The 72,089-nt window shown below is 37.8% G+C and overlaps 1 long non-coding RNA gene across 2 annotated transcripts; it reads left to right on the top strand.

Annotated features, from left to right (window-relative positions):
- The first annotated feature begins 56,697 nt into the window (after positions 1-56,697).
- On the top strand, positions 56,698-65,537 carry LOC116713978 (uncharacterized). 2 transcript variants are annotated; one of them, XR_004337965.1, is made up of 4 exons: positions 56,698-57,285; positions 57,392-57,412; positions 58,734-59,874; positions 60,948-65,537. It is a non-coding gene; the product is annotated as an uncharacterized LOC116713978 (long non-coding RNA). The 2 variants fall into 2 exon arrangements; XR_004337966.1 differs by having other exon boundaries at positions 56,714-57,285; positions 58,734-58,832.
- Positions 65,538-72,089: the final 6,552 nt, after the last annotated feature.

Here is a 72,089-nt window from a genome sequence, read left to right as displayed (position 1 = left end):
AAACGCAGAGGACAGCTGGCTGCTAGTCTGACACATTGGTGTCCCTCTTCACAAGCCCTGTTGGCAACAACATCTTTAGAACAACAAGGAATTACCTGGAGAGGGTCTAAGATTTTGTAAATGTGACATTTGACTCCCTCATGAATTTATGATGCAAAAAATCTTCTGATTCTTATGTTAAGTGTTTAACCAACATCAGACTCTAAATCAAACAACAATACTTACCCGGAATGGTATCATCTTAAAGTCACAGCTCTACGATTCGTAAATGTAGATTTGCTAATAAGACATGGAAGTTCTCAAATGTGAAAATTATGAATTTTGCCCTTAACATGTAGTTTCAAACTCACCTTATGAAACATGTGATGAAAACAGGTGACTTTTTATTGTAATTACAAAAGACTTTACTGTAAAGACAAAGTCTTATTTTTACTTATCTTGCTTAGGAATTCATGTTTCGGATAATACTGAAATTCCCAAATGACTGTGGAGAGCTTTAGAAAAATAAGCCATTTATTTTAAGGTGCACAAATGCTCTTGGCTGTGTGAGGAAAACTAGAGATACATAAAAAGCAGTTGAGCGATTACAAGAAAAATACAGAAGGAAAAAAAAAAGATGTCAAGGGAGAAAGAAGCAGAACCAGGGAAGCGAGGCCTGGCTTTATTATATCCTAATATGCCTTCCATACTCAGCCTGTGAGGAGAAGAGTGCCGAGACATAATTATATCCCCTCCCCAGGCCGTCTTCCTGTATTAACGTCTCCTCTAGTTCACTGGCTGCGACAGAGACAAATGAGAGAGTTTTTCCAGCAGATCATTCTCATCCGTTACTGCCAGTTCCGTGTGATAGATCGTCGCAGCTAAAGCGGGGCAATAGATCAAGGCATAAAAGAGCCTCTGTAGCGTAGACTACCCCTGAAGAGCGTAGCTTTACAGATCATCGCCCGTCTAATGCTTTTGTGGGTTAGGAGTCAGATCCTGTTAGTTGTGGTGCTCCCTTTTCCAACCTTTCTCTGAAACCTTTCTAACATGTCTTTCCTTTTCTAATCATTAAGCTGGAGTAAATTGCTGTAATTGTGCTGTTGACCTCACATTATCACAGGCAATGTGCTTTTTGAGCCTCCTATTGTGAATAATTGACTTTAATTGCCTTGTTATTACACATACACTTAGTATTATTTAAATCATTATTCATATTTACCAGTACCAGACGACTCTGTTGTTGATATAAAAATAATTTTTGCTTTTACATGGTCCACTGTTTTGTATCCCACTTTGAATTTATCATTCATAACATTTATTTTCTATTGCTACAAAGAATTAGATGCTTTTGTCACTGGAAACAAACGTGATTAAAAAGGCAAAAACAAAAAGAGAGAAAAAAAACTGTTTAGAAGATGGAAGGAAGCTGTAGCCCATCATAATTTTGTGATCATTTTTCAGCACAAGTGAATGCATCTCAACAGGACCAGATTTTATGCATCTTTGAAGACTTTTTTCCCAAATTTGAACCAGCCAGAAAATATTGAAATATCATCTCTACTTTGTCATGTCTGCTTGTCTCACAAAGTATGTATCAGGCTTAATTATAAGCTTATTTTAATTTTCAATTGGCAAAAACAGTTTAAATACCACAGTTTGCCAGAATAATAAAAAAAACACAGCTTATTCTTTAATGAAGTACAAACACCTGTTTCCTGTACATTTTTTCCAAGCTTTCTTTTCCTATCAGTAGAAAGTCACTCAGCATGCCTCGTGACTGAACAGTCATTGCTACTTTTTGCAGTTTCATGTTATTTTTGAGATTTCTTCTTTACGTTTTACACAACCTGCCCTTTGACAGCGTGGCAACCTTTCCAGGGTGCACCCTGGACTTGATGCCAGTGATCCTACATGGATGCACAGGTATAGATAATGGATGGATGATTGCTCAATTAAATTAAGGAATGAATATTTCCTCATATTATACAGTATGTGAATAAGAAGTGCAAATGCAGCAGATTTATGCCAATGCTTCTATAAAAAAAGCATAAATCTGGAAGTTTCCAATAAGTAAATTTTTTTTCCAATATAAAGTCTCAGTGGTGCTTTGTTCAGTTCTATCCTTTTGTTGGGAAGAACCAATCAAAGAATTTCTTCAATTAAGAGCTTTTCTTTCACATAAAAAATTATTTTGTGTTCTTCCTTTCACTCCTTCTTGTCTTGCAAATGAATATAAAAGGTGTTGGTTCTGATTCTAGTGGAAGCGAGTCCACTTATGCCATTTACTTGATCAGATGGCTTTAGGCTTATGCTGTATGTCATGTTCTGAATCTCAATATTTGCTAGTATTGCACTAAATGGAAAAAATAAAATAAAATAAAATTACCTGAATTTAGTCTGGACCGGACTGGAATGTGAAGTGAACTTGTACATGAATGGGGCATGTTTGATCCCTAAAATTTCTATTAGATGACATTTAGCAAGTAAGACTCATAGCAAACTGTTACACTGATGATTCAAATTGCACAGTGCATGCTTAATATTTACATTTATCGCTGGTAATTGTGACTATGAAAAGGTTACAAAAGCATAAAGTATTACTGCTGGGGAACAGCTAAGTGTCCTGTCTCAATCAGGGGTAGTGAAAAGACATTCCTAAATAGCATACTGCTTCTTTATATGCTACAAGTAACACGACGAATTAGCAGGGCTGCACAACATTACAGATTTCAATTAATTCTGATCAGCACAGATGTTGCATCACTCTCCCACGAAGCAGGCTCATTTTTATGCAAATTGAAGCTGTTAGATGAGGGAAAGGATAGCTGGAAACTGTGAAATGGATAAATTTACATCTATAGAAGCTTGAAGGTATTTGTCAATATGATGCTTAAATCTTCTATAAATACTAGTGCTAATTTATCTTAGTGAATTTAGCTACAAGTACAATAATGCAATTTTTGATGCAATTTTTTGCTCTTACACATCTTGATTTGAGCAGTTCAGAGGTTGTTGTTTTTTAAACCTAAACATAAGACAAGTAATGTTGTAATTCCAGTCATAAATGTCCACTCAGTTCCTGACAGAAGCCTTGACAGGAACCCTGAAATCTCATAAGGGTCAAAGTGTGTGTGACTTCCCTCACCCAAACAGGATATGTTTAAAGAACTTCTGTAAACCTCGCCTACTTTTTCTGTAAAATGTGTCATAGGAGTCATTTTTCTTGTCTTTCTCTTCATCGGGGGTTGTGGGAACCAAGGCTGCTGTGATGACAGCTATCGTGGCATGGGCTGGTTCGAAGAAGTCACCCCATTGTTCACTTTGATAAATCGTTTAGATGGTAGTGACCTCTTCAGACTACTCTTCCTTCTATGACTTTGATGTATTTAAGTGTGAGAAACAGTTGGGGTATAGTTCTCTGACTTCTCTAGACAGTTTCCTTGTCAGACCATAAAAATTTAATTTGAATCCTCTCGAGATTTAAACACGTCAAAGATAGGTAATAATGGATCTGTCCATGTTTTCCTGTACTGACGTCTCAACGTTGAAACTCCTGAAAGCAAAGGAATCTGCAGAAAGATTTTAAGACGGGGTTACAGATTATTTTAGGGTGCCTTGCATGCATCTTTACAGTTTTCCACATTTTAACATCATCTAGCCACAAACCTTTACATATTTTATTGGACTAATTGACAAACACAAGGTAGTGCATAATAGTAAACTATAAAGGAAATGATAAGGTCTGACATGCATTGCAAATTACACAATTTGAGCATCTCAAAGATTGCTGTTTATTCCTTCATCTAAAGTTAGAAGATGATTAGAAGATCCCACAGTAAGACACAACTGGAAAATATGTGATGGTCCAGCTGTTCTGTGTTGATGGGGAAAAGGATGTAGCAAAGTACCAGACAATCCTGGAATACAACTTCTTGAAATTGTTTTTAATTTGTCATCTTCCTTAAACGCTTAAGAATTGCTACACATGCAACTTCATGTAAGCGTCACATCAAATCCCAATAAAATACATGTAAGTCTATGTTTTTAATGTGACAAAATGTGAAAAAACTCTTGGTATAAATATTTTTTATGCCAAGAAGTGAATTTCCAATTGACATAAAACTGACTACTGTAATGTTGAATCATCATTAGTTAATATTATAGTACTTAACAATGGAGAGAATGTCACTTTTTCACATTTTGTCAAACAGATATTAAAAACATTTCAATGTGAGAATCAGATATTGAATAATTTGTCTCTGTCTCATTTCCCAGACACGCGCAAGTATTCATCTTGCTCTCTATTTCATCTTTCCGTCTTGTCTTTGCCTGAAACATTGAGATTCACCACAACAGGTGTAGAGGTCAACTGAGAGGTCACAGCTTTTACATTTGACTTGCTAAAGACTGGCGACAAGAAACCTGCAGAAGGAAAAGAATCCAGGATACTAAAAGGCGTGATTTATCACGTCTGCCAGAATTCTGCCGAGACTGGATGAAAAACGGCCTCGAAGGTTAGAAAACACAGTCTGTTGTCAATATTTTAATCCGACTGTGTCCACACAGTGTCACGCTTTATTTAGCTTTTTCATACTTTATCACATAAGAATCCTGAAATACGAAGCAAGGCCATAAATATCAAGCTTTTTCTTTAAGGTTGTTGTATACATGTTAGAAATTACATGACAGATTTTACTGACTGAAATACATTTAGTTAAACTTTGAGCAACTGAGTTTAGCATAATTTAAGGATTGTCATTAATACCAGACTTGCAGAATGTAAATGGGAAAACGTATTGATTAACAAAAAATTCTGTACCTTTTAAAAATCTCAGAAATAATTTACTTACTTGCATTAGCCCAGTTGCTTGATAATTATATTGCTCTAAAAGCTTTCTGTAATTCACATCATATAACACATTATTGCTTAAATGTACACAATATATTAATTTTAAAAGCAGATCATTTGTTTAATCTACATAATCTCTATTCTAGTGATGTATTTCTATTCTGCTCATGGTGTCAGTATTCAGTTACTGTTCTCTGTATAGCTTATTTTTGTTTTACTTTGAAAAGCAGCATGTTCTACTTGTTTCCTTGTAGTTCTCTGTGTTGGTCTCTATATTCTTTTTTCAGCTTTTTGATCCAAATCTTGATTGTTTTTAATTTTGTATTGCTTCTCAAATTTATTTCCCACGTTCCCTGTTGTATTTTATCAGACATTTTCCCCATTTCTTCAGTTTAACGTCAGTTACTTGCCTTCCCTCACAGCTGCACCCAGTTTCTAATCAACCACCTGCTCAGAAATCAACTATGTCTCAGTTAGTAGCTCTTTGCCAGAGCAAAACATTTTTAGATTGTAATAAATACTCACATGACAATTACTAGTCAGAAAGGATTTTTTTTTAAAAATCTTGTTTTATTTATGCATTTTTGCATCTTGCTCTTCATAGGTTTTATGCCATCTACTAGTGCATGTGGGAACATGCAATTTTTAAATGTAATTATTTTCATCTTGGATTTTTGATTTATATGCATCATTAAAATTATAAGGCTAATATGTAGGCCACCAATGGCAGGTATTTATGCTATAATCAATTAAAATCATGTAGACTGCATTTTTACCACCATAGAGCCACGCAAAAGAAAGTTATTCTTTGTGAATAATAATTAATGCTGATGATTCACATGAACAGATTACAGACTGTTGCATCTCACCTAACCCCACTGTAAGCGCACATACACACTGGCAAGTGAATTATCTTGGCTACTAAAATGATGAACCTCCAACCACAATGTGACATTGAGAAATTCATTTGCACACCATTTGCCAACTGAAAACTCACACGTCTGGACCTCCTTTATCCCCCCTACAGCAATCTAACGTCAACCCCACTTCCATCAATCACAGCTGGAAGTGGAGCCTGTATTCTGAAACATGTGTGCTGGTTGGAAGTGGTGGTGAGAGGAGGTTTGGTACCAGAAGGAACAGCCAACCAAATAATTTGGAGCTGTCTCCACGGAACCACACACCCCACTGAGGCTACCGTCACTCCTGTACCCAAAACAGCGACATAAGGCTGTCACTGCCCAAAACAAGATGTCATGTCAAGGCAGGAAAATTACACAATAACGAGCCTCACTGGAGATTAGGCTAATGAGAAAATCAAAAAACAATTTAATTCTTGTCAGCATCTTTAAATTACCTCTCTTCGCGGTACACTGATTAAAAAAAAAGTCTGCCACTCAGCCGGCTGTCCACTATAAATAACCCCTAGGCTTTTTGGACTATGGACCACTTACTTTATTATGAGCGGTTAAACATACAACACACACATATCTCTGTGGACACATTTTTTACGCTTCCCCAGTAGCTCCTTTAATTCTTTTAGAGTAAGAAAGATTTGCTTTGGCAATACAAATGTATGACTTATGCGTTCATATAGAGTAATGGATTATTTATACTTGTGGTTGATTTAGGTTTAAAGGATTATTTAATGTTACCAACCTGCTTCTTCTGAATAATAATACAGACATAATAATACATTTTGTAGAAGAATCTTAACTAAGCTAAAGATTGGGGTTATGGCAAAGAGGACTTCCATTCTGAGGCTTGGAGCTCATCGGTAAAATAAATAGTCAAAGTATCAGTAAAACGTCATCTGAATAACTGGTCCCCAATTGTAAGAAGCGTCCAACTGGCTTAATGACAATGACTACTGAGAGAAGTATTTACTTTTTTTAAATTGAAATGTAGATATAATGCAAAGCAGATAAATTTTGATCAAGTTTATTCTTCTTCACATAGTTTTATTATATTTTGAGGGTCTATATCGGAAACCATGTTGATCACAAGCAACATGGTTTCTCATATGAAATCAAGTTGCATAGAAATATGGTTGAAAAAATGTATATTATAAATTTGCCAGTGTTCTGAATAATTTTGTCTTAACTTTTGGGCTTTTGAGGTTTACTGATAATTTTAAAAATCTTTTCCATTTCTGCTTTGTTTGTGTAGTAATATGATGGGATCAGTGGTGATCAGTGGCATGCTTCATGCACTTAGCATCTGGGAATTCAATGATTATCAAGCAATAACAGAGGGTTCTTTTTTACCATAACAGTGGCTTTTCAAAAACATTTCTGTGTTTTACATGCCAGTGAGCATTAGAATATATATCCATCCATCCATCCATCTTCTTCCGCTTATCCGAGGTCGGGTCGCGGGGGTAGCAGCTTCAGAAGGGAGGCCCAGACTTCCCTCTCCCCAGCCACTTCTTCTAGCTCCTCCGGGGGAATCCCGAGGCGTTCCCAGGCCAGCCGAGAGACATAGTCCCTCCAGCGTGTCCTGGGTCTTCCCCGGGGCCTCCTCCCGGTGGGACGTGCCCGGAACACCTCACCAGGGAGGCGTCTAGGAGGCATCCTGACCAGATGCCCGAGCCACCTCAACTGGCTCCTCTCGATGTGAAGGAGCAGCGGCTCTACTCTGAGTCCCTCCCGGATGACTGAGCTTCTCACCCTATCTCTAAGGGAGAGCCCAGCCACCCTACGGAGAAAACCCATTTCGGCCGCTTGTATCCGCGATCTCGTTCTTTCGGTCATGACCCAAAGCTCATGACCATAGATGAGGGTGGGAACGTAGATCGACCGGTAAATTGAGAGCTTCGCTTTTTGGCTCAGCTCTCTCTTCACCACGACGGACCGGTACAGCGCCCGCTTGACAGCAGACGCTGCGCCAATCCGCCTGTCGATCTCCCGCTCCCTTCTTCCCCCATTCGTGAACAAGATCCCGAGATACTTAAACTCCTCCACTTGGGGCAGGACACCCCCCCTGACCCGGAGAAGGCACTCTACCCTTTTCCGGCTCAAGACCATGGCCTCGGATTTGGAGGCACTGATCCTCATCCCGGCCGCGTCACACTCGGCTGCGAACCGCTCCAGCGAGAGCTGCAGATCACGATCTGATGAAGCCAAAAGGACCACATCGTCTGCAAAGAATATAGAATATAGAATATAGAATATATATATATATATATATATATATATATATATATATATATATGAGAGAGCCTTCATTGCAAACTCGATGAAGCTGTGGAAAACCACCCTTGAAGCCAACTGCAAACCACTTGCACAAGTGTCCATCAAATGTGGCATATACCAAGGAGATGCTCTGTCCCCGCTACTGTTCTGCATAGGCCTGAACCCCCTCAGCCAAATTATCAACAAGACTGGCTACGGATACCGACTCAAAAATGGGGCCAACATCAGTCACCTTCTCTACATGGATGACATCAAGCTGTATGCCAAGAGTGAGCGAGACATCGACTCACTGATCCACACCACCAGGATCTACAGCACGGACATTGGGATGTCATTCGGACTAGAGAAGTGTGGTCGGCTGATCACAAAGACGGGGAAGGTCATCCGCACAGAAGGGGTCTCACTCCCAGAAGGAACAATAGCAGACATAGAGGACAGTTACAAGTACCTAGGTATACCACAAGCAAATGGCAACCTCGATGAGGTCACAAGGAAAGGAGTCACAGCTAAATACCTCCAACGAATAAGGCAAGTCCTGAGAAGCCAGCTCAATGGCAAGAACAAAATCCGCGCAATAAACAGCTATGCCCTGCCAGTAATCAGATACCCTGCTGGAATAATTAGCTGGCCAAAGGAGGAGATAAAAGCCACTGATATTAAGACTAGAAAACTACTAACAATGCATGGAGGGTTCCATCCCAAATCCAGCACCCTGAGACTGTACACGAGCCGCAAGGAAGGAGGCAGAGGACTAGTGAGTGTGAGAACCACAGTCCAGGACGAAACAACTAAGATCCATAAATACATCAGGGACAAAGCCTCAACAGACAATGTGCTCAGTGAATATCTCAGACAACAGGGAACGGAGGTTGAGGTGCCAGAGATGCCATCATGGCAGGACAAGCCCCTACATGGGATGTACCACCAGCAAATAACCCAAGTGGCTGATATCAGTAAATCCTACCAATGGCTGGAAAAAGCTGGACTCAAGGACAGCACAGAGGCCCTCATCCTGGCCGCCCAGGAACAGGCCCTAAACACCAGAGCAATAGAGGCCCAGATCTACCACACCAGACAAGACCCAAGGTGTAGGTTGTGCAAGGAGGCCCCTGAGACAGTCCAGCACATAACAGCAGGGTGCAAGATACTGGCAGGGAAAGCGTACATGGAACGACATAACCAAGTTGCAGGCATAGTGTACAGAAACATCTGTGCAGAATATGGACTGGAAACCCCGAGATCAAAGTGGGAAACACCCCCAAAGGTGGCGGAGAACGACAGAGCTAAGATCCTGTGGGACTTCCAGATCCAGACAGACAAAATGGTAATGGCGAACCAACCAGACATTGTCGTAGTGGATAAACAACAGAGGAAAGCCGTTGTGGTAGATGTAGCAATACCAAGCGACTGCAACATCAGGAAAAAGGAGCACGAGAAACTAGAGAAATACCAGGGCCTCAGGGAGGAACTGGAGAGGGCCTGGAAGGTGAAGACCACAGTGGTGCCTGTGGTCATCGGGGCCCTCGGGGCAGTCACCCCCAAACTGGACCAATGGCTACAACAGATCCCAGGAACAACATCAGACATCTCAGTCCAGAAATGTGCAGTCCTTGGCACAGCCAAGATACTGCGCAGAACCCTCAAGCTCCCAGGCCTCTGGTAGAGGACCCGAGCTCAGAGGATAAGAACCACCCGCGGTGGGTGAGAAGGGAATTTTTTTTAATTTTTTTATATATATATATATATATATATATATATATATATATATATACTGTATTTGTCTCATTAAAAAACTAATAACTTCTGAAATGTTTGATCACTTTGTAGGAGAGAGTCCCCTCACCTGATCCAATTAATCCTCATCTTTGTTTCTGATCTTCCCCTGAAGACTCCCCAACTCTCGCTGCATCCCAAGAAGCTTTTTTACCGACGCAGCATCTGCTTTTTGCTTTCTGCTCCAATGTCGTGGTGGTAATTAACTGGCAAAATGTTAGCTACAGCATGTCATGAAATGGCCACATCATTATTCCCAAACAACCTGCAAGCATATGGCACCAAATGTTACATTTCCCTAATAACCCCTGAGACTAGCAATGTGAGCTAAGAGAAGAGAAGGAACGGTTTTGTTTGGATATCAAGGGCTCAGCTGAGAGTTATCAGTTCATTCTGCCAACAGTAGAAGTTTATGGGACAGAGCTTGGAGCTGTTTAGTTGTTAAAATTAGAGACAACATAGGAACAGGTGCCACACTATAGAAGCATCTCTTGAGAACAAAGGTCCACTCCAGTGGTTGAGGCACTGCCTTGAATGTGTTTTATGATTATGTTTTTGTTTTAATCATAGGTGACTGATTTTGCTATAAAATTAAGGAGCAAAATTTGGAAATATATATATTTCTGTTTTCATTCCATTTAAAAAAAAACATCAAATAAAGTGGATAAAATTAAGAGTTATTCTCTAACTCATTAGATGAGGATGTACAGAGCTAGCTCATTAGAAACTTTTTTCTTTAGTTTTCACTGTCTTGGCTGATTTTATAAGCCTAATCTCAGAGGGTTTTAAATGATTCAACACTTAACCATGTTTTCACATACTGTACATACTCAGATTACATACTATTATGTTTCCTGAAGGAGTGGTGTTTGATATGTTGTTTGATAATATGGTCACAGATACTACTGGGGGTTCTACAAACTATAAATAAACTGCTTGAAAATAATGTCTAAGTCTAATCACACGTATTTGCAAAAATATCTATGTAGTATTTGCAATTGTTTTAGGCAGGCTGAGTACATGTTGAATTGAAGCTTATGGCAGTGGAGCTTAAAAATAGTTTTAGATTTTAAATTGAAAACTCGAGTGGCAGTTCCTGTCAAGAGTTAAAACAAGATTTCTTACATTGCTGGCAACCATGTTTTCCTTTGTGTAGGCCACTTGCACAACAAGACATAACCTAGCTGTGTTAAGTAGCCTAAGCACTCATAATTTTGACATTTGTCTCTTTCACAAAACATTTCTTTTGTAAGCCACCTCTGATCTCTCTCTGGTCATTCATAAAACCCAATATCTCCCAACATCAATCCTGTTCTTGGTCGAGTAAGACTCTCCAAATTGTATATTTCAGCTTCTTACTGCTCCTTTATAGTAGCAAATCCTTATATGGTCACAGAAAACTGCATCATAACTGCATCAGTTCCCCAACCTGCAAAAGCATCTTTCTCCTACAAGTCAGCTGATACAGGCTTGTGACTTCTTTGATTGGCTAGTCAGTGGCGTAATTGAGGGCTGACTTCTAACCACTGTATTTTCAGAGTGAAGTTTTAGGAGATTGAAAGTATGTCTCTTAGTCTGTCTGATTACATATCAATATGGTCATTTGGTTCAGATTAATACTGCAGTTCAATCAGCTCATGTACTGAGCTGAGCTGGGTGCATAGTTATTGGTTGATGAAACGACTTCTTTTAGGAATGAGTTAAGCTCTATATGGACCTCATAGCCTTAACATTGTTTTCACAAGAATAAACATGTTAGCTGCCAAATTAAGCCACCTGACTCATAATGCTCCCCGCCGCTTCCGTCTTTCACCATTTCACCAAGACTTTGATTGCCAGTCTTGAGTAGCCAAGCGGCTAACGCCATTTCCACCTCTTTACGTGCACCACTGCTCATCTCGTCACTGCTCTCGCGAAGCCATATGGCTTACGGACATGCTCCCCATTTGTCAAATAATTTCTCAAGCGAGAGGACAGGAAGGAGGGAAGAGAAAGATGTGCACAGAGCAAAATCTCATCCACCCACTCTGTTTCTGACTGAACACAGGTTTTGAGAATGGAGCAGTTGCAGTTGGCTTGTTAGGGTTCTTCAGGACTGATTCTTAACTGATATTGAATCGGATAGAAAGCTGAAGCAATTAAACACAGTACTTTATTCATTGGCACAGCTTTTAAATCTCAAAAGAGAAATCACTTGTGAAATTCAAGATTAATTTGAGTGAATTTAGAAATCAGTTGTGGGCAGTTTTTGTCTTTTGTTCCCCATTCTACTCTTGTTAAATCAACTTAATTACCCCTATCTACCAACTTCCTTATTGAAGCCAAATGCATTGAAAACATTTGAAGTAAACTAATAAGCAACACCAGTTCTCTATAATATTTACGCCTTCTAAATTTCATGACTTAGTATATTCCTGAAGCTCCATGATCATGTATGCTCTGAGGACTTTGCTGCTGAGAGAGTTAAGCCTTCTTCTCCCGATGGCCTGATGTTGGCAATGCATGACAGTGCCAGTTGACAACAGCGGCTACGGATGACAGATGACAGCAGAGGACGAAGTGGTTTGTTGTGTGTGTGTGAGTAAATGGGGGCTGCTTATGAGGATAAGGTGTCCGTGGGAGATCTCCGAACACACATACTCACACACCATCGCATTACCACAACTGAGGCATTAGCTCAAACACATGCCGACATCCTTGTGTATTCAGACTTGCCTGCACGCACATAAAGGCACACGCATGTTCCTCCCAGGCATCATCCCATCTATTTGACACAGTAATTACAGCACACACTGATTCCAATGATGGATGAACTCCCAGTCTGGGATGATCAGTCCCTCCTTCCTCCTGCTTTTTCCTCTTTCTTCTCCCTTGTGTTCTTCTCCCTGCCTCGCCATACAACTTCCAGGCTTGTTTATTAAAGAGCTTTTAAAACCTCCTAACATTACTGTAGGAAGGATGTCAAATATGATTGATAAAACCAGATAAGAAGATTTCAACTCCAGGAAGAGGATTGGCAGATTAAGGCAGCATATTTCCTTTTATTAAAGCTTAAATAATTATAGATGTTATTTCTTTATTACCATCTCTGACTATAGCACAATATCAAGTTTTTTGTTTGTTGATTTATTAGCATAACATTATTGCACCATTTGAAGTACAATGCACTATTATAATCTACATCAGTCAGTATCATAATAAGTCTATTAATTCATCAAATATCTATCACAGATCTCAATTAATGTAATCAATTTATTTTTATGTTAATTACACTAAAGTTCACTCCCTAATTATACAAACAATAGAAAACAAAAACCTCACCTTTTCTACTCTACTTGTACAGTAAAAATAGATTTGATCAGTTTAATAGTTTTCAAAATAAAACTAAAGTTAAAAATTCAATATAAGCTGATGAAAATTTAGCTTTCATCACAAGTATTTTGGCCTATGTGTATTTTTAAAGAAATGTGTTTCATCACCAGAAATCAGGAATTCTAAGACCTAACATTAATTTGAAAGAGAGAGAGGAACCAAAGGATGGAACCACCTCTGAGATTTTAGATCATAGACACTTCGTATTCTTGTGATCAACTTGCATCGCTACTTTGGAATAGAATAACTTTCATACCTCTTTCGACCAGAGACAATCATCTTCTGCTCCAGTTCAGTCTATCCGTTAGGTCACTCAGAACCCGTGAGAAGGGCGAATAACAAGTTATAAGCAAATGAAAACACTAAGTATAAAAATAGGCACCCCAACATAATCTTAATTGCTCATTGCAATAAGTTTTTTAGAGTTTTTTCAATTATTCAGTGCAACTCCACATGCAACCGCTAGGGGCCGCCTGTCACATTGGTGGCATAGAGAAGGTTGGACACAGAAGAAGAATTAACCTTCCTGTTAGATGCTAATGGAAGCGCAACATGTGTGTCTCATCTTTCCTACATTACAGGTCAGTAAAATGTATTTGGATGCATATATATTTATATATATATATATATATATATATATATATATATATATATATATATATATATATATATATATATATATATATATATATAGATAGATAGATAGATAGATAGATAGATAGATAGATAGATAAAAGAGTTGACGAGGCTATTAAACCAAGAGTCAACTAGTTGATTGCATGTTCACATGTTCAATCGAAATTGTCTTTTAAAAATTTAGACATCCCCTTTACAAGAATTTATTCTGGTAAATATTTTTTTTAATTAAGCATTGAAACTACACAAAGTTAATATTCTTTGACAATGCATTGGTAAATTTTAATGAAAAGATAAACAATGCCTCTAAAAACTAAAAGCTAATATTAAACCATATTTTCAGTTAAGAAAAATGTAGGCACATTTTAAAGTGCTCACTAATTTGGAGCAGTAATATACATAAATCCTCTTCAACTTCTGATTATCAAATTTGGCACCGTATCACATATTCATGTCCTTTTAGCTATTGCATTGAATTTTCTTTTTTTTCCCTAACTGTATAATTGAGCTGCTGTTTTTTACATGGGGGAGCGAGGCGAAGAGAAAAGGAGGCTTGTCGCCTCAGGATGAGAGTGAAGTGATTCTGTAAGGAAGGTTTGCACTGCCCATCCACACAGACTGGCTAAGAAATCACCCACCCCTGATGCATCAAAATCTGTCAGAGAAAAAACAGAGACACAGCGAGGTCACACCAAACGGGATGAGCGACCTTCTCGACGGCTGCTGATGTCTTTTTCATTAGTTGCCATGGGGCGGGTTGAGGGAGAGTGGGGGGTTGCTGATTCGGTTGAATACCCCAGCGAATTGGCCTGAAATACAAGGCAATCAAGAATAATGTCATTGCCCACACAAATTAATGCAAGACTCATAACATTGTGAATGCGACTATTAATATAAAGAATACTCAGTGAAAAGTTATCTAATTTTCTGAAACATTTTACAATCTATATGAATGTAGAAATGTTCTGTGACTAAAAAGATGATTAATATAACAACTGCTGGATATAAAATTAATTTTATTACTGGAGTTATGAGCTTCTGCTGGTTTTCAGAGATCGTAGATCTTGTGATACAGCACAAAATAATATTTTACTACTGCAATGTGCTTAAACAAGGTATGCTGCCTCTGATTTATTAATATATTTTCTTGTGAAAGCATGATTATTCTTCTACTTGAGCCAATAAGATATTATTCTTGCATAACCCAGAGCTGTTAGATAATCAGAGATGAGTTTTTAACACAATTTCATCACTCATGCTTTTCCTGCGATAGCTCATTGAGCATTTTTACAGTTACACATGGACCTATAGAGGAAAAAGACACTAATTACCAAGGTCTATAAAAGGCCGTCTTGACCAGACAAGATCTCAAAAACATTTTTAAATGTTAAGACCTACTTTTTATACTTAACCAACATTCCACTGAGATTCATTTCTAATCTGTATTATTGAATATTATCTTATGGCTGCTCGGAGGCTCCAGCATTTTGCAATTAGTTGTGCTGTAGGTATGAAAAATGGACAAAGCTTTTGACTTTGGATAATCTTGACCTGAGTCAATATAACATTCTCCCCTAAACATTATTTTATAAAAGATAAGCTTCTATTGTTTTGATAAGCTACAGCAATATCATAAGATTTATTCCTATCCTTCACTGTATTCAGTTTTTCCAAGATTTGGTATGATGGGAAAGTTCGACCTCTGCTCAAACCCCCTCCAGCACATCCCAAAGATTCTCAATGGATTTAAGGTCCAGAGTCTGTGGTGATAAATCCATGTGAGGATGACATCTCACACTTCCTGATCACTTCATCTGCCTCTCTTCTTACCCTGATGCACCCATCACTCTGGAAGAGGCTAATCTGGACTCATCAGACCAGATGTTCTACAATTGCTCCAATGTTTAATTCCTTCGCTCCCTTGAAGCCTTTTCTCCAGTTAGTCTCAAGTGAATTTCCAATAGCTATGCTCTTACTTTCACCACGAAATGATCATCAATCACAATCTTTCAGGATTTTTCTTCCTGCCACCTTAAGGCCAACCTGCCCATTTGGATTTTACCTACTGCTTCAGATTAGCCACTACGTCTGATCTAGACCAATCATGTCTGTTGTTCCCTAAACATACAAATATGATTTTATGGTCAATTAAACAGCAACATGGGATTATTGTATACCCTTTCTACAGGCTAGTAAAATATTTAGTCTGTAGAATACAATGGACAGTAAATTATTTTTATATTTTCCTGTGCATTTACTTTCCACCAATCCAAGATTAAGGTCAAATATCAACTATGAGTGATTTAGTGGAATTTTCACAACCATTTACCTTTTCATTCAGCATCATAATTACTTCAAAACAATGGTCTGTCTCCCCTCGTATAACTGGCGCCTATTCCGCCCTGAATATTGCTAGAGAATGGGAAAAAGCACTGCTTCCACAGAGGATGTGAACATGGGCTGTGGGCACATTGTTGGCCTTGAGTCCCACCACACTACAGTCTTCCAGGGCTTTTGGTGTAGAGGGGGTCAGTAGTTGGTAGTCCACTTCTGCAGTTTCCTGTTCGCATGGCATTTAGACCTACAAGGCACCAGGGACCTGGCCACTGTGAAAGACTATGAGCAGGAGGCGAGTAAATCCCTTCCTGACGTCAGTGACGTGTTTGGCTCGCGTGACGAGTTGAAGGCTCAGGAATAGGTGAAAAAAATTAATAGTATAGAGAATACTGCCAGCATGACTCAGAGCTGTTGGTTTGAAAAGGAAGCCATAATTCATTTGCTCTCTTTAAAAGTCTTGGAGTTCACCAACTTCTTTTGAAAAACTACTCATCTCCTTGGTTGAAGAAAAGAACTTAAAAAAAAAATTCAAATGAGATCAGATTCTAAGTAACCATACATGTTGATTAAGTGGATAAGAAGTAAATGAAAAACAGTAAAATTAGGATATGTGAAAAACATTATTTTTTATGTTCAGGTTTACAAAAAGGAGCTGCTTCTTGTGATTACCGGACTCTCCCTACATTATGCCAGCTTTGCATAAATCTTAGGACAATTGTCATCACCCCAGGAAAGGAAGACATTTTCTTGCTCTGTATCCTTGTCATGTTTTCACATTGGCATGGCCCCCTATTGTTGTACAGAATTGGACAGAGTCGGGCTCTTTGATGCGTTAAGTGATTTACTGACCAACTGGACATAAACAAATGGTTCATTGAGGACTCTGGGCAGGAAGTCCCCTCTGGCTTCAAACGGGTGCGCCGAAAAACAATAGTTTGAGGTCTATTTTTCTCTGTGATTTCTGTCATTGAGCTGAGTGATAAAAATTGTAGCACTAAACTGGAAATATGATAACTGTGACTTTTTCTTTGTAATCTTTACTACAGCTTTGTAAGTTTTAATTTATGGGATCAACGACCTTTTTTATAGCTGGAAGCTTGTTAACTTTTGACTTTTGATACCTTGATGGTCAAACTATAGTATAGTATGTAAATAAATCTCAATCAATAGCTCTTCACTGGGTTTTGACTTGCAGTATAAACTGTACTACATGGACTGATGTTGCTCAGTGGAAATAAGATATAAAATATGTAGCTGTAAGAATAATTTTAACGATAATGGGTTAAATTTTTTTTTAAGGGTGTTAATCTTTTGGTTACACTGGGCTTATTTAATAATTTGATCTATTTTGTTCACTTAGATAATTGTGCTTCTCTATCTGTGGTTGTGTTGGAAAAGCAAAGTATATACAGAATTGTCTCTTCTAAATCTGCCCAGATACCCAGAAATTATGCTTAATTACATGGATTTGCTAACCAGAGTCATACAGAGTGGAATTAAGAAAGACTGCAGATATTAGTTGATGAAGTAGTGCTAAGATGGCTCCACTGTGCATATTAGTGGTATATAAAGTATATTAAGGTATAGTTGGTGCCTGTTAAAAAGGCATTTGCAAGTGTTTTTAGACTGTGTATTCACAAGGTCTATTATGGTTGTAGTCATTAACCTACAGTAGACTGAGCACATGTGAACTTTGGTTTATTTTCATTTGTTAACAAAAATGTTACATTTAAGACATCAGGATGTTTCAAAGCAATATTTAAAGCAAATGCTCAGCAGATAACTGTATATGCTGTAATTTTTGTGATTGAACCAGTTGATTTGTTTGCATGAGTCAAAAATGTTTTCTGCTTTTTAAAATTCACCTTATGTATAAACAAGATAGAGCCATCTGAATCATCACTATATCAGGTATATTTATTTTTCAGTGTGTTTTATATTAAGAGGAAGCTCTTAGAGGAGGGAGATCTGGGAGTGCCCTTTAAATTGGGATCCTGTTGTGCTACAAAGGGAGAAATAATCATTCATTAACTCCGCTGACCCCACAGAGGAGGGGTAGGGGTTTAAATCGAGACCCTCTTTGTGTCATCCACTCTGCAGCTGGGTCAAGTCAATTGACAATGCACATAATGATCTTAAATGGATTAACTGGCCAAACACGCCCCAGAGTTTCCTTTTCAATTATGGAGCGAACAGATTTTTAAAATGGAGTCCAGTGTGGATAGCAGCGTCCAGACGACCCCTGGGGGTTACATGCTGTGTGCGTGTGTGCGTGGGGGTGTGTGTTTCAGTGTGTCATTGGGAAAGAGTTGACAGAGTTGGTTACAGCCTTCAGGTCATGCACGGACTCACTTGGAAAGGTGTTTTATGATAATAGAGGAAGGATGAAAGCTGTGAGACAGGAAAGGTGAGCTGGTACGTGTGTCTGTGTGTGTGTGTTCGTACGTGCAAGCCTGGGGGTTTCAGACATGTCATTTCTCGATAAGCTCCCTGAGGAACAGACTTTATTGTCACAATGAAGACCCTGACAGACAAGTTAATCAATCTGGCAATTTGGTGTTGCACATCTCCCTTGTTCCTGCACTCACTTCCTCTCTGCTCACCCCCCCCCCCACACACACAGTATGTGTGTTCACCTGCTGAAGTGTTCCAGGTTAGGATGTTAAACAGCAGGTCTTCTAATCACCTTTAACAATTTCTCATAAAATAAACAAACTAACAAAATTAATAAGCATGTGAAATGAGAGAGTATCTGTGTTTTGTTGCTGGATGTTAGCTTGAAGCAAGATGAATTTAGAAAAGAACATCTCAAATCATATTGCCTTTCATTTCTGAGGTTTAACTAAGACTTTACTGGTTAGATAAGACTAATGTGTCTTCATTCAGTTTTCAATGTGTAGGAATTACAAGCACAACAAAATGATTTTTAACATCAAATATTTAAAATGCAGTTTTTTTATTATTATTTTTTTTTTATGTATTCAGTGATATTCTAATAGGATATTGTATTTTACCTGCTTGTGACATCAAGTATCTGAAAGTGTTTGCTGAGAGTCCACTGTTAATAAAAGATCTGCTCTGCTAAGCTGCAGCCAAAGATTGCTTTACACATAAGATGTCATTAAAATACTAAAGGGGTCCAGATTTCAGGATAGTTGTTATCCACATACTTTTGTTGTGGAAATAAATCCTAAATCACTTTGTGACTTTGTATTTTCCCATCCATCTTTATCACAGCAGAGTTAAAACATCTTCAGCTAAATTAATGTTTCTAAAAAAATTGTCTCAAGTTCTTGTACATTATGCATTTGTGCTATACTGACACACTATTAGGAGAAGGATGTGAACATTATTGATATCTTTTGCCAGCAAATATCTTTAGCCTAAATGTGAGAAGTTTACATGTTCTATGTGTCTGTCAGTTATTTCCATTTGCAATTTTCCTCCCACTGTCTTAAACCATACAAGATTGGGAAAAGGAATGAATCTTTCAATGTGTGTTTGTGAAACTCTGTGTTGACCTTTGAAGGGAGGGTTCAACTGCCCTATAACTATGACCAAAGTATGTAAAAGAAATTATGGTTTAATTATATGATTTAAACTCACCTGGACTGACAGCGTTGCTTTGCATCACAGTAAAAGATGTAGACAAATGTTTCATATTATAGATCAATCTTAGATATTAGTACATTTATTCAGAAGAAGAGGAAAAAAACAGTAAATACTTTGAAACAAAATCACCAGTTGCTGATAACGTCATTAATTATGCCTAACAGAATGATTATTTGCCAACAGAAGTGTTAGTTTGTATTTTTGATGTCAACAGAGGCTGCTAAGTTTGAGAATAACCTAAAACGTTAATTAAACTTCATCATCTGATTGTAATTATCCATACCAACACACCTGAAGGAATGAGCATGGCCTATTGGTTTACATTTTCCAGGATTTAATAAATTAATGTTCCAAGCTAAAGAATGTTTTGTGATCACAAAAAATTAGAGGTGCTTATATGTGCTTGAACCCTCTCTGGTTTTTAACTACAGCTGTGAGAGAGAGATACAGAGCTTCCACGGCCTCTTTTCTGCACGCTCCAGTGTTACATGATCTAAGTGGGGGGGTTTTTCTGAATGGCAGCACTGAGTCGACCGCACAACTGTGCTGTGTTGTGACAGCTTTGATTAATTTGATAATGATGACCTATTGTGGCATTTTATGCTAAGGTAAGCACAGCTGGCTGTCCGGGTCAGAAGGAGTAGGAGGAGGTCGCGTTATGAGAGCGTTAACTTTGTTAACAGAGACACGGCCAAAGGGGAGACTCAGACCAAGGACAGGGATCAATGAAAGAGTCGTTTAATGAAATGGACAGTAACCTTGAAGGCGATGTGGGTCGTCAAGCTGGAAGCATCAAACACCACTGCTCGTACCTTTATTCGTCATTTCGCCTTGGATTTTTTTCATTTGTTTCTGCCTTTTTGTGATTTTTAGTGATGTTCACTTGTATTTTACAAATCTCAAAATTTTTTATTTAATTGTCCTCACGTGAACTTTTTTAAGTTATTTGCTAATTTATTTTTAGTTTACACATTAGCTTCCTGAGTTGTTGTGGAAAGTTGCTGGTTTCTATTAAGCTTGTGCTGCTGAAAGTTTTTCTCTTCCGTCCTTTCTTAGATGAGAGAAGACGAGACACCCGATAGCAATCTGGGCTGTGCTTGTGAGTCATCCTTTTCCAGAGTCGGATGGAACTTGAACCTTTAATCCAGAGGATCTCAGAATTCGGAGAGTTGCAGATTCCTTATCATTTACATTAATCTCAGGAATTTGCGCCATGCCAGGAAGATACAGGCTCCATTTACGTAACGGACACAAAATAGGGGCAACAGCTATGATGATCCTAGACTAGCTGGAGCTCACAACCATATCATGCGCTAAGCTGTAAATAATAATGTAATAAGGCTGACAGGAGACACAATATTTAACGTTGAAAATTCTTAATTTGTCCCATTATTAGGTTTTGGAATTAAATTCTGGCCACTTGTAGATGTTTTAATTTTACATGTTTTGGTGTAGATACTTTGCATGTCAGCAAAAGACAGTCTTAATTGAAAGGACGATCTTCTTGATGACCTCTGATCTAAAGATCTCTCACCTTCAGTGAGAAGTTCAGCCTCATCTCTTTCCAAGTCCTTTGAAGTGATACTTTCAAAATAAAAAACAAACCCAACACTTGTCCATAAACCCTGCCAGCCACTGTATCGAAGCTCATTGGTGAAATTAATACCCGCTCGGAAACTGACCACAGACACTGCTACTACTTCTACACTTAACCTCGCGTCTGCTCAACCTCTTTAGGGCTTGTCATGAAGTGAACAGGAGAACTACTTTAATTGTGAATTCACTTTTTTTTTTTGTATTTGTGGAAAAACAATCTCCACAAAAATGATAGCTAAGGGAATTCAATCTGTTTTTTGGAAACGCTGCATCACGGTAATTCAAGACAACACAGCAGCTGTAACGATGACATTTCGAAATGCCATTTTTTTCCACTTCAACAGGGGCTGCAACTGATTCTTCGACTGCAGCCGCTGCCTGCTTGATCACAGCAGTAAGCCAGATTATTTCGAACTCGAGTAACAAGCATTAGCTAGTTAAAGAGTGACTATAATTGCATGTGGGCAAAAACTAAACAGTTGGATTTGGCTGGCATAGCAGCAGGATTTTTCATAAAGAGTTGATCTGATGTAAAAGATTTTTTTTTTTCTAAATTAAAATGACGTACAGGGACAGTAAATCTAAAACTATTAATTGTGGCCATAAGAGCACAGACCGTAGACTGTTTTATGGTCTGATTACATGCTCCTCTGTACCACAAAACACTAAGCCAGGAATGTTAAGTCAGCCTCAGTTTATGTAGGGAAAAAAGGTGGCCGGGAGGTTACGGCTTCTCAGAATAGTGAAGCCTTGTACACACGGCGCCCATCGGCTTCACTGGGGCCTCCATATCCATGTTTGTAAATGTGAAGGATTGCTGCCACAGAGCCAGACTTTACCTACAGAGGAAATTTTGCTTTTATCCCATTTTTACTTTTAATCCTAGAGCAAAATCTTGTTGTACTAAGTGAAAAAAATGATCTTCAGAAAAATAGAAATAAAACATAAAGCAACTTGAAAGATTTGAGTACTGAATAACCTATAGAAATATAACTACAGTAACGTGAAAGTTTTTAAGATCTTGAACACAGACACACACCGGTGGTTTGGTAGATCAAGAAAAATATATATATATCTCCCCTTTTTCCAAAAATCAAAATTTCCACATTAATTTATCTTTATTCACCAATAATGTTCACTGACTGGTTTTGCTAAACTTACTAATTTTATTAAGTTGCTCCTCTGTCTTTTTTTAGTTGTTGGCTATTTCGTCATTTCACCGTTACATGCTTTGAGAGACTTTCCGGAGTTCAAATAATTTCTTCCAGCAGGACTTTTTTTTACCAAGCCTGCATCAAATTGTACCCATGATGGAAATATTTCTTTCCAACTTTGACAACCTACAATTGAAAGTAATTTTCTATAATCTGTTCCAAGTCTCTTGTAGTAAAAACAATGCTAAAATCTACCAGCAGGAAGTTGCTAAGTGTTGTTTTGGTTCAATCAGGGGTCATAATTTGTCATCATAGCTAGCTGATGACAAATTATGACCCAAACAATGATTACACGATTCAGAACCCTCTTCCCCTCAAAAGTACATAGATAGATTACACTACAAGGTTTTCAGATAACATACAATTGAATTAAACTAGAGGTGACATCTGAAAGTTCTTATGACTTTCATCTCCATAATTAATGAATACTTACTTACAATACAAAATAAAATCATACACCATAATTTATTAAATGAAAGTATAAAGGGATGAATTAGCTTGATATATGTCATTTTTCCAATATATTTAAACAAAAGTATTGATCGCAGTTTTTGTTTAAAATTGACAATCATATTACAATAACAGCATCAATAGATGTGAAAAACACAAGCTATTATCTGCTAAATATCATGCATGTATCATTTACTTCCGAATGGGCAAAAACAGCAAACCATACAATCACAACTTATTAAAAAAAAATTCTTATTTTGCATTAGTCTCTGTGATTCAATGCAAGAGCAGAAAATTATGGCCTTTAACTAGCAGCGACCTTTATTTATGTATTTTTTATTTTAAAAAATTATAATATAGTTCAGAATCACTACACATTGCTGAAACTTATAGTAGCCAAATGAGATTGCTATATTAGATTTGTCCAAAATTTTATTTGATTCTTTGATGTTGTCTTTTCTGCTACATTTATAGATTAAATGATCAATTTATAATGTCTTTTAATTTTAATGACAAATTCAGTTGTTTGAAAACCAGATTTCTAAATTGCATAAAAATAATATAATAATAAAACTTAACACTTCTTTAAAAGAAAAATATAAAGAGGAAAAAATGTTTCTAAAGAGTTTCATGCATGCACTTAAAGAAAGATATAAATCTATGTGAGACTGTAATCAGGAAACGATAATTCACACAAATAATTCCATTTTATTGTTGGTGTAATGCAGGGGTGCCCAAAGTCGGTCCTTGAGGGCCGGCATCCTGCATGTGTTAGTCCTTTCCCTGGTTTAGCGAACCTGGATCAAATGATGGCTCATTAGAAGGCCTAAGAAGAATACTGACATGCTGAAAAGGTTGTTGGTACTACCAGGGAGAGAACTAAAACATGCAGGATGCCGGCCCTCGAGGACCGACTTTAGCCACCCCTGGTGTAATGCATCGACACAGAATTAGGTCTTTAGGAAATTAGTATGAAAAAATTTTACGTCACACGTGTGTGTGTGGTGGGGAGAGTAGGGGGTGTCATCAACAAAGGTAAGTTGGAGGATCAAGCTGCATTACATAATACAGACCAAATTTAAAATAAAAAACATGTTTCATTTGCATGGTCGTATATCCTTAACCTCTGAGAACCCAACTGGAGGTTAAATTCTAGAACGAAGAGAAACTTTGAACTCCTTCAAAGAAATGACGGTCCTGGAGAAAGCTAAAAGTTAAATTCACAACTGAGGACCAGACTTAAATACGAAGCAGCAGAAGATGGAAGAGAGGCTTTCAAGAGCAGATGTATGGCTGCTACAAAATGAGGATCAGTTGCTTTGGGAACTTAAAACCTCAGAGGACAGTGAGAGCCATTTGTATATTAAGATGAACAGTCTAACTTTGGCGCGGCTCTTCAGGGTTGGAGTTTTTCTCATTTGTTTCAAATAAACTAAATTTGTCTCAGTAATATTCATAAAATAAAAACTAAATCTGAAAAGTTACTATAAATAATGATGAACAAGGATAGAGAATGAAAAAGTAGTAAGAAAATGTATCCTTGCCTTCTTCACTCCTTAATAGTTGTTATCCATATTGTTGATTTTAGTGTACAGGCTTAATCCTTTACAATAGTAATGGTATGACAGCATCTGCCTCACCTCATTTCAGTGGTATCCCTCAGTGGCAGGTAAAACCTCTCAAATCAATAGCACATATGGTCCACATTACAGTGGGAAAGGCCTCCAAATGGCCCATTTTTTCTGAGAGTGGCTCACATCGATGACAGACGTGTTCTGATTCCACATATGTTGAAATGTAGAAACCGTTACATGGCCTCTTTGATACAGGATGATTTATAGGGCCTTGACACCGGTTGCAAATGTCTTTTCAGAGGGCATGAGGAGGCCTTTGCAAGTGGACAGTGTCGATCAAATCACATTCCAGGACTCAACAAAATGGGTAGCGTTTCCACTCAAGGGTTTTTGCTCTTGCTTCCCTTGTTTCACTGTCATCAAGCGTTGATTTTGTCTTAAATGAAAGAAAAGCTGAACAGAACGATAGCCTTGTGCATATTCAGCACTTCCCTGAAAACACCATCTGGAGAAAATTTGTATTTTAATCAAACTCCCTCAGTATTTATGCTGTGAACAGATTTTATGCTCCAGTTAGAGACGGGTTAAAGTAGAAACAGAGAGAGGAAAAAACACAGACAATGCTTAGTGAAATCTGCTCAGTATGCATCAACAGCCTTGCCAAAGTGCTCAGCATTACAAAATGAGGTTGGTTGAGGTCGCTATCTTGTGAGGTATAATTATATCTTTAAACTAAGCCTCTCGCTTCAACATAATGGTAGGTAAACAGAGCCTGATTGGTGACACTTCTCAGTTTCAAATCCCGACTCATGCAGATAACTCAATTAGCAAATGAAGGATCAAGAAGTCCCTTAATAGGGATTGGTGTGGATGAACAAACGTGTTCCCAAAAATGAATTACCGCTCAAATTTCTCTTGGTCATGAAAGTCCTGCCGGCTAATGGCACTGCTGAATCCATGTTCAGTGAAGTGCTCATGTTCCATTAGAAATGTCAGTCATTCACTTGACAGAGTGATCCACTAATGCACACTGCTGCCTCATGCGAAAGACATTTTCAACTAGCCTTTAGCTGCGTCTCTGAGATGAAATAATTTGGTTTAGGTGGCATATATAAATATGTGAGTACCAACTCCTGATCACTTAGTCCACTTTTAAACAAAACTGAATACAGGAGGGCAATTATGAATGCAAAGTGAGACCTGACAACACCCAGGAGGATGTAAGTGACAGCATGAAAGTGAAAGTTTAATGTAATTTCAGATTTCTATTACTGTGGCTTTATTGAATAATACCTCATATCTGAGCAGTGCTAACAGTAAACTGTATGATGGATTAGTGTATGACATGCCACACCCATTGTTTACGTTCCTGCTTTATTTGACATGTTTAAGAATCAGGAAGGCGTTAGCTGGAGATAGGCACCAGCACCTATCTCCACCTATCACCCTTGACCCCCTTAGGGTCAAGGGTGATAGAAAATTAATGGATCAGGAATCAGGAAGGACCATTAAATATGGTGGTGGTGAGCTAATCCAAACAGCTGAATTGAAACAGAAATACCCTGGAAGACTGCCTTTTATTAGCCAGTTGCTATAAGTAAATTGATATGAATTACCTTACTACTACTTGAATCCTATTAAAGTACATCTATATAGTATATATAGTATAGGTATATAGTATATTGCTGGAAATGACTGCCCATCATTTCCAGCAGTCATTTGGAGAAAGGCAGGGTAACGTTTTTAGTGATTTTTTTTTCATATGACCGTACAGTAAAGGCAACTGTTAAAGCATTTCATCTGTGTGTCAATCAGTCAACAGTCCAATAATAATAATAATAAACACACTCTTTTTACTTACCTACACAAATTATTTTTTTGTCTTAAAAGATCCAAATTAGTTTGGGAAACTATATGTTGCAGACAAATATGATGTCGCTATGAGGTTGTGGAAAAGCAAACAAAGCATCAGAGTGGGAAAAGATAAACAGCTGCTAAGGTTTAAATCTACTCATATCTAAGATAACAAGTCCACTAGGATACAGTGAGAAAATTTAATAAGTTTAGGATTTATTTATGGTGTGGCATCTAAGATGTTTCATTCTTGTGCTTTTCCAGATCTCATAGTTTAGAAATTTTCTTCAAGCGTTATAGACTGATCAGCTGATAAGTCGGATTGATGCAGCCATTTTAGTTTGAAAGTGTAGATACTAATTTAGGATTATGTTGAACAAATATGAAGATTTTCAATTTAAGCTATACATGAAGTTGGCATTCCATCTTCACAGACCCTGAATTTAGAAGATCCTAAGTTTCCCTTCAGGCAAGCAGCAGGTGAACTGAGTCAGGTTCTTGACCTCTCTGAGGAGTAAGCAGCAGTGTCCACAACCCCAAGCAGTATTTATTTATTTGGTTGATCTTTAGTCTTCTGTTTGGAGCTTCTGTGGCCAAATGGCGACTAATTGTAATATTTATGTTACACAGAGAAAATAAAAATCACTCCGAATTGACTGAACAGGAAAATAAGTCAGCTTATTTTGTTCAAGTCATTCCACAGAGCAGCTGTCTTCAAACTGCCATCACATCCAGCAGTCCACCACTTTTAGAGCCCACCTTCTCAACTCAAATAAGCCAACAACATGAGCCTTCCTGAGCGGGAAAAAAATAAAAATAAGAATGACTAACTTTACACAAATTATCAGGACGTTATAATTATTATGAAACATAGATTAAGAATGTAATGTGTACACACCTGTACACATAAAATGTATGTTTATAAATTGTTTCACAATTCTCTTAATTACTTCTTAAACATAATCAACCAATCAAACTTCTACTCTTCTCAGGTCACGTCATACAAAACCACTTCATCTGAGGTGGGTCTCATCTTCATCTACAGCACAACACGACTGCCAAGGAGCACACACTCATTTTGACATTTGACTGGAGTGACTTGAATATAACTACCAAACAAATACCTTGTTCACTGCTGCACAATTGAGTGCAACATTCAACAACCTCCATATGAAATAAGCAGCTAGGGAAGAACTTTCGGTTTCCTAACAATTTTAAATAATGCTTTTCTCAGTCCTCTGCTAATGGTGTAGTCTTCTTTAGACAGATTCCCTGTGTTGCTAATGTTTGATTAATTTGTTGGTACTGTGATGTATTATTATGTACAGCTTCCCTTTGTGATACCATTTTTTTTCCCCTTGCAGATTTATTTGCCACAATTGTTGCCACAGTTACTCTGAAATGTAATCCAACTACTGATTACTGATTAAGCATTTAAAAAGTGATTTAGTTTCTTTTACTGATTACTTGATTTCAAAAGTAGAAAAAAATACAAGTTACTTAACTAGACATCTGCTGTTAACACCTGTTGTGTTTTTAATCATGTGAAACACTTTCAACTACCTTGTTGCTAGAATTTGCGACAATAAGCCTGACGTGACTTTTATTTAAAATTTGCATACTGCCTTTTGGCTCACCGCCATGCTACATAAACGTTCTTTATTAAATAATTAAAGTAAAAGTGTACACAGTGTGTGTTTTACAGTCTAAAGCACAAACTAGAACCTTAATCAGCAGGTTGTGCATAATGGCTCTGCGATCCAATAGTGCACAGGTTTGGTATGGCAGGCGTGTGATAGAAACATGAGCCTGAACAGACAATGTGCCATGAAGCCTGGGGAATGTGAGCCTTTAAGCTGGGCTGAGCTGAATTGAGTTTTCAATAGTAGAGTAAATTCAAGGAATCTGTCAGAGTCAAGTTGATAAATACAATCATATATAATGAGTTTTGCTGAATACCAGATAAATTACAGAGTTTTTAAAAGTATGCCAAACATGAACAAATATTCAAATTTATTTGTTTTCAGTAACAGATATGAGCATTTGTTAACCAACACACATGGAGTTTAATTAAAACTTATGCATAAATCCCAGTTGATCATTTATTTGTTTTGATTCCTAGTTTTCCACAATACATTATTTTAGTCATTTTTATATACAGAAAAAAAATGTATATGTTTCTCTTTGTCTCAAATACAAATATATATAATTAAATATATATATATATATACTGTATATATATAATCATCATTTAGGCTCCTACTGTACTGGACTTTTATTAGACATTCAGGTTCAGCCAGCCTTTGAGCTTCTAGTGCTAAAATCAATACTGGAATTCAAGCCAACATCAGTCAAGTGTAGGGGACAAAACCAAAGCCTGGAGCTGTGAACACAATGTAGTCTTCACGCTGTCAGGTTGGTTGTTTACATGTGGCCTGAGATAATTAGCCTAGAAGTAATGACTGCACTCTGATGACAGCCGCTGAAACTTGATCTCTTGGTGTGACATGCTCTCCCCGTCACTCTCCCCTGCCCAACAACTGCAGTGGGGCTATTTTTGCACAGGCTGGAAGCTGGGCGAGCCTGGCGCCAGCTCCTGGGACCTGGTGTGCTAAAGGGTTGACAGGGCCAACATTGCCATTCGCCCCTTAACCTCCAATACCCTACCAGTGCCAAACAGCACCCGTAACCCAAGACAGATAACACTACCCCCCACGGGCGGAAGAATAAATGTGGCGTATTCTGATACCCCGTCTACCCTTGATTACAGTGAGCGAAGCAAAGGGTCAGAATGCTTTCTGTGTCAGATTCCAATTAAGGATGTTATGGATCTCTCTGGCCTAGGGAAGTGGTCCCCAACCCCCAAGCTGCGGACCGGTACCGGTCCGTGAACCAATTGGTACCGGGCTGCACAAGAAAAATTTTTATATTTCCGTTATGTATTATTTGAGTCTGGATGATCTTTTATTTTGAAAATCCTTTAACCGGATTCTCTCGGTTACGTCTTGCGCACCAACATTGAGCCCACAAGCAGCAAAATGAGTAAGAAACATATCAGATGTCTTTGAAAAGTTTCTTTGCGAAGGGAAAAGGCTCAGAGAAGAGACAGGAGAATGGATTTATCCCGGACCGGTAGGTGATTCCCACATTACAAGCCCGCTCTGCATGATATGCGGCGACCGGCTGGCTGATGAGACAACGAAGCTTCAAACTGCTTCGCCATGTAGAGACACCTTGTGCATAAATAAGGGTGTCATTGTTTCCCATCTCTCCCAGATGGGACTATCTCATTGCAGAGAAACAACCTCAGGGCTCCCATTAATCTGTCATTATCGTGAGTTAAAATGTTCATGAAAGTAAAATGTTCGTTTTTGTGGCACATCTGTACATAGCGACCACAGTCAGAGAGCGTTAGGGCAGTGGTCGGAGGAGAGGAGCAGAGCTTATGAGTCTTAAGTCCAGTTCACACTGCACAATTTAAGAAGTGTTGGCATATTTTCCAAACCTCTGTGACCACACAGGAGCTGATAAAAGTACAGCAGGTTTGATCGGTTCGTGTGTCCAGCCACACGGCAGGAGCAACACACCACACACGAACCGATTCCAGTCACGAACATCCCGATTCCAGAAGAAAATCCCTTAAAACCCCTAACATACCATACGCGAATTTTATAAACAAACACGGATGACGATGTAGAAGCAATGGTGACAGTTTGTGGACTCATTTTAAGCGAGCTAGTGTCAGTGTCAAGCCCTGACTGAATGAATAGTCTTATCTTTATAACCCATGTCACTTTAATGATGAAAAGTTACCGGGTTTATAAACTGTGGTACCAGTTTTGCTCCAGTTCCTCTCATTATCGTTTCTGGTCCTCTCATTATCGTTTTTGTTGATGTAATCCTCAGGGACTCTCGGTTGCGCCATGTAAGCTGTTTGGGATTCCCCTCCTTGATTACGTCACCGCGTTTTCTGATAGGCTACCTGTCACATTCGACAGGCTGCGTTCTTGATCCCAGGGACGGAAAACCCCACTCACTGCGATAAAAGGGCCAAGAGAATCCAACATGTTGAATACTCCCGATTTTAGATCGGAGCAGTCCAACATTCTACGTAACACACCGCATAGGCAGGATGATCGGTTATGATTATCGCCAACGTCAATCTTAGAACTCGGAAAGCTCTAAGATTGTCGTAAGGAGAAAATCGGGGCAAAAACTTGCCAAGTCTTGACTGGTCCTTGGTCATAAAAAGGTTGGGGACCACTGGCCTAGGGTAGCCAAAACCCGTCTTCAAGAGCTATTGTCCTGCAACTTTTAGATGCATCCCTTTTTCCAACCCAGTTGAATCTAATGTGACTCTGGAGAGGCCAGACTGAGCTCTTCCTTCTTTGATCCAGGTGTGTTGGGACAAGAAAGCATCCACAAGTTGCAGAATAGCTGCTCTTGAGGACTGGATTTGGGCACCACTGTCCTAGGACATGTCAAATCAGAAATGTTCTGATCTGTCTGCACCTCCAAATTACATGCAGAGTTTTTGCTAATCCCAAGATTTTTAAATTGTCGGCTGATTTTCAAAACCTGAGTGACCCCACGCATGATACAAAAAATCATAGATATTACAGGTTTGATCCCTAGAGTGTGTGATGTGCAGTCATATGGCAAAGGCAACACACCAAACACACTCATGAACATTAAGATGTCAGATGAGGAGCCTCGCAAAATTTCTAGAGATCAAACATGAGTTCAGAGTAAATAAACATGGCTGACAAGAAAAAAGCAATGGTGATAGATATGACTTATTTAACATAAAAACAAAAAGATATCTGTGGCATACACCAGACTTTCTGGTGGCAATTGTTTTGTCTTGTGTACTTTGGATTGCCCTCCTTATTTCTGTGATCTTGCTTTCTAATCACAGAAATGACCCTTTGCTTCGCTCACTGTAATCAAGGGTAGACGGGGTATCAGAAAGCAAGTACACATCACATTCAACTGGCTGCATGGTCATTTGTCCTAGGGCAGGGGTGTCAAACTCCAGTCCTGGAGGGCCGGTGTCCTGCAACTTTTAGGTGTACTTCTGCTGCACCACACCTGAATAGAATAATTAGGTCATTAGCAAGGATCTGGAGAACTTACCTATACAAGGAGGAGGTAATTAAGCCATTTCATTCCAGTGTTTTGTACCTGTGGCACATCTAAAAACTGCAGGACAGTGGCCCTTGAGGACTGGAGTTTGACATCTGTGTCCTAGGGGAACACCCCGTATGTGAGGCCAAGACTTTCAAACATGCTGAAAATCTCCAATTTGAGGTTGGAGCTGTCCAAATGTCCATCCTTAGACAAGATCTCTTTTAGCACATCACTCGCAGCAGAAAATTTTCATAAGATTATCTTTATAAAAATTGGGGACATGAGTCTTAAGAATCATGTCCTTAGTCATGTAAGAAGGGGAAAATTGGTTCAAAAATTGGTACAATTGTCTTGCAAAACAAAGCAGCACACTTCATAGCTTGGTGCAGATTTTTTCTAAAAAAAAAAATTGCTATGATGGAAGTTGACATGTCAATATTTATTGCTTAGCACAGTCGGTTTTTGCATTTTACTTTGTTCATGAACTTATCTTACTGGCTTTGCAGGAGAAAAAATAGGAAGTGCTGCCTCAGTTCAGGTATTCATACTTTCCTGTATATTGCTGATGTCACAGCAGGAGACCAGGTGAAGAAGAAGGGGAAGACAGTCTGTTTTAATTTGATACAAGGCAATTTTAGGGTTTTTCTTTGCCTTAGGTTTATGCAGGTTAATTTGTGCCAAGTAATTAACTTTTGGATTTTTGTAAATGATAGACCCACTACACCAGACAACCTCTGTCTACTGCTCGTTTTCAGCCACTTTGGCCACGTTATCCCACAACACCATTGATTTTAATATAGTATGAAACTAGAGTCTGATAAAAACTAATGAATCAGATAGTATTGTTTAGAACATGCCTGGAATAAGGTTAATCTAGGCTAAATTTAAAAAAAAACATGAATGAAATCAATGACGGCAGGAGTAATGAAGCAAATTCCACATTTCTTATCAGCCGTTTGCTGTATGAGTTTTGTTGGTTCTTTTACATGTTTTTCATTGTTTTTGACTTGCTTATGAGGATCTCTACAAGTCTGTGATAAACTTGAATACATCTCTTAGCACCTTCTTTGCTAACAGCAACAAAAAAATCCCTGCCAAGTATTAAAGAGCACCAACTTTCCACTTTGCACCATTCTAAAAAAGATTGTGCGGTTCGAGCTTCATCAGAGCCAAAGAAAGCAGGCACAGCGTTGCAGCCGTGCCACCCCTGTAGTTCGGCAGCTTTAGTAGACAAACAAGGACTTCCCTAGGCAGCTATCACAACTTTCCTGCCAGGCAAGTGCAAAGACTTACAATCCAGTGTACTTACAGGTTGTAAAAAAGCTTTCCCATTGTGCGAGTCAACAAATGAGGGACATGAATTATCTTCATCTTCCATCCTCTCTCTTCCTCTGTTGTCTAACCTCAAAGCACTTTGAGCAAAGCTTCTCCACAAATCTAAAAGTCTAAATTTGGATGGCATTACATGAAGAGTTTCAATGACTCAAACCACAAGGAATGGTGTGTTGCCCAAGCAGCTAAAAGACAGCATACCAGAGACATGTGTCTTTCTTTTAAAGATGATCCCATCGCTCGGCTTGTCAGTCTTTTTTTTTTGCTTCCCTAAAGTTATGTTCTTCAAAAAAGTGAAGGAGTAGCACACAGAATCATATTTTTGGGGCAGGAAGCAGAAACTGTGTACCTAGGTGGAGGTGGATTACTGTGTTGTTTGTCTGAAATTTACATAGATAGTGTCATACTGTACATTCACTTTCAAAGTATTCATATATTTTTTTGTTGACAAGAACAGGCATAAAAGTCATATTTTGTAATGTTCATAAACATTTTCACACAAGTGTTGATAAGAGAAATTTAGTGATATTTATTTGTTACTGCCTCTTTTGGTTTGCGTGCATGACTATATTTACAACATCTTACTGATTTATCTCTACATATGCAGTCATGTGAGCACTAGGAGGTGTAAAAATATATTTTATATTTGTAGCTACAAAAAGCACAGTAAATAATTCATCCCCTCTGATTTATTTGATGGGTAATCATAATCTACTGTATGAACTGTCAAGAAGCAGAGCTGTCAAACGCATATCTGTTTTCCTCTCAGAGGTTTAGAGGTTACATCCTTGCTCTTGAAAGGCAGACACTAACATTTAAAAGGCCTAAAGGACTGCAAGGTTGCCACTTGTGACCTCCAAATGGTATTCATTCCTTGTCGGTCTTGTGTGTGAAACATTTCTGTTGACACCCAGCAATGTGGTGTTGATGAGTTAATCTAGCAGCTGAGTGTGTCCTTTAGCTACACCCGGGCCCCCTGTAGATTTTCAGAGGAAAAACAGCCCTTATCTCTGCAGGAGAAGAGAAAAATAAGAGCCTCAGTGGCAGTAAATTCACGGGATACCAGTGTAAGCATGACAAAGCGTTGCCTCCTTTGTCTACGGCATGCCTCATCATGACTGTTTGTGCTCACAACATCATTGGAGTTAAATTGGTCCCGAGCCCTGCCCAAGTATTTCTTTTTAACAGCCGATATTTGGCCCATAGATGAGCTGTATCCAAAGGGAGCGGTTACATCTGATGGAAAAATATTCCTCTTGTTCTTCAGCAGGGTGCAAAGACAACAAAAAGACAGTCAGGAAGGCTAGTAGGTTGCACACATAAGGTTTTTTGATCTCGCATTCAATAGTTTATTCCAACAACATTTAAAAGAAAAAAAACTGGATTATTAAATATTATAAAATGCTGCATCAGAGTTGCTCCTTTGCCATTTCCAGCTTCATTTTAGAATTTACTATACTGAAAAAAGTACATTTCTCACAAAATGTTTCATGCTGTTCATACAACTAACAGTATATGGTAACTTTATAATCTACTTATAGTCTGTTTTAAGCCAATGTGTAAGTTCAACCTTATTGCAGATAATACAAAATACCCCAATTGATCTTTTAGATTTTTGGCTTGTGTTTTATAAATCCTATTCACATGTAAAATTTTCCAGCACTGAAATTTTACACATTTGCAATGCTATCAGTGGGTAAAACAGGTTTTGACAATGCATGTTGCAACAGAGTTAAAAATACGGCACAAATATTTTAGTGCTGACAGAATCATTTATTTCTTTATCTTAATTTATGCTATTTATCTCTTTTGTTGTGCAGATACTTTGTCTGCATTGATGAAGACTCATTCACATCAGCATGCTAAATTTATGAATCAACTAAAATGGCTCTGGATTAAACCTCATTTTGTGATTCATTGGACAAAGAATCTTTAGAAAATTTCGCTAATACTCAGATTCCCAGATGTTGGTCGTGGCACCACAGAAAAAAATGTCTTCCGTTATCCTTGCGTTTTCACACAACAAAAAATTTACGTTATCTCTGAGTCCACAAATTATAAGAATGTGACACTTTCATACAGCCTCACATTTCATAAACCTGACAGAACGAAATGTTTTTCAAATGTACTTTGTTTTTTTATTTGAACCTGTTTAAAACATTTACATTTAGTTACAACACTGACTGAAAAGTATCAGGTGAAAGAGGCATAAGGCCAAAGGTTTTTATACTTGTCTTATTAGCACCTTTTCTATTATTCCTAAACCTCAGCTCCTCTTGCAGGTTCCAATGGAAACCACAAGGCCAGGCAGGTTTACTTTAACTATTTTGGATGGAGTCCAGAGTTGGCCCAGATCAGGACAGCAAAAATAGGCTTGGAGTATGCTCGGCCCTGAGTATGAAATCCACACTAAGGCTTGCCCGCTTTATTGTATGTGTGGGACACTCGGCAAATATCACTTGCTTCCCAGAAACATCTTGTAACCTGGGCTTATTAGACAGCCTTAATAAGGACACCTGACAGCTGAGCCACATTCTTCTCAAACCAGTCTGATGTAAGTTTTAACATAGTGATGTTGGAGTTCAGGATGTTTGAGTGTCATAGATTAAATAATTTAAAGTTTTTCCATTGGCTAGAGGTGTTACAAACACAATAACTGCTTTGTGTTCCAATTAACTGTACGGAAGCAAAACAAAGTTGCAAACTACATAAGTTTCATTAGAAAATGTTGAGTCTTGGATATAAAATTGCATAAATCTCCACATAAACAACCAAAAGTAATACACGGTAAAATAAAAAGAATCTAAGTTATATTTGGAGAGCAGTAAAAGTTTGCTCCACTGACTGCACTCCAAACCCATTTTTCACTGTGGGAAAGTCCAACTAGGCCTCAGCAGGGATCCTCCTCAGGAGGGAGGGGGAGCTTGCATGCAAACTAGATCTGAAGGTGGTAAAGATCAGGATATTCGTTCACACTGACAGCTCCTCTGACATCTCGGAATTTATCTCTTGCAGCACATTTTCACAGGCTTAAGACAGCAGCCAATTGCTCTGTGGTATATCTCACTTACTGTTTGGACAGAAACAGCTGTAAACTGAGGCCGGCATGGGGAAATAGCACTGCATTTGTTTGTGCTGTGACACAGCTACAAGAATTTACAGCATTCTCTCAAGGTTCCACGTAAGTGCCAAAATTTAGTTTCACTCTGAAGCCACAGTTGCAGCAAACTCCTGAAGCCTGTAGGTTTGTTTGAGGTGACAGTTTGTCACCTCAAAGGCAAAGGTGAATGGCAAGTGTGGCACTATCAACAGCCCCAGCTTATTAGCCTGCTGCTTTGACACTGGATCCTGAAGGCTTATTATGAGGGATGAGTAATGTGAGCCAGAATAAATCAATCCAGACCTGTCTTATAAAATTCATTCAAAGCAGCATGATGTCTCATAATGTAAATTATGCTGGAAAATTGAAAGACTGCCAGGAGAGCAAAGATGTGAGCAATAGTAAGATGGAGAGATGCACTCTCGTATTGTCAAACTTTACAGGCCAAATTCAATGCATTGCTAATGCAAGCTACAAAATGATATTTTCTACATCTTATCATCAAGAAAGCGTTTTAAAGTACAAAGCAAATGAATGCGAGTTAAACTTTTCCTGAATCTTGTTTGCAAAGGCTTAACAAACCTGAGGTTTTAGTGTGTTCTGTGCTGATGTAAGTAGAGAAATGTCTTAATATTTTTCTTTCTGTGTACTTAAGCAGAAATGGCCGAATGCCAACAAGTGAAGACTGTGTATTTCTGCTGCTGTGCAGTTGTTCTTGTCTTTAACTCACGGACACTCAAGCCACAACTTGAGCCCATTTGTTATCTGTTGCTGCGGCACGAGTTATTTAGCCTGTCAGCAGAATGATAAACTCTCTGCTGCCCTGGGTGTCACTTCGACAGCTAGCTCCCACATTAGCCAATAAACCTATAAGGTGGACAGGAGAGACGAGACTCCAAAATAAGACATCACAACTCTGACAAGTGGCAACTGCACTCACACAGCGATCAATAACATAAAACAACTGAGTTCGTTTTTTAAATCTAAAAAAACAACCTCAGGGCCACAGTAGTTTGGGTTATGTACCCACAGTTTTAAAGTTAAGTTTGAAACTAGCAAGCTGATTATTGCATGAATATACTACAAAGTTCTGATATAGACCTCTGCAGACAATTCTATAAATTCCTTGGATTACTGTGAAATGCTGTGAGCTGTATTTAGGCAGTGGGTATTGTGCACAGAGGAGACTTTGTGCCTGGTACCGCCATTAATCACAGTTCACTTGACATTATAGGGATTCTTTATTAGAGGTTAGAGTTGGATGTGAGGTTCGGGGGAAGGTCAAGGCGAGCTTTATTTCTGTGGATTTGTCGAAACGCTATAAAACACATCATTCACTTACTGCTGCAAAATATGTTTCACTCTGCAAAAGCTGCTATGGAAAACAACACATGATGTTTCTTCAAAAGAGGCATAGGCCTATTTTTGCTTTACATTACAGTAACATTTGTTGTGCTCTGTGTATTACTGAAATTGCATATATTGTGAAAATATTTGTTTTATGTATTTATTTTTCTTAATATGTCACTATGTAATAATTCCTGCTCTTATACCTCAAGCTGCAAATGTTTCACTCTTGCAAATAAAACCATAATGGGATATTTTGAAAGAGACTAATCAATTAGAGTAGGCTTTTTTTTTTCTCTGCCTTGATAAGGTGACCTTCATTCTTTGTTTCTTAATTCATTTCTTCATTCTTTTTTTTTACCACTTTCATTCACAAGACACATTTCAGGGCTTGTGAGCTCATACTAGCCGAGTGTGGAAATTGCCACCTTTGAAAAATTAGCTTCCTGTCACCAAGAGGTCTTGAATGAACACCCCTTTCGTAAGAAATAGGAGATTCCAATCCTGTGTGCATTAATTTTTCCATGCACAGTCTTCCAGGTTTGACCGATTGGTAAGGTTATCAAAAGTACTACATTAACTTTTCACTCCTCATTTCTGTGTGTTTTGCATCCAGACCTTCTTGCTTTCTCTTAAAGTGGCCTTGTTAAGTAGTTATCTAGTCTCTGTAAGACCTTTCATTGGACCATCCCTTTGTACACATTTCCTGTCTACTCTTGTCTACTTGACCATGGCAGCATTTTGTAGACTATAAAATGTAACCACCAACTTCCTGGATTGTTAACAAACAACACCAGGAAGTTCTAGCTTTAAGAAATAGGAAAACAAAAATAGAATAGACAGGACTTAAGAGTTGGATATTTTCTCAAAACTTTAATTTTTAACTTGTAACTCGATGATAATTGCCTAAATTGGGAAAAGTGGAATACAAGTTTTGTTTGTGTCAGGCTCATATAAGCTTTACAGATCAAATTTAAAATTAGTGATCTGCTTGTTTCCTTCCTGTTTTTTAAGTTGTCTGTTATGTGTGGGTGCGTCTTAAGCCTTTATCATGGCTATTGATTCCTAGGTCAGATGGCGGTCTCTTCACAAAAAATAAAATAGTCAGTGACTAGGCAGAAAATGACTGTACTGTTAGACACACTTTGATTGAGACCACATATTAAATCTTTAGAAGAAAAGAGAAATTTAAAAATTCAGAAAGTCTGTCATTTTCTCATTTTTAAAACTGGTAATTATGCCCTCAATGTTCTTTAAAACCCTAAATATAGCAATGATAAGATGGCAAAGACTGTGTAGAATAGTTAAGCTCACATATTAGGAACAGCGTTGGACTGAGCTGTCTCTACTTGGCAACATGTCACAGTCCTGTTCTGCGCATTTGTTGTGATCCCACTTCTGGCTGCTGCTTTTCTTTCAGTGCATTATGTGGTTCTGCTGCTGCTTCCCCCCTTCTGCAACAGACACCAGCTGAGGTCTGACCCCTGCTGACAGAAATGGAGGTTGTACTGAAGAGCTATTGCTCTGATATTGATTTTAACGTTAGTCTTAATTTTAACTGCAGCCAGTCACATATAACATACAGTTTTCTATGTTATTGCTTTAAAATCTGTTAGCATAGTTACATGCCCAATAAAATGGTAAACATGAAGGTGAGTTTGTGGTTTGCTGCAGTTCAAAAATAGTTTATCAAATATTTATGAATTTACTTGTCCTTTCTGTTGTCTGTTGCACAATAAAAATGTTACCCCACATTGATTAGTGAACATTCAAGCATTTAAAAGTGAGAGTGCCCAGGTTGACTTTTGACTGGCCACCTATACTGAAAACAGGAATCACTTAGATCTCAGCCATAAGCTGAGGGACACATCTCATTCAGTCGTTGCTCAATGTTACACCATGATGAATGTAAGGGGATAAACACAAATTTACATGCAGTCTTCAGCATAATGAGTCTGCCAGACATTCAAATATATTTTTTTCTACTCTGTTTTTATTAATGCATTTCATGCACTCAAATCAGTTTATTTATATAGCAACAATTTAAAAATACTTAATCTCAAGGACATTTACAAGACATCCAGGTCCAATTGTGATCCAGTTTTGTTTAAAATTGAATCTATTACAAGGCAATTCAAGCATCTAGTCCACTTTGGCTGAACTTGTTGCTAACTCAATATTTCAGTGATTTAATTTTCTTTTTCATACAGCATCATATTATATAGATCAGCTTATTATAATTTTAGTGTTTTATTTTTCCATCAGGTGCAGGTTACTGACATTTATTTTAGTCATTTTTATTTTCTCATGGAAATTATTTCTAAACTTCACATTTGTGTCTCAGGGCTCATTGTGGGATTGTAGCAAAACACACACTGTATAATCTTCCGTGTGTTTTTAAGCACTTAAGGTTTGATGTTAAAAGTTCTTGATACAGAAAAAGACCATTTAGAATTCATGTGCTAAACTTTAAAATTCACAGAAAAAACCCAACTTGCATATCTGAGCAAACATTGCTCACAAAGGTGCCATTTTAAAAGGCCACAAAGTCGTGCTCAGTAGCTGATACTGTAGCATAACTAATTTAATTTACAACCAAGCTAGGCTGGCCTGGGATTTTCAGGACATATACCAAGATATTTGGTATCATGACCTAACCCGGAGACCCATATTCACCTTATTCCTGGCGGTTCCGCTAGGGTTGATGATGTTATCGCTTTCTGGTAACCTGATGGCAGCTGCAATAAAACAGTGCATTTTACTGCAACCTAATTGAGATCTATTTCTCAATTAGGTTGCAATAGCAAACTTCCTGAAAACTGCAAAACAGCTGAAACACTGAGTTCCTTTAAATCCAGACTTAAAAAACACACTTGTTTAGAGTTGCTTTTGAAACATTATAAATGAAACATTGATAAATATGCTGATGTGTAATAATGTCACCAGACATTTTTCAATGGACTGTGTCTTCTATGACTATATTTTTGTGTTTTTATGTTGAAAAGCACCTTAAACTGCCTTGTTGCTGAAATGTGTGATACAAATAAACTTGATAAATTGATTGATTGATTTACATTTCTGTTATAATATTTACATACTTATGCACATGTGCAAGCTTTGCAAATACATGTCTACTTGTTTTGCAGATCAACCTGTGGCTTCAGTTGGTCTCTTTTTAACATACATTAAATGGAAACTGGATTATATTTGCAGTCAGTGAAGCAATAGTGGATGATGTATCTAAATGCACTGCAACCACCAAAAGTACAGCATGTTAGCTCTTTTCACTTACAAACTAAATCCCACTAAGAGCTCCTCGTCAATCCTCCGTTTTGTGCTTTTCATCTTTGTGGTAATAACCTGATAAAGTTGTTTTACTTTCCTTTATCATGCTGTGAGAATCTCATTTCCCCTCATGCTTAATTATGGCACCTGAAGTTAGAATGTTCTTCAAAAGTAAAAATATATTTTTGTCCCAGACACACTTCTTGTCCAAATGAATATTGGATAAAATTAACAACTGCAACTTATTGTTTAGGTTGGGCAATTATCATCTTATAGTTATCATAAAAGTGGAGCGCTTTGATATTAACTGCCAATCTCTGTGAATCTCAGCAGCAATTACTATAAATTGTTAAAAATAAATGTGCTGAAAACTAAAGCAAAACCCTCAAAGAGTTTTTAAAATGTTTTATTTATGAGAGAAATTCAGGTCAATATTTGCATTAGTTCCAGAGCAAGGACATGATTTCTGCTTTGCACCTGTGCACCGAAAAGAATGAAAGCATGTCACAGTTGTCTTTACAAATAGACATGAGTGGTTGCTGGAGAATGATTTTTTCTTTCATGCCATGCCAATACATGCGCTATTAGATGTGTGTCCTTTTGATCTGTTTCAATCCCTGACATGAATTACAACCATGTTACAGCAATAAGTTGAGCAGAAACCTCTGTCACATTTCACCATGTTATGCTGCATTTTGGAATCAACTGCTTGGCCATAATACATACATTTACTCACTGCTTTGTCACAGTCAGGAGTAATGCTAAAAGCAACCTTTTCAGGTCATGCACTGCTGAATATTTAAAGGTAATGATTTATCTCCTGTGTCTGATAAGAGACAAGGTGCTAAGGTGCTATCTGTTATTTATCTCACACTGCCACCTAGACCTTATACTTGGTTATTAAGAAACCAAGACAATTTGTAAGCATCTTAAATAAGAGCTAGAAGTCTGTGGTAGTTTTATCATCATCCAATTGAGATTTCAGATTTATCCTAATTGTTTGTTAATTGCTCACATTTTGCATTGTACATCTAATTTCTGTGGACAGCACTTTTCATCTCTTATCTTCTGTCTGTGAAAACTAAGCAGCGTCTCGTCAAAGCAAAATGTTCAAACTATTGTTCTGCATACGGGTCAAAAGAGGTCCGTAACAGCAGGGCTCAGTTATGGTTTGATCCCTTGCCATCTGGCGACATCTTTCACAGCGTTCAGCAGAATTTGGCTCAACTCCACAGCCTTACTGCGATCTCACCGGTAATGCTTAGCGTCTATTTATACAGTGCGAGCAAATGGCTGGAGCAGGATTTAAAGCACGGCATTAACAAGCTGAAATGTCTGAATAGAGCAACCAGCGGATGTGAAGTGCTATGTGCTGGGGAATGGCAGCTTGGAGGGGATATTTGAGATGACTTCCTCATTGTTGAAAAGCATCCACTTCCTCACAATGGATCAGGGGATAGTTTTTATAGGTGGGGCGGCTCATCCTCTTTATTTACCAAGGAGAGCGAGCGTCGGCACCATAACCACAGCCCTCCTCCCCTTCCAGACTTCACCCTATTGTTGGCCAGCCTGGAGTTTGAACACAAGCCAGACCACCTTCGGTCTCCGTCACGCATTGTTCACTGCTGTGTTGCGACAGACCCCAGTTTACTACGGCTGCACTGGGACATCTGGCCTTCCAGCAACTGCCACCTGTTCTGTGGAGGGTTTGTGCACCAAACTGGGATCCCTGATATGCCCATTTGTTGGCTGCATTAGTTGCAGCACGTCATGTGATGTGACAGACTAAGCTCTGTACTCAGTACTGTCTCAAGTTTCCCATTAAAGATGAACAGGAAGAATGAGCTGGTGGAATCGGGGGCGATTAGATTTTCCATTTCATACAGTATGCATCACACTGAACTCACATGATTTGTCAAAGTTCTGCAACAGTAAGTTTTACTGCTTATTTTAAAACAAACATACACCTGGTAACATGTATTAAACAAAATAGGTTTTAATCTACAATTTTGGCCCTGAGTCAATTTCAAAGACTTTACCACCCTGCTGCCCACTGGGGTCTCACAGCATAACATCGTCAAATGGTCACTTAACCTTGCAATAAATAATCTAGTTGCTTTAATCATAAAATTCCTCTCCTCTTTCACTTTTAATTTCCTATATGTTTAATGTTTCATATTCAGTTTAAGTGTAAGAAATGATAACTGAGCAAGCTAATGTGACTTAACATTTATGGTATTTTGAAACACTGAACATTACAAACACAAACAAGTAAATAACATAAACATGGAAGGAAAATGACACATATATTTTAAACTATTTTTTAAAAATAATCTTAAAATAGACATGCAAACACAACTGGCCCACTTACACCAACATCCCCAGTATAACTGTTTTCCTTCAGAAGTTACACAATCTTTAAGGTTCATCTATGTGTGATAATAGATGGAGGTTGTCAGAGAACATTAGTGAATAAGTACAAAAATATACCTAGCTTTACTCATCTCATGGAGAACTGTTCAATGATAGGAAGATGAGATAGGAGAGGAGGTTAACCTTCCAGCAAGACAAAGTCGCTAAACATATATCCAGGACCGCATTGGAATCACGTTGATCAAATTATTTTCAGAAAGGACCAGTTAAAGTTCAGGCCTAAATACCATTGATAATCTGTGGCAAGATTTATAAGTTGATGTTCACAGCCCAATATCAAACATCCAGTCTGTCTGATATTGGGCTGTTTTTCAAAGAAAAATAAGTAGAAAATTCAGTCCACATCTACAAAGCAGGTAGAGGCATTCTTTTAATGATTTGCAGCTGTAATGGCAGCAAAAGATATTGACCTACTGAGCCAGAATGCAAATCCAGACCACACTTTCAATGTAGATTTTTGTAAAAATCTTAAAAACCATCAAACGACTAAATTATGTAGGTGGTGCATTTTTAAAGCACAAAGTTCAGATTTCATATTAGAATGATGCTCATTAAAGAAGCATGTTCACGTATAGGAGTTGGTGGATGTTAAGGACTTAATGACATAAATACGATCAGAACAGCAAACAATTACTGCGGTTATTGCTATGTTTTAACTTGCTATAAGCCTATTTGACTTTGACTCAGGGATGATGAGGTAATCTCAGATGCTGACTTTTTTTGTATTTCGTCATCTTCCTAAAATAATGGGCTAAGTCAATTTTTGCCAAAAATGGCAATTTCTTTTGTCTAAGTCATCTTTTATCAAAAAGAGGAGTTTTTTTGTTCTCTTCCTCAGTTGCAAAATCATTGTTGCATTTTATAAAATTATTGAAAACTAAAAGTCAATGAACTTATCTTGTCTTTTGGTATTTTTTATTTTTTTTGTCTTTGAAGTCAAAACTTGGATCTATTAATGATATCATATCCAACTTAATTGTGTTTTAAGTTCAAAAGCCAGTGTGGTTGTTGCAGATATCAATTGAGCCATTATTATAAATATAATTTGATAACAAAGTATTTCTATGAATCCTTTGGACCTAAACATTGTAATGTAGGAATTACAAAATATTGTACAGTAGTATAGCTGGTAATTTATTTCCTGATAAACAATGCTTTGCTGCCAGAATTATCAGTAGGAATATACACATGTTAGCCATGTTCGATAATAAGGTTGGCAATTAGAAGGAAACTCAGACTTTTCAGCTTAAATCTTGGTGGTTTTCCAATAGATTTTTTTCTATCCTAAATACCAAAATTCTGACTTCCAAGAACAAACAGGAAGCGACGTTGTTACTCAGCTGTCTTTGTGCAGAAAGGGTCGCATTCAACACATTTTGGGTGGTCATAATGTTATGACTTTTTTTGCTTTGAGTAATCTGTGAAGTAAAAATTATAGCAATTATCTGAATCATTTTTAGAAAAGTCTTCTTCCAGATGTTCTTCACAGCCATGGTGCTAATAAGCTGCTAGAGGAAACAGGAAATAACTTCAAGCCAGTACATAAGGAGAAATACAGAGATCTTTGATGCATTCCGTATGAGCAGGAAAGTAAGAATTTCAGGGTTCACTGTGGGGATTTTCAGCTCAAACTGCTTCTTACCACTGTCTCAAATAAAACATAATTATTTCCTTCTGACATAACATTTTTTGCCTTCACCCCCGGTGCTTATGTTTACACCTGGAGAGCATATTTCTGTGATGGTTTTTAAAAAAATTGTACTAATAAGTTTCAATGTTGTTTTCATATTTGCAGCTTACAAGTACAACACAGACAAAGAGATTCTAATGATTAAATCTGTATTCATTTCCAATAATGCGTGTGCCGAAGTGTAGGTGCGCTGGATGGTTCAACAGAGAAATATAAAGGGGTATTTAATGTTTAATGTTTACTTTAATGTTTGTACCGGTGGGTCTGGTTGTGAACACCCAGCAAAGGCAGCCACTACAAAAGCAATAAAATAAAACACAAATCAAAGAGTATTCTTCGATTTATTCTGAGCTAAAATACACAGTTTGGCTGAAAATAGATTACAGGACTTTCTTTCAATCTTTCCACTACCCTTTAGTGCTTTTATAGTATGTGTCTTCAGTGGGTCAGCACAGGGAAAAATTGGCAATTGTATTTCCATCTTTATGTGTTTCTCAACTTGGAGCTGATTTGGGGTCAGTGGGGTGGGGAGAAAGAAAACATCTTACTTCCTCTTTTAAGAAAAAGACACAGTGTGCGGTAGTACGAGTGACTAGTAGGTCACATCAGGGGGTAAAAACAACTGAGAGCAAGAGTTTCTTCACACCCGCCTGGTTAATCAGCTTCCCAGTGGTGCCTAGAAACTATTCTTCTTACCTTACTCAGCAGGGAAGAAAAAAAATGCCTTTCAACCTCGCAGAAAGAAGTAAGCCACATAAATGATCATTCTTCTGTCAATTTGTGTATCATACTAACAGGTAAATCATAGAAATATGTAAAATAAAATTGATTGTTATTTTCCAATTGAAAATAAACTAAACATCCAAGTGAGACTTCTTCTGGCTTTGTTCTCCAGGACACAAGCCCTTCTTTCCTGCAGGGCTTTGGGAAAACCTCTGGAGTGATCCAGCATGTCTCCCACACCTCCCTATCCCTGTCCTGGTTGCTTTCTGAGAAGCAGCTGCTCTGAAATTTAGATACAATCATTCAGGCAGGCGGAGAGGGCATCAAGGCATTTCCCCCTGAGAAGTAGGAGAGCATGAGGAGGCAGAATATGAGCCATGTTTGCCTGACACAATTTGATGAAGGGTCTGCATGTCTGCAGTAGTAAAAACTCCCTGGAGTGCAAACCCTCACTGTGTACTACTACCGTCCAGACTTTTGAATGGAGTTTAAAATTAATATTGGTATTACTTTGTGTGTTTTAAATCACAGAAAGAAATTTTAGTAATCTGCTCACATAGCTAATAAAGAAAAACCCAGTGAGGAAGTTCTGAAAGACGTGGAAATTCTGATGGTTTATTTAAGCATTTGTTAACCTGTTCCTTCTGGTTCCTTTATTCTTATATGGATATCTTATTTACTTACTAAGTACATTATTACTTTAGAATAATATCCAAAGCAAACTAAGATAACTACTTGTGTCTAAAACTCAGAGACATATCAAGCGTCTGCTGGAAGATGCATGAGTTTAAATTTTGTTCGAATTAAAGCAGCTGCAGTGCACTCACATTGCTCACTCAAGTTCAATCAAATCATGCAAAATTAGTTTTTTCAACCTGCTCTAAATTGTCTGATTTGTCTCTTTATATCAGAAAGTGCATTTTCCTTTTTTCCGCACCTTCAAAGACTTACCCTAACCTCTAATGTATCTCTGCTTATTGCATTTCTTCATTTCATGACAACGTTTGGCCAGATGCTCAGAGAGACTGTTTCATGGCAGCACTCATCAGATGGAAATTCAAATTAATTTGTCAGGTCATGTTCAACCAACTCATTACTGGTGATTTGGTTAGAAAGGAAAATGGACTCAGGTGACTGACAAGGCAGCTGAAGCCATTATGCAGAGATTTGGGATCACATCCCAGTGTTGGAAGACTATTCCCATCCACGGGCCTCCAGGAGTCATCCATCATGAGGAATTTCATTTTGTTCTTTAATGTTGCAAGCCACAGAAATGATCAGAATTTGGCCAGATTGAACCATGGGCCGAGCGTGCTCAGTCATTGTTATCAGCAACAATTAATGTCTTTCAGTGATTTGGCAGGGAGAGAATGACAATCCATGTTGAAAATGGAGGCGTGTTTCTCAGAATCCTGCCAACACTGGGCAAGATCAAATACTCAAGACTGCTTCCTTTGCCAAAGACGGCAATTAAAGCACATTCCATTCCAGACTCCATCCCGGTTTTAAATGTCTCCAGTAATTTCCTTTTAAACAATTGTGGAAACAGTTTGGATTATTAACATGTGTATCGACCCAACCATACTATATATATATATATATATATATATATATATATATATATAATGTATGTGTTCATTAATTATTACTATTTCTGGGCTTTGTCAATTTGCTAAGGATATATATGCAGGATATATTAAAAAAATCCTTCATCATATCTGTCACCTAAAATCCCACCAAAAAATTGCATGCAGTTTTTATTGATAGGATAAAAAAAAAGGGGTATAAATATTTTTCCAAGTCCTGTAGTCTCAAAATCTGTATATACTGTATAATGGTTCTTTTGGCAAGACTGCTTTTTATCCCAGGTTTGTAAAAGTTTCGCAGAACGCTGGTCCATTTCTCATATAGATTCATACAACTTCATACCTGTTCATCCTCAGCCATAAGTAAACGGCAAAAGGAAAAACTGCTTTCACCTAACCGTAATCATCTCAGCTTATGGTTAGGTGAAACCAGTAAAACTCTAGACCCAATTATCCAAATGATTAATTGCACTTACAAATGATCACTTAAAAAAACAGATATTTTAATTTCCAGTGAGCAATCACACTGAACTGACCGTAATTATTACCATGCACAGAGCATTCCTCTGTCAGTGGATTCTGAAAAAATTGACTGAATGCATGTATAATATTAGACCAGATTCAGATCTGCTTTAATTGCTAACACACATGTATATATATATATAAAGATAGAATTCCAATATGTTCTCCAGTTTTACTTTCATAATGATAGTATAAAAAAAGCTTAAATAGAAAATATTGGACGATTGCAAGTTTTGAAGTTCTTTTTACATTTCATTAAGACAGTGACTAAGAGCATGTTTTAAAATGTTGGGGTTTTTTTCCAAAGACAATAAAGCTAACAACTTTTACTTAATTTTAACGTGCATGCACATATCTTAAAATCTGATTATTTTAACAAAACTGATTTTCAGGGTTTTTTTTACATTTTATAAATTCATAGTCAGACCTCTGCAGTTGCATTTATAGTCATGGTGAAAAGAACCTACTTGAATCCTGGAATGTCATGTTGTTTGTACATATGAAGGGTTTTAGTTTTTCACAAAGATCTTCCATTTTTCTAACATCTTGACATGGTGGAATGTGAGATTTTGGGACACAATTTGGGGAGAGAAAAACATTCTGGACGTCCTTTTTCCAAGAGTTCAAATCTCCCGGTAATGATGTGACTGAAAAGTGTTCTTATATGAAGTTGCTTTGGGATATTGTAAATTGCTATGTCCTTAGAGCCTAAGAGGGTTTTCTAGATAAAGATGCCGTTTAGTCATCATCTGCTTTAGTTTGAAAAGGGGGAACCTGAAGTTGAACGCTGCCTGTGGACTGTGTCATGCCAGCAGTTTGGGATGGAATATGTTTTTTGTTGGGTCCCATACAACATATCCCATACAACACAGGTGAACATGACAGTTTTGAATTGAGAGCCATTTGTTTTTATTGAACACAGAATAACATGCAATTCCACCTTGATTGGACTTTGTGTAGGAAATGTGCTTTCACCAAGCTTCGTCAATATAAGTTTATATCATGTTGCCCCTGGAGATCCATCCAAGTCTGTGTACATGAGGCCCCTTTAGTGTTAAAACTTCTGAATATCTCTATTACCATAACTAGATCGTCAGTTTCCTGTGTTATGATATGAAGATTGTAACTTTGTAAGATTCTTGCACTTGAGCACAGTGAGTGTAAGAGGTGTTTTATTAGGATGACAAACAGAACCTGACCACAAACAGCTGTAATTATCACCATAATTGTTAACATTTCTACCAGAACTTTGGGCTGCTCCTCGGGTTTTCATCAGGGGCCCTTAAGTATGTGATACCCACCATCAAGCTGTGTTTATGATGCCGCCAAAGCCTTTATTGCAGTCTCAGCTATCATAACAGTTGGGGGACTAGCTGGGGGCAGAAAATGGAAGGCAAGCCTTTTATATGTGAGCACATATGCGTGGTGATAGATGTAATCCCTCTCTACCGCTCTTGCCCTCTGTTTGCTATCCCCCCATCACAGCCCTTAATGGCGACGAATCCCCCTTCAAGGCTGTGAACCCGCGCTGTGCTCCAGTCTGCCTTCATGCTTGTTGACTTCAGAAGGTTCTGATGTCATAATGAAGAGGGCTGGTGCTTTGAAATGGCTCCTTGGGAATTTCATGCTCCCTGTGCTTCGAATGGACTAAGATGCTCAGCTGGCAGGTATAGTAGAAATAGGAGTTTTATGGCCTCTGCCCGGGAGGGGGGAAGTGAGAACAGGGTAGTCATAGAGGCGGCAGCATTGCGATGCTTCTAGCCCGAAACTTCGAACTGCATTTCTCATGCCATCTAATCTGAAAGCACAGCTAAAATCCTGCTAATCTTCCCCAATTTCAAAGGGATACAAGGTGGTATACCAGTTACTCCACCAGGAATCTGCTGAAATGCTTAAAAGATTCACTGTCATATTTTGGATCTCTAAGGAACTCCAGGGTTAGTGCTTAGTGATTGATAGAATATTCTACATGGTAAATATGAAACACAGAACATTTAAACCAATCAAAGTGAGGCTAAGGGCAAAAAAATGTAATGGATGTACTTTACTAAATGCAATATTCAGCTGACATGCAGATATGAAGGTAGTGCTTGCCAAAAACCATTTGCAAGATGTTGAACGGTGAAACAGGAAGTGGATGAATATTTACTTATCTTTAGTAGAGGTAAAAATTAAGTGTCTTTCTCTTAGGATAGATCTTTATTACATCAAACAGGCTGTTTCCTGTCAAAACATTAGCAGGAACAAAGTCTAAGCTACTTCCTCCAATACCTTTAATGATGTCATGCATTTTGCCCTCCCTTTAAGGGGAGCAGCAATCAGCCGGGATATATGGCATTCCAACATGATTCCTGGAGCAAATCTCCAGTGCACAGACGGACTTGACAGGAGTACAAATTTATCATTTGCTTTACGATATCCCCAAATCAGTTCAGAATGCCTTTAAAGGGGGCCGCAGGGAAGGAGTGCAAAGACACATGTGAGTCGTCTGTTCACCAGCAGGCTCCCCATGGAACATAAATTCTGGGCTTCCACCGCAGAATGGGCCTGAAATGGAAGCAGACATACTTTACTAATAAAGAGTAGTTTTCCAGCTTTAGTAATAGCTGAAGGACTGACTGACTATCTGTAGGAAACTTTAAAAAGTAAAAAAGAACATAACAAAACTTTCAACAAAACTATACTCTCTAAACTAAAGTAAGTTTAGAGAGGAAAATACCTTTTAAAAAATTAATTACTGAGGAATATGTTGCAAGTATTTTTTCTGTTTGTAATCACACAATAAATTGGTGCGTAACTGGCATTTATTTGTTGATTCACTGGCCCATTTTCAATGCTTGTAGTGTTCTTTAAAAATTTGACTAGAAAATCTTAATTTATCTGTTTTTCCCATATTCCATGCAATTACATGGCATATATATTGAAGCAGGAAGGGTGTCTCCCAGATTGTATGTGCCATCAACAAAAGATTGTTACCTGTGCCCAGCCAAAGGAATATAATTTGATCGTGGATTGTTCAGAATTCTGCAGTTTTGCAAGAACATTGGAATTGCAGGTTCCCCAAGATTTCCGTGAGTAACCAATACTGACTGCCACTTCCCTCGCAGCTTTATCAATACTAGCTGCCTGCCAGCCAAATGCTTCCAATGACTGTTAAAGACCTGAAAAACACAGCTTTGTTATTGCAGGATATCTGTGACAACCTGATGTGGAGCTGAGAACGTCATGTTGTGAGTCTGCTCAGCGTACAACACACTGTTAACGAACAGTTTTAACAGCACGCTTTAACATCGCTTGTTATTATATGGTATTTTCATGTCACTAGGTTACATAAAATAGTCCTAAAAATATTTTAAAATGTCCCTGTTCTTAAAGGTAATGGCAGCTAAGCTACTCTAAATCTAATGTCTGAAATGGTTGATTTCTCATTCAGTCAAAACTAAGAAAGCTTTATTTGCTCAAAATAAAGTTCTCTCTTTTGCTTTGTGAATAGGTATATACCAAGACTGGCAGTTAGTTTAAATTTACCATTTACCACTTGATCTAACTAATCTTAATTAGTTTAGAGGTAATTTTCCTCACCAAGAATACTCATCAATACAATCCTTAGTCTACTACTTCGATAATCAACTAGCACAACACACAGGTCATTGTTAACTGTCTGCTACAGCTGATTGTAGCAGCTGATTCTTTAAGGTAGAAGTCTTTTACTCTACCAGTGGGTTAATGCAGTGCGTTCTTGGATTCAATTTTCACCAGTCTGTTTTGTTCTGTATGAAGTTCAGTCCTTGTTTTCTCATCAAGGCCAGGCCCAACAGTTTGGTCAAAAACATTCCTGAAACTTTGCTCTAAGTTTACATGATTCCATGATGCAGCTGGTACTTTGGCTGCACATCCTTGATGTGAATCTCCAGTTCCACCACATCCTAAAGGGCTATGTTGGAATGCTATCTGATAACTGCGGAGGCCTTTGTGAAACAGTGAATTCATTGTCATATTGAAAAAAGTAGTTTATTATGATTTAATTTTTGTGTTGTGGTGCAATATCCTGCAGGAAGTTGGCAGCAGAAGATAAGTTTACTGTGGTCAAGAAGAAATGAACATGGTCAGGAAAAATACCCAGTCAGAATGTGGTGCTTAAATGATACTCAGTGGGGACTATCGAGCCCAAAGTATGCAAGAAAATATCCCCCATTCCCACTATTCCTATCACTCCCTTTCTTCATTTTGATACTCAGTTTGAACCTCAGCAAGTTATCTTCAACCTATCTAGATGTTTGGCTGAATCCCTATTTTTTTTAGCAGATCTACCTACTTCAGTCTCTTTCAAAAATGTAGAGATTAAAAATTTACATTTTACTGCACCAGACTTTTTGAGATTGATTTTTTTTTTTTATGACGTTAAACTCTGCTTTGACTTGAGCCTCAGTTTTGGTAGCTGTTGGTTTTTCTCCTGCTGGAGAAGTTCTGTTTCTCCAAATCCAGTTTTTTTTTTATAACTTCTCTCTACTACAGGTAAATAGTCGACTACTGAAAATTACTTGACAAAATATATAAAACAAATCTGAATTATCTTTTTAAACACTTTCCACAAAATAAAATAAATACCAGTTGTTCCATATTTACTTCAGTCTTTTATGTTTCTTTTCCATAATATGATGACAAAAACATTTCACACATGATTACAATTTATGGCTGCATATATGAATGATTTCCATTCATCTTCTGCCTGTTTTTTTCCTTCTTGTTGGTCTCCTATTACTGTCACGGACAGGATTTTGCAGAATGAAATGTCATCAGATGATCATAGCTCTGTTTGATCTGCACATCGAGGAAGGTCTAAGTAATTGATGAAAGCTTGATTAAGGTGATAACCTTATTTGGCAACAGTTGGAAGAATCAAAGTATTCCGGAGGATTTTGCAACATGAGTTTCTAAAAGAGAAATTCTCAGATCATTCAAGTGAAGAAAGACGCAGTGGGTAGAAAATGATCACAAACAGATGCTGAATGAGAAAAGGCATGTGACCATTTATTTAGGGTTATTTTCTTCAACATTTAACTTTTATTATGTAATTAAATCTGTATTTCACGTAACTATTCTAAAACAGGAAATTTGGAGGCTTTTAATTATGCAGTTTAAATCTCTTTAAGCATAGTTTTTATCTGTCTAATCATATTTGAAAGGGAATTCTTTCATTGTGACAGTTTAATTTGAAATCTTAATATTCAATATGAAGGGCTTTTGTTGTGATAACATGGTTGTTACTTTGGTGAGGAATCATAACTGAAGGAGTGCCTTAGTGACTCATAATCACAATGTCACTCTGCAGCACAGTGCCATGTTTGGGGCTAGGCTTGCCATAGCCACTGAGTACGACTATAGAAGATGGAGGCTGCAACATCAGGCCAAGTGTAAAACTGATGTGTCCTAAGGTTAAGAATTTAGCACTAACCAGTGACAAAGTAAAAACCTAAGACTTTATGTGGAGAGCTGATCCCCATAGATTTGGAACAGGTGCAGCTTAAGAGCTCCACAGCTGCCCTTTACTGCAGGAACTAACGTTCCATGATCAAAGTTATTACCTGAGCCTCAGTTTTGGTCAATTTATACCACAAAGGTTTTCTGAAATTATTCTCAACAACTTTGAAGTAAATACAAATCACTGAATCACCCATGAGTTAAAACTGCTTTATTTTGAATTATGATGTGCATATTCATGTGCTCTGTGGCCAGAGATGAAACCAACAGGTAGTAATAAACAACTTTTGTGAAAATAACTGCTGCAAATTATTGTTTTAAGACTCAAAAAGCTTTGAAGCTCCTTTTCATTTGTGTCAATCCCTGTACAATAAAAATAATTATACAATAAGTTCTAAAATGTTACATAAATCACCTGCTTTACAAGATTTGTTTTCAGGTTGTTGATGGAAAACTTATGAGCTGACATCTTTTCCTGAAGCTTCTGTGTTACAAGTTTACTTTCAAAAAGAAGCAGAAGGTTAGAGATGGGAAAAAAGGCTATATTTAGCAGCACCTGGTGAATTTGAATGCATAACAAATTGCTGTTTGTAGTATGAGACACACCTTACTGTTGAAAAAGACAATCAGATCCTCAACTGTTTCTGTCATTAATAATTTTGATCAGATATGTACATGCAAAATATGTAGAGCACTGTCTGAAGATTTTCAATATTTTTTTATTACCTGGGATTTTTTAACTCATGCAGGGAAAACAAACCTATGCTGCCTGGGGCATAGATCAGTTCTGTACCTTTCTGATTGGTAAATGTTCTATCACAGCAACTTGACTGTTCCAGTCTATGTAATACGTTGGCCTTAAATCTGGGGTAAAAAGTGTCATTCCACTTTGTAACTATTTGTTAAAATACACTTCATAAAGTCTGTGGAAAAAAAATTAATGAAACTGATATGCCAGAACACATAACTATGTTGTGCAATGCATTATTTGATTGATCTTAGGCCAAATACAAAGTTCCTGATTGTGAAGCACAAGAAACAACTGGCATTCATTAACGTGGCGAAGAACAAACTGTCCCTGGAAAGATAAACGAGCAAGTGAGGGCTTCGCTTGGGATCAAGTGAAGTTTGAGCGTGAGATGCTTCTTTCAGCACAGGCTCTGGGACTTTGCTGGGACACCTTGTTGGGAGTGCACACCGCTGGGCAGACGGTGCTGCTGGAAGCTCAAGAAACAATGAGCAGCAGACCAAATGATGACGGAGTGTTCGCCTTTGATCTGCTAATGTATGATTGGCCTGTTTTTTGTCAGAAATAACAGATTCATTAAAGTTTAAGGCTAATGAAAACTCTTCAAACATAATTTTGATACAGTGAAAAATCTGGATTACATTCAATAACTAAGTCTTTGAATATCCAATGCCAAATTTTTTTCTGATTACGAGTGCAAAACATACTTCTAATCAGTGAGGCATTTGTCTGCCTTTGCCAGGAAGTTATGTTTTATGCATGTGAGAAAGAAAAACAAAGAATGTGAGCACAACCCACTGTACTGTTTAAATCAATATGCCCTTAAATCTGTTCATTCTATTACTTCTTTGATTGTTTGAACTCTGTGAACTAACATGTTTTCAACAGAATCACCTGAAAAATACAATCATCTGCAAAGGGAAACTAAAATTATTCCATTTTCCCTTATTTTGTCATCCTCCACACCTGTACTGGCATTAGTAGACTGCCACACTTTGGTTATTTGGATTTTGGTTTTTATTTGTTGATCATGTCCCTGCTCGTTTATTTTGATAGGTTTTACCATAATCAGTTCGTAACTCCTTTGTCCATTATTGTTAGAAAAGTGCTGCCATTCCTTTGTGTTTAGTTCCCTCAGTTTATTCTTGTGTTTGGTGCTTTTGGATTTTTTTTCTCTTAGATTAGTTATTCTTTTCCCCTTCATTTGAACTTGAAATGTTTTGTGAGATTTCCTGTCTGACATCTGAATGTCCATGAGTGAAATCTGTTAGTGTGTGTTGTGTCGTCTTTGATGTGTGGCTGTAGACCACACACTGTACAACCAAACTTTATATATTGATGATTTTTTTATTGTCATGTGTGAGGTTTCTTAGGTTTAGAAAATAAACCCACAATTTTAAAATTGTGCCTTGTAACCAGGCATGAACAGTGTTTCGCTACATTTGGTGCAGTTTTCTTCTCAAACAGTAGATGTCAGAATTGAGGAAGTAATCCTAATTCACTGCAGCCAGCACTAGTAGAAGAAGTATCCTTACATACTTTCTTCACATATATAATCAATTTCATCTAAACAACTTCAATTTAATAAAATAAAATGTAAAAATGTATGTATGTAAATATCATCCTAAAGCTGACATGAATAACAGCTTCTACTAATGCAGGTACGTGTGTGTTGCTGAAGTTGTATGACTAATTGACAGGGTAAGTTGTTGGGTCCGGGTCAAATGAATGGCTCCTCCCCAAACTGCAGACTCTGTGGGAATGTGAAGAACCTATTCTTTTTTTGTTGTTGTTTCTTGTTGCGGAAGGATTTTCTATTTGACTTTGAAAAATTAACACAGCTCATATTTCAATTACTTTTGGGGGGGATTTTTAAACACAATTTTATTCAAGAACATTTGCTTTTTTTGCTTTTCATCACTGGTTGCCAAAAAGAACTTTTAAAAAAATGAATAAATACATTTATATAAATGTCCTATTTTTAAACGACTTTTACGTACAGATTTGTATTTAATCTGTGTTTTTCATAGCTGGTTTCTGATGAGAAAATACAATTACCAAAACATACAGAGTCCCCATAGGCTGCCTGAGGTGTGCAGATATTCCAGAAAGATCTAAAGAGCTGACAGGTCTGGGAAATGTTAAGTGGCCCCTTCACTTTTTGTGGTTTGAAAACATTTTAACGGTTCTCCCACAATAACAACAGTAACAGTGTCACAGACACTCACCGCTTTTATAGAGCTTGCCGTTGCCCCTTGGAAGGATTGATGCGTCACCATAGAAACACTGACCCGTTGCAACATGGGCTCGGCCTCAGATTTATGGGTGTTTTCAGCTTGTTACAGCAGATTTATCATCATAATAAAAAAGAACAACAGTCTGTTGAAATCATTAAGGGGAGTCTGGAAACTCTGGGTTAAAGGCAAAGGTACGGCAGCGGCAGCAGAAAAATAATGTTGAAATGATAAACTACAAACATTCGGACGCTAATAAAACCATCTCTGTTTCGTTCTAGAAATGATTCATTACTTTTTATTTCTACAGAGAGAAAACAGGCAAAAGAAGAAAGTAATTTTTTGTTTAGCTTAACAGCTAAAATTTATGTTTTTTAATATCATAAGTCTTAGCAAATACGCTCATTAAGTTTTCTCTAACAGGTGTTTGTACTGAAACATTTAATTGGTAACTGAGCTTAGCAGTTTCTCCTACGAGCCTCGGTCTCCTATATTTTCTTTCCTCAAATTCAAATTGGTCCTGATTGCTTATGATTGCACATGTGATGAAGCAAAGATATTCAAAACCCCAAGATTTCCTCTGGCATGTTCTGATGTTATTTAAGACTTCTTCAAGAATCCTGGTGGAAGGCAGAGAGGAATGGTCTGCTATTAGAGATGAAGTCATTAGCATTGTGCACTGATAAAGACGGATGACTCGTGGAAAGTGGTGATGAGGAGTTGGAAGGGTAGGGAAAAAAAAGCCTGGAGCTTGATGGCCTGACTGGTATTTTAAGAAGGACATCTTCATTCCTTCCTGCCAGAGTGAGTGATCTACCTCCATTTGCCATGGTAGCGAGCCGCCTGACCCTGCGGGGGCAGTCCGGCCGACTGGCCCTTCTCGGGGGCAACGAGCAGTGTGTCCCTTAAGCAGGCTTGACCGACCTACAGTCACACTCTCTGCGGTCACGCCCTGGCCAGAGGGATTTGAGATGTGGCAGCATAATCAATTTCCATGATTCATGATCACCCCAAACGGAGGTCGTGCTGAGCGACTGGGCAGCTGAAAGAAGAGAGCAGACGGGGAATGCTGACAACAGAGCTGAGTCCACTGCCATGTATAGGAGAGGCGACGCTCTTCCTCAGGCTGCCGTGGGGTCAGGTCTTCCTCTTTGCTGAGTAACTACATCGATCCCAACACAGCAATTCTTGTTCTAATCAGCTCCAAAGAAAATCTGCTGAACAGACTCAGGTTAGGATTACAGAGTAATGATTTTTTTATTTAGCTTCTTCACAAACTGCACAAAAGTTTTCTGTTAACTTCAAGTAATCTGCATTTTGTTTTTTGTTTTTTTTAGCAACAAAACGGCCAACAGCAGGTAATTACCAATTTCAAACTTTGTTAATGGCCTTGTATTGTTGTTGCTGTTTTTGTAGCGATGAGAAAACATTTACAAAATTTATTTTTCTAAATTTTTAATTGTTGTTGCGTTTCAACTTATTTGAAAAGTCATTTTCTTTTTCTATTCTCTGGTAAATTGTTTTATTCACAATTTATTTAAAAAAATTCTTTAAAAATTTGCAGAATAGTAAAAAACAATCTAGCTTCTCACTTTTATTCTGTGCATATTATAGAATATAAAAGCATCTCTTCTTTGTGACCCAGAGAACTGGTAAAACCTTAGGTTTGTATTTTGGCAATGTGAAGATCTGTCATGTGGACAGACCTTATGAAAGAGCGAGGAAAAACAAAACACTGATCATTCAAGTTTTCCAACTTATGTCAGAAGCTAATTTCACCTTTATTTATTCAGTGAATTTTGTTTGTAAATTCTTAATTTAATAAATTGTGATGAGGCCATAAATTCTGAAACTCTAACAAATTATGTATTTTTTACAGATCTTACACTTTTTTGTGTAGATAATGGTGCAAACACAAATTAGTAATTAAAAGAAAATATGCATATTTTTTATCTTGACCCCAAAAAACAACAAATTATGTCTCAAATATAAATATACTTATATATAAAAATAGCTATTTTTTCGCAGCTAATTCAGTAAATTTTAGTTGTAGGATCCTTGGATGTTTGTGGCTTTCTAATTTGCTGTAATTTATTTCAGAGCTGGAGAGACAATAAATCTGGCCATTGTGTAAAATGTATGTTTTTACTTTTGCCTAATAACAAATGAATCAAATTAAAAATGAAATCTGAACTACAAGGTTTTTATTCAAAGTTTTCTGACGTTGTACAAAAACATTTGTTTAAAGACATTATTTTATTCTCATTCCATATGATGCATAGTCATTTGCACCTCTTAGTTGTTTATTTGGTTATCTTCATGTTTGCATATGAAGATAAACAGATAACTAACTGCACAGATAAATTACGCAGGGATTGAACACAAAATGTGATAAAAAATAATTCAACATTCCAAAAAAAAGTAAAATAGAAGCTGAGTAAATACGCAGAAACAAGCTGTTGCAACAAACAGTGGGACATTTTACATGACATTTACTGTACATGCACAAAATACACATTAACAGACATATAAATAACAATTTTGGAAACAATTTCAACTATAGAAATGTTTCAAATTACAACAATTAACCCTAGGTTGTGTTTCAATCTGAAGTAATCATTTCCAGAACTGTTAAAAATAAATGCAAATTTTCTTTTGCTTGTTTGCTTTGTGCTGCAGCAGGGTGGCGCTGGTGTGATTTATTTCACCTGTCGTTGTTCTGTCTTTGACGAAAACAACAACTGTGGTCGACGTTCTCACAGAGAGAGCTCTTCTTAGGTAACTAGTTTAACTGCTGGAGAATCAACAAAGATATTAGTCAGTCACATGAGTTAACGGTGTGACGTCTCACACTGTAAACAGCTGTTGGAGTCATATCATGGCAGTCATGGCGGATTCCAGACCAGTTCACAAAAACGGTTTCCTCCCTCTCGTATCATGTTCAGCTCAAGCCACCAGACATTTTGTTTAGTTTGTTTACATATAATTGAAATCTGAAAAAAAAAAAAAAAAAAAAAGGAAAATTAGCAAAACTGTTTTTATATTGCATTAATTTTTTTTATTGTCTTCTTTGGGCATTTTACCTCTGATGTAACAGGCAATTATGTTATATCTCTTATTTCTAGTGTTGCCTAATGCAACGACTTGGTTGCTTAATTGGTCAACTTAACTAGTAGCTTAGGTTAAATGTAAAATGGGTTTTTGGAGTTGTCATAATATCTACATTGTTATGTTTGAAATATTCTGCTGAAATGTACAGTGGTAAATATAATGTCTTATTCCAAATCCAAAAGTTGAACAAAACATCACATCATAGACATAATAGTCAGAAATAATCCTGTCATAAATAAACACCTGTTAGCTGGCTGCGTCTAATGTCACACTCCCTCTGCATTTGTTTGTCCAGCTATCAAGGTCATGGTCCTTGTCCTATTAGCAGGCTATGGCAGCCCTGTGTGCTCTATATGGAGAAGGTGGTGATGATTGTGCTTATGTGTGGGTGGGGCATAGAGACAGGAGGCAGGGCTGAAGCTCAGGAGTTGAGATGTCTGCCCCTGAGAGGACAGCAGGAGGTCGGCCTCTCCTGCCCAGACGACCGCTGACCCCCATGGAGACAGTCCCGCTTCAAGTTGCTGCCGGGTCTCTTTGAAAACATCCTCGGCCCTGCTTGAGTGATTGGCCATATGGGCCACTGTGCCATCCAGGAATCCCCCCACCCCACTGTGCAAACGTGGAGCTGTGGGAGACCAGAGGAGGAAGCTTGGCAATCTCCACCGAGAACCGTAACACAGACGTCTGGTCTGCAGTTTACCACAGCTAGGTGCAGTAATTTCTAGTTTCCCAAAACTGAGTCTGTTCTTTTTCTATTTACTGGCATATTAATAAAATAGGAGCCAATTTCAGGATGAAGTAGATGGAGCATCTTAAACATTGATAATATGTTTATATGAACGGACAACTTTCTCCTCTCTATAGAGTTTATGATGGGTTGGTTTTTACCTTTTTTTTTACCATTTGTTGTGTCATAAAGACCACAAGGTTACGATGTATTGAGAAGAAAAAATACATCCAATTCTTTTTCCCATACAGTGTTTTTCCATATTTGCATGCTACACTTTAAAAAGCTGGTTAACATATGGGTGAAAAGAAGATTTTAGCAAAACTGGGAGTGTGAAACAATAAGATAAAAAATACTGAAAAAAATCAAACTCGTACTACTTCCAACTATTGGCAATGAACTACAGTCTGCAAGCTGACATATTTTTCATCTGCAAATTATATTTTTTCAAGGCTGTCTATTCTGAACTATTCTGAATCTAGCACAGATTATTTTAGATTGATTGTTTGGCTGCTTGCATGCAGTTACTGTCTTCTGTGGTCAGTTAGTTGGAGATCAATAGCCAATTGACCCAAAGCAAATACAAACTAATAGAATTTACTACAAATAAATCTTAGTGGTGTCTGATAATGTGTCATTGTTTTACACAAAGAGAAGAGCTACTGACCTTCATTAACTTTTCTAACATGGGGACTGATGGCAGGAGGTTAGATATATTTATATGCATCTTCCTGATTTCTAGACCAAATTCCTTAAATTTATTACACTGGGTTTCAAAAACTTCAGATTCTGAACTATTTAGGGAACAAAATATTCAACCTCCAACTTACCACAAAATCCCTCCTAGAAATCAGTTTTAAATGCTAATGTTTACCCACAGTGAAGACTTTGTGTTCTTTTTGAACTTAGTTTGGCCAGGAGAGATGTAACATAGACCCACCATATTTAAAATATTTTGGAAGCATAGTTGAATTTTAGGCTAGATCATGTCAAGGCACTGTTCTCTCCTTCCACCCAGCTCACATGGCTAACACCCTCAACATCCCTCTGTGTAGGCGGTGGGCCCTTTTCAGGGCCAAGGACCAGGATTCAAGTATTGACTACCAGGGACTGTGGAAATAAAGGTGACCCTCTGCCCCAAGTCCGGATGAAGTCCACCAGTTCCCATGATCTTCATGTATGGAGGTTTCTCTCTGCCTCAAATTGTGTTTGGTTTGCTGTTCATAACTATAAAAAGGATAGGCAGAATAATAAAGAGACAGAATCATTTGCAGAAGTGAGGGTCCTGCTGTAGTTTCTTGCAGTAAAGAAATAGCTGGTTCAAAAACTGATGGCGTGTTTTTACAGGTTTGTCTAAGCTGAGACTCTCAAGTATAGGAAGAGGATAAGGATCATAATCAAAAGATTGAAATCCCAGATATAAGAGATTGAGATAAGCTGACTGTCGGATAGGTGAGCTCAGTCTATAGGACTCTGCATGTTCAAGCAGAAGTTATGAAATCAGTTGTCATTGTCACAGCTGCATTACCAAAATTGTATCAGTTTGTTGTCAGCCTCAAATCTTCCACCCCTTTTTGTCACAACCCCCAATGCAAACGTTTTGTACCTGCCCTCTGCATCTGAAACTATTGTGTGATTGGTCAGCATTTCATGGGTCTGTTTGTTTATGATGGAAAAAAACCCCAAACTACTCAACTTCCAGAAACTGGTTTTTCAGCCAGAAAGCAGGATGGTTAGTTTTGAGAAGCGCTTGTCCAAGGTCGTGAGAAAGTACATACCATTGGACCGAAACACTGAACTCCCCCAGTTTGCGTCTTGTCTGACGCAGATACAAAAACAGAACAAAAAATATAATTAAATTTTGTAGGGGATCAGCACTGTGAAGTTTGTCTGTCAGCTGTTCTGCAATTCTTGAGAAATTAACAAAATATCTTTTTGTCCAAAAATGTAACAAATCTGAACATTTTGACTTTTAATATGCAAGGAAATTTATGAAAAGTTGCTCATTATTCTTTATAATGAGCCTTTGACTTTATGAACAAATCAGATTTGGACTTTTGAACATGATGTTTTGAACCCCTGATCTATATTTTTTTTCTGAACTATAGTACAGCAGAGCTTTGAGAAATATAATTTATTCACATATCAGTTTATTTTGAAATTCCACTGATGGTAAAGCTGCTTCCTTCTGTTTGATTGGTTGATCATGTGTCCATTGTTCCAGATAAACACATTGTGTTAATTATCGTTGTTTTCATACATTCACTTCATGTTGCAGTACTCAAATCATTCAAACATTATGTTTATATTTTCTTTGCTTTTTATAAATAAATGTATTAATTTCACAGAGAAATGTGGAGTTGTCTGGACACTGAAGGTTTATTATGCTCTTTAAACATCAAAACCCTGCACCTGCAAAACATTGGCCCATATATCTTCAAACCGAAGTGTCAAGACTTTTAATAGTCGATCCTGCAGGAGGACCAGAAGTTCTTTGAGTTATTCATAACAGCTGAATCATGAAGAATGGTAGAATCCTTTAGTGGGATTTTCATTGTTTTATTTATACCTGAAAACAAGGATCATAAAGGTATTTTGTGGCTGATGCCGGGCCAATCTTCTTGTTCTCTCATAGGTTTATTTCACAACACTTTATGCCGCTCCTGCTCTGCAAAATGAGATTTCATCAGAGTTGTAAATCTCCATGTCAGGGATTTTCTTTGATTTTTTTCAATCCCTCCTTCCTTCACATCTCTCGCTCTCTCTGTTTCTTCAGCACATGACTGTGCAAAGCCTCAGAGGCTTACTTGGCAGCAACTGAAAAGGCAGAGGGGGTTAAAATGAGCAAAAGTAATTTTACATTTTAGGTACAAATTTGCTCACATTTTGTTGAAGTTAAATGCTGCAACAAAAGGCTGCACATTTGCCTCGGTGAATGGAGGAGGTGGTGGGGAATCTCTTGGAAATTGCAGGGGTTTTTTTTAGTTCTCATGCTTTACTTCACACAGAGTTTTATTTATGAAATCACCCTCCCATATGGTTGCAGTTGCTTTAAGGTTAGAAAGTACTTTCACCCAACTTCAACAGATTCTTTTTCAATTTTACTTAAGTTAATGCCAGCAGGTGGAATCAGGGAAATAAGTGCTCTGTTAAAAGATGTGGTAATGGTGATAATCCCAAATGTCATCAGATAAAAGACAAGCCTTTTTCTGCTAAATTATATAGAAATCAAATGTATCTACTATGCATGAGCCTCTTATGATCACACAGCACTCTCTGGTAAAGTGTAGGGTATGATTTGTGGTCGTCTTCAAAGTGCTGGTGTGAGGATGCTTCAGCGAAAAAGGCTGATCCATATCTCTCCTTATTTGATCAGTCCCAGTTCAAAAAATATGTTCCAAGCAAAGCCTGACGCCTCTGTGCTGTCAGACACTACAGAAGCTAAAATAACTGACAACTAAACATTTAACATCATTTCTTCCTAATAATGCATATTTCATACCAGTAAAATGTGTACAATTCAGCAGCACAGACTTTGCTCATAGAATCATAAAATAAAACCTTCTCTGCATGAAGAGAAGATCTTTGTGAAGGATCAGCTGTTTCTCTTTTGTAATCAGTGCAGACTGATTAAAGGCAAGTCAGTCACAGAATCAGTTAAGTGACTTTAACATTGTTGGCTACAGCATTGCACTCTGTGCTAGTCCCTAGTTAAAACATGAATGTTTTAACGCTGTGTCAGTGTTACAGCAGGAGCTAAAATGTGATCTTGTGATTTACCTGCACTTTCAAACAGGTCTCAAACATTTGGAATTGAATTAATTTCACACACTTATTTCAAAACCTGCCATCATCCATGTTCATAAGTACACCGTCAAGTGCTTATTTCTGTTAATTGTCTTTACCAAGTTAATTTAATTATCTTACAGCTCTTAGAAAAAAAATAAATAAATTGTTATGTCCAATCATGAGGAAGATTGCTGACTTGACATTTACACCAACAAAAAAGCTGACTGTTCATTGCCGAATGCAAGCATATTTATTAATGGAAATTTGAGTGGAAGGAAAATATGTTGGAGAAAAAGGTGCACAAGCAACAGGGATAACTACAGTCTTGAATCAAAGCTTTTTCAAAAGTTTGGGGAGGCTGACAAAACACTGTGGTGCTTAAAGAACCGCATGCAGACGTGTTAAGGACATGGGCTATAAGGCAAAATCCTTGTGACTAGAAACACCAAGCATCTTACTTAGGCTAAAAAAATTATTATTATTATTATTATTATTATTATTATTATTATTATTATTATTATTATTATTATTAATTTATTTATCAACTCCAAACTAAGAACAGTCATCTACCAGGAAATTATAGATCAGGTCCTGCTTCATTCTGATGACAAGATGCCTTCATTTTCTAATATGAGTTACAACAACATTTAATTCCCCTATGGGATCAATAAAGTATTTTTTTATGTAAATTTGAATTTCCAGGAGGACTTGGCATCTACCCACACAGTCAGAGGTACCAGGAACTAATATAATCACCAATCTAGAAAAACTTTTTCTCAGCAGTCAACATCTTCTGCAAAATCATCTTTGCTCATCCATCAGCAGTAAAGTGAAACACTTAACACCAGCTTGACAAAGGTCATTAATTTTGTCAAAGTCTTAAGCAGGTGCTGGAAAAGCAGATAATGTGGGAAAAATCCAGCTAAGGAAATAAAGGCCAAGAGAATAAAGGGAATGAAGACACTTTTTTCTCAGACAAACTTCAACCTTTTACTCCCTGCTAGACAGCATTGTCATAAATTATGCATCGTTAAGGTTCTGAATACCTTTTGGCACCTTCTTCAAAAGAATTCAGATGTTCTGCTTGTTAGCTTCAGATTTGGCATGAAGGAAGGGGCACGTGGTACCTCCACATCTGGATGCCAGCACTGTGGCTGATATTGAGACTTTGTCTCTTGTGACATCTTTATGATCACATGCTGTTACCCATTGCACCCATTGGGTTTTTGGCCATATCTCCCACAATAAACCTTCACCCAGCCTCCCTATCACCCAGGGATCCCTCTTCTAGTTAACTCTGACGGGAATGTAAAACATTTGAAGTTTTACATTCCCAAAGGGCTGGAATCTTTTGATTCCAGCCCTTTGGGAATGTAAACGTTGCTGCTAAATGGAACCTTGCAAAGTTGGGTGGAACCCATCTTGAGCGACCTGCAGAGAAACCAGCCTACACACCTTGTCTTCATTACTACAATAGAGTCCTTTTATGATGTTCCCCTATCAATGAATCTATCTCGCCTTTCCTGATTTATTGTCTGGCCCCGCGGTGGCCCCTGAAGCCTTTGACCTCCTTAAAATCTGTCTCTGAACAAATGGCAAGAGAATAAAAAAGAAGAGTGTTGTGTAATTGTTTTTTTTCTCCTTACTTTTTCAAGTGTTAACTCTTGCACATATTTCCACTGTTACCTTCTCTGCAGCAGGCTTCACTTAGGAAACCGTCCACATTGTAGGCTTTGAACAGGTGCAGAGTGGAAACTGTTAACCAGGAAGGCTGCATAAACACTCAGCAGGCTGTAAGACAAAGGCCTGCTGCTGTTTTAATTTCCCAGAAGTATGGGAACTAGAATAAGGGAAGTTGACAATAGAAAAATGTCTTCACCCAGAGCTAAACTGGTTTCAACTATAATTGTTGAAACTAAAATGTTTTGAATCTTCATTAAAAAATAACCTTTGTCCAGATTTTAATGTATTTAAGGTCTAAGGTGTCTTCATTTGGTGAGGTTGGTCAGATGCCTGCCTCCCTAGCTGTTGGCTTCTATGAAGAACTTTATCTTCTTCCACACATTGTCAGCTGCAATTAGAAACAGGGAAAAATGTCTTATAGTGTATTGCCTGAAGAAAATGCAGAAGGGACCAATTTACACAAAGTCAGTTATGATAGCCTACACAGTTCTTTTCTAACAGACTTGCAAAGGCCACTTATCTCTAGTCAAAACAAGAGCTAGTGTTTTATTTACACAATTGCATTTACTTTGATGCAAGGCTTTTGCATGAATGATTGTCATCCAATGAGAGTATTTGTTGGTGTAGGTTAGATTAGGTTAGGTTTAAAATTACCAACGTGTTTATTCTGACTGGAAGTAATATTAATGTTTTGGAGTGGCCCAGTCAGAGTCCAGAGTTTCATACAGAATCTATATGCTAGGCTATTCTAATGCTTCAATAAATGTTAATTTTATGAGGTGAGGTGTCTTTTTCTTACTGTGGCCTTCAGAATCCCTGATGAGAGCGGCTGAGAGATTAGATATAAACTAAAATTTAAAACATTTTTGTATGTCTTCTAGTCAAATATTTCATATTTAATCTATTAACTTTCACGTTATGTATTTATTATTTTATTGCTGTTTAAGTTATTAATCTTTGCCTACTTTTATACGTTATAAGAATTTTGCTCCTTACAATTCTGGATAAGGTCTTCTGAGATAAAAATCTGAGGTGGCTCCATCTATTCAAAGTCCCAACAGCAGACAGGACATGTCAGAAACATGGGAGGTTGGGGATCTTTGGCTTAGTGGAGCAGGACAGCGAGGAGGGGCTGACAGGTGACAGACAGGTTCATTGTGAAGCTATAGAAGATGGGCCTATCTGGACTTCCCGGAGGCCATTGGTCTGTTCGAGTCCTTGGGGCTTCATGCCATCGCTGGGGGCATCAAGCATCTGACACTTAAGCACATGGCCATGTTGATAGGTTGTCAATGCCAGAAGGCTGGAAACACTCAGGCATACTAAAGCAGCATGAACACAAACAAATGTACATAGATGAGTTTGCCTCACATATTTGGATGCACATCTAAATGCTAACTGCAGAGCAGAAACTGCAGAAAAGAGGGAACAGCTTAGACAGACAAAGGAATGCGAAGAGGAGATGGAGCGCATTCCCTCCAGCTTTGACAGGAGAAATAAATCATTGCAATTATGGGCTGGACCAAGTAAATGGGGACAGGTCAACCTTATCATTTCCAAGTTCAAGGTGTTCCTGCTCATCTGAGCCAGCCAGGCGCTGATGCCAACAGACCATGGTTGATGACAGTGATCTAAATGTGCCATGGAAGCCTGTGAAGTGTTTGGCTCAAGCATGGGATGGTTCCCCCAACTGAGCAGGTATCGTCACATTGACTCAATGTTGGCATAGCAGTTTAGTTGAAATATAGCAACAATTTGAGCTTATATTTTGTTTTTTGACAACTTTTTTCACTCATATTGTAATTTTGAAAACAAAACAAATAAGTGACTTGAACACAATTCGACACAACTGTTACCTTTCCTTATCTTAAGCAGTGAGCATTAGCTGAAATATATAAATAGACATGATTCTACTCCAAAACCAATCAGCTCTCTTTTTTGTCTCCGTAGTGCCAGACTGTCTGCATGTGAGCTCAGAAGAACACGGCTAACACGGAGCGCTACATTTATTTCTTTGTTTCTTCACCTCCTTTTGGTCTTTCACCACCACCATCTGACTATTTTGCTTTTATTCCCTTTCATACTTGTGCCCCCCCTTTTTTCTCTCTTGTGGGTGGAAGTAGGGGAGCTCAAGACAGGGGGAAATTGGTGTAATGAATTTAGGGCACTCATGCTTGCTGAGGCGAGCCTCCCTTGGCTGCTTGTAGCCATTAATCTTCCGCACTCTGTCAGACCAAAATTTGCCCACAATAGGCAAAGGGGGAGCTCAAATTGACTACCAATTACGCGCTTGTGAATAAAGGAGATAGAGAAAGGAGGGAGAGCACAATATGGTTCAGCTGTAACGTTTATTTTAACCCTGTGAACTGTGCAGGAGCAGGAAGGTCTGCGGATTGAGTTGTTGGCGTGTGTGTGTGTGTGTGTGGGGGGGGGGGGGGCGTGCATGTGTGTGTGTGGGGGGGGGTGCGTGTGTGTGTGTGGGGGGGGGGGGGGGGGTGCGTGTGTGTATGGGTGTGAGTGGTCAGGGGTGAACTGTAACTTTGACTACATCGTCAGCCATCTCAGGATGTGGAAGTTAGTCACCTCCACTGAGTGTACTACGTATTTGATTGTTTCATTCCAGCCTCAAACTGCTTTATAAACCTAACTTTGACTAATGTTTTCAGTTAATTTATAATTTTGTTTTAATTTGAAATTGATATCAACCACAATACCAATTACTCAAGCTTACACTACTGTAGTTATTTGCATAAAAGTAAGATGAGATTCTCAAACTTTTTTTAAGCCACAAAATATTAACTCCATTTCACAATAAAGTTTTAAAGTTTCCACAGTGATCATGTAAAGGCTTCAAATAAAATACTCCAGATATATTTTTTTATTTTTTATAAAATATATATTTCTCTCTGTTTATAAAACTCTTCATCTTCGTGATCTTTGGGATTATTATCATAGATTGTTGTGATATCAACGCTGCACCAGAAGGTGATAATAATTTGAAAGTTTATGGCTTAAAAAATAAAGTGAACGGGATTCTCACCCTGACAAAGGAAGTCTTCATAAATCCTAAGTTTTTAACAATAAATCATGTTTTAAATCTTACCTGATTTGGGAATTTGTCACAACTGGTTTACTAGCTTATGATATAAAATAATGTACATTTTCCACTTATTCTTGACTGGAAGGAATTTGGTTTTGTGATTAAGATAAATAAAATGTATCTGCAATTAAGCCACTCAAAGTTATTCTGATCTGATCAGAGTTTATAAATTGTAGTACTTTATTAGGGTTGAGTGCTTCAAACAGGAATCACAGCCAGAATCAAAGAAATTTGGGTGTAGTGTAAAGAAGAATTAGAATTAGCAAATTATCTTAAATGTTAATAGTGTAATTTAAATGTTTGCCAAAATATTTTGACAATTTTTGTCAAACAACTAAAACTGTCTGTGCCAATTTAACAAAATTCAATGTAAATCTTGGTTGTGGTTTAGTTTTAACAATGTTTCATTTACTGCTGTATGTATCCAACATGTATGACATTGTACTCATAGACATAAGTCTAATTTCAGTGGATGCTCAGAAACACACACTGGATGCAGTGTGTGTTTGTTTAAAACACCCTTGAAATAACACTAAACTAAGGTGCCAAAACCCTTTAATGTGTGATTCCCTTTTCAGCAAAATTCAAACATTAGCATGATTACTGGTTGTGATAATATGAGCTCTTGTGTTTATTGTATTACCCAAAAGAACATGACAAGAACTAATAAGTTCCTTAATTGTCTCTGAATTCATTCAAGCCTAAATTTGCTATCGGAGACACAGGCCTGCACACTTGGAAACCATGTTTTCAATAAGATCGTTACATGAATTCTCCTCCCAACATGTGGCGGAAGAAAAAAAAAAACTTGACTGGACATTGGAAGATAGATCAGAAGTCTTAATGAAGTTTGACTTTCAGGATTAGCAAACTCAGTCCCAGCCTGCTTTGAAGATAGACTCAGTTTGCAATTCCAAGGAAAGCTTTCACAGCTAAAACAATATATTTTAAAGCTGATTGCTCTCACTGCTTCAGTGTGGTGAGAATTAGCACATGCTGCTGGTGTTAAACATGACAGAACTGAAGCTCAGACCCCTGAAAGCCCCCAGACAAAAAACGTTTGAGAGTGTATTCATTTCTATCAATGCATAACGCTGCATGGTGTTTATGATGTAAACTGGGGCTGGAGCTCTGGAAATCTTAACATCTAGTCTTGAACTGCAAATAAGTGTGTTTTAAGTGCAGTTTGAGTTTTTTGCAGGGATCCCTAAATGCATGTAAACATCAACATGTCTTTACAGACACACAGCAGAGTGTGTCCCGGCCTGTCAGGGGGGCAGATGGACGATGTTGTTCTGGTTGGGATGAAAGAGGTGTGAAGGAGGCGCAGCCAGCCAACTGCTTAGGGTCACGTAAGGGTTGTCCACTCCGCTTGAAAGACAGACGACTCAAAACATCATCAACAGAATCTCACGCGTGAGCAGCGCAGAACCCAACACAAACATTATCAACAAAACAAACATTCCTACTTGCAAGACAGAATGCCCCCTCTGTGTGAAAGCTGTACTGTTTTCCGCTTTGTTTTTGGTTTCTGTTTGCACAGCAGACATCACAAGAAAAACACTCATCAGCCTTGTAGAATTATAAATCTAAGGCATAAGCAGTAGGATTTTAAATGTTGGGAACATACCTGCAGTTCAGAAAAAGAAAGCTTAGCAGAAATTGAATATTTTTTCAAGAAGGCACATTTTGATAAACTTGAATAGCATCAAAACGTTTAATTGTTTCAGTAATTTCATAACAAAAAGTGAAAAGTAAGTTTGTTTTTGTAATTTTTATGATTATGGCTAACAGGAACTTAAAACCTCAAATGCACTTTCTCAAAAAATGTATACACATCAGAATATACAGAACATATTTAATGCAGAAAATCTATGCTCTGGTCATAAAGAGCGTTGATTTTGTAGTAATCCAGCAGATTGTTTTTACAAGATTGAGTGTTGTGTCCAAACTTTATTGAAAAGTTGAATGAAAGGAAAGAGTGTTATAGAAAAGCTCAAGTTTGAAGTAAATTTCATCCAAGAATTTGAGGGAGATTCAGAAACTGTAGACTGTGGCTGGAGTCAGTAGTACAAAGTCTTTCAGATTCATTGGTTTTTATTTCACTTGGAGATCAGTGTCCTTTTGCACAGGGTTCTGAGTGAAGTCAGGGATAATTTGGGGAGTCCTATTATCTGATGGTGTTGGTTGGTTCATTATTTTCAGATAAAACATCCATCCATTGTCTATGCTGCTTATCCTTGCAGGGCTGAGGAGGGACTGGTGCCTACCTCCAGCTGTCATTGAGTGAGAAGTGGGTTACACTTTGGACAGATTGCCAATCCATCACAGATCAATATAGATTCCTACAGGACAAAAAAATGACTCGCATACCTACTCTGAGGGAGAAATAAATGCCTCTTTTGCACAGGGAGAACATGGAAACTGCAAGCTGGGCTCTGGATCTAGGATTTTCTAGCTACAAGACAACAGAGCTACCCACTGTCCCACTGTGGACCATTTAAATAAAACAGAAACAGGAAAATATTCTGCATATACAGTACATCATGATTTATTGCATGTTATTAAAAATACATTTTTTTTTAATAACATGAGACAGGCAAGTGTGGTTTTGAACGGCCTATTTGGATCATAAAAGTTCCCCATCTTCCCTTATTCTAATCTGGTCAGGCTGTGAAACGTTGCAAGGCAGAGTGAGGATCTCAGATCTCCTCTAACACACATACTCTGTACACAGAGAGAATACACATCCAGATGTTTATAATAAGGAACAGGTTTTACTCTAATGCACAATGATTGTTTTTTTAGATAACAATTGGTTGAAGTAGTTATATTTTTATTTATCAAAAAATGGGACCAGCTTACTTTTAGAATTACTTTCTGTAATTCTAAAAGTTTTTTCTTTCATCTTTTTGACTTTTTAAAATCCTCTGCAGTTCTTGCTATTGATGATTGTGGTCTGTAGTTCATTGCTTCTCTGTGTCAACATTTTTTTTTTTCATCCCTACATTATCATGGCTGACAACACAAGAGGAGGAAAGGGAAAGTACGTGGATCAGTAACTTTAGAGAAATGTTAAATAGTTTTAGATAAGATAAAAACTGTGAATAGTTTGGACATTGCTTGTCAAAACTTTATATTTTCATTTAGCTGACTTTCAACCAGAATCTTCAAATCTTGTATTTAGTTCCATATGACTGTAATGCCACATTGCTACCACAAGGCGGCAGTAGCAGGGGTGACTTTTACAGCAAGGCAGCACCTGGTTTAATGCAGTAGTTGTACTACTGCTGCCACAAGGCGACAGCTGAGACATACACTCACAGAGCTTTGAACGCTTGGACCAGCTTCTACTTAGTTTTAATTCAACTGAGTAATGTTTGTGTACTTCTTCTCTTGAAAGGATGAAGATGACTGCAGTTTTTGAGACTCATATTGATAAGTTTGTGTTTTTAGTCAGCTACAATATGCTAAAACTCTCAGTATGATAATGGACAGCAACACAGTGGAAGTGTCAGCTTAACTGCTCAATGATTTCACCAATGTTGCTTAAAGAGATGAGAGATTTCATTCAGTTCAGGAGTTTTGAGACAATCAGCTTTAAACCCACTTGATGTAAAGCATG

The sequence above is a fragment of the Xiphophorus hellerii genome, chromosome 23 (genome assembly GCF_003331165.1).
Source record: "Xiphophorus hellerii strain 12219 chromosome 23, Xiphophorus_hellerii-4.1, whole genome shotgun sequence".
NCBI classification, from domain to species: Eukaryota; Metazoa; Chordata; class Actinopteri; order Cyprinodontiformes; family Poeciliidae; genus Xiphophorus; species Xiphophorus hellerii.
The sequence above is the reverse complement of the archived record's forward strand: the minus strand, read 5'-3'. Positions and strand labels throughout refer to the sequence as shown.